The sequence below is a fragment of the Bidens hawaiensis genome, unplaced genomic scaffold (assembly GCF_021521415.1).
Source record: "Bidens hawaiensis isolate Kalapana, Puna unplaced genomic scaffold, B.hawaiensis_p1.1 tig00004151_1, whole genome shotgun sequence".
Taxonomy (NCBI): domain Eukaryota; kingdom Viridiplantae; phylum Streptophyta; class Magnoliopsida; order Asterales; family Asteraceae; genus Bidens; species Bidens hawaiensis.
Window position 1 is genome coordinate 1,219,558 of NW_027491246.1, and position 72,089 is coordinate 1,291,646.

At 36.7% G+C, this 72,089-nt stretch overlaps 1 protein-coding gene and 1 pseudogene across 2 annotated transcripts; one reads left to right on the plus strand and one right to left on the minus strand.

The window, feature by feature from the left end:
- Positions 1-14,241: 14,241 nt before the first annotated feature.
- On the plus strand, positions 14,242-54,497 carry LOC143625614 (delta(7)-sterol-C5(6)-desaturase-like; annotated as a pseudogene). Its single transcript, XR_013152305.1, has 3 exons — positions 14,242-14,431; positions 53,219-53,528; positions 54,171-54,497. The product of XR_013152305.1 is annotated as a delta(7)-sterol-C5(6)-desaturase-like (transcript).
- A 535-nt stretch (positions 54,498-55,032) lies between these two features.
- LOC143625616 (uncharacterized) lies at positions 55,033-58,650 on the minus strand. The gene is made up of 5 exons (XM_077095902.1): positions 58,349-58,650; positions 56,920-56,956; positions 56,562-56,798; positions 56,422-56,469; positions 55,033-55,654 (listed from the first exon to the last, which is right to left on the minus strand). Exons 1-5 carry the CDS (start codon positions 58,645-58,647, stop codon positions 55,247-55,249), a joined length of 1,029 nt encoding a protein of 342 aa, XP_076952017.1. The 5' UTR covers positions 58,648-58,650; the 3' UTR covers positions 55,033-55,246.
- Between the last annotated feature and the right edge of the window lie 13,439 nt (positions 58,651-72,089).

A 72,089-nucleotide genomic window follows, 5' to 3' on the forward strand; every position in this document is an offset into this window, starting at 1 on the left:
ATGATAGGAGGATCCTGGACATCTTTGACTTGGGAAATATGGAATGCTGAAGTCAAGTATCTTTGGGATGATGGGACTTGAGTTTTCAGTAGACTTCTTGGTTCTCTTGATCCCCTCAATCTCGTGGAGGATCCTCTGGTTGGTTTTGTTATGCTGCTCTATATAGTTTTTCATTTGCGCACACAAAACAGAAACATCATTATCAGCAGTTACCATTTGGGAGAAAGTGGCGGATTTTGATCCAGAGAAAACGGCGGTCTCCTTCTTCTAAGCAACAGTTATGGGCTTTTGTGGCTTTGCGGATGTGACACCCGGTAAATTCCCAACCCCTTAAACTAAGTAATCAACCTAATAATTAGGTGATTGTAAATATTAAGCGCGTGCATTTGTTATGTGCGCCATGCGCGAGCGCACCATGTTAAGAACCAGCGTGGGCATATGTTATATGCGCCATGCGCGAATGTTTTGGCTTTATGTTTTCATGTACCTTAACGTTATGATGTCTTATGGGTTGACCGTCACGCATGATGCTAAGGCGGGTGCACCCTAAATCGTTTATGCGCGTGCGGAAGGGAACTAACCTCCCCGCATGGCGGGAACATTGAGAGCTAGTTTGTCTGAAGCTCCAGGATGGAATTGACTTCAACATAACTGATCACTATGTTGAAATACCAAGACCACCTGGAGAATCTACAAATGAAACTCAATGTCCCTGACTGCGAGAAGGTTACGTACCTACCCGCAGCAAAGAAACATTCTACACGCAGAATCCTACACGCATAAGGCTGTACGCGCAAGGTTACACGCACAAAACACAGTATTCTTCAGAATAAAGGGGATTATTCCCGCCCAAAAGAAAACAGTAACGTGTTTCAGAAAATTTCTACTTTTTACTGTGCACTGGCAAAAGCACACTGTGGCATGAACAGTCAACTATCAGCCACCCTACTCTCACCAACCACAGACCTGCATGTCCTGCGAAAATCAGAATCTTTTACCTACTCCTCCACTTTTGAATAAATAATAATACTTTCCATACTTTATCATCATCACACCTAGATATGAAAAGATTACAATCCCCTAAATCAAGGGATTGTGTTCCATTGAGTTTGCCTATAAATATGTAACCTAAAATTATCACTCAACACACTTCAAACTTCTCTCTTAAAACTGCAAATCTGCTCTGAATCATCTCCCAAGCATCTATTTGATTTTCAATTCCGATCCTGTTACTAGGTAAGCCGAGATTATAACCTTGAGATCTACTTTCCAACCCTTATATCTTGATCTTAATATAGATTTCTTGTTATTTAATCGTATTCTAGACCTTCGATTCCGAGGCCAACACCAAGAAAACCCGAATCTCGATTAATCCCTTAACAAGAACCTCAGGTGAGTCTCACAGCCCCCATTTCACTATTTTCACTGTTTTTAACCTGTTTTCGGGGCGAGGGACACGTGTTTAAATTTACGTTTTATCATGGTATACTTACAAGCTATGCAAGCGATTATGTGTTTAAATTATATTTCATGATGAGCAATGCGAATGGTTATCTAAGGTTTTCGATGTATGTGCGCTAGAACTCGAGTAAGTGATCACTTTACCATTGGAACTCTAAGGGTAGGGACTGCTGGTTTGATCCACCCACTCGTAGGGGTCGCACCTCTTTGCATGGACGAGTGCCTAGTATGGTCATGGGGCAGTACTATGGGTTTGAGCCCGCTCGTAGGGGTCGCGCCTCTTTGCATGGACGAGCGCCTTGTTTTCCGGCACAACGTCCGCGCGTAACCCGCGGGACGGTAATACGTTATTTTAGCTCGTAGTGGCAGCGCCACTTACATAGACGAGCACAGTTTTTCAGAAATGTCCACGCGTAAACCGCGGGACGATAATACATTATTTTAGCTCGTAGTGGCAGCGCCACTTTGCATGGACGAGCACATTTTCCTGAAACGTTCGCGCGTAACCCGCGGGACGGTATTACTTATTTTAGCTCGTAGTGGCAGCGCCACTTTGCATAGACGAGCATAGTTCCCAGAAATGTTCGCGCGTAACCCGCGGAACGATTTTATCAGAATATGTTGATATAACTATGTTTTACCAAGCTTGTGTTTTAATGATGCTATCAGAATTGTGTTTCATAATGATTTGTGTCAAGATTATGATGCAATACGATTTATCAAGTTACTAAAACTTGTGAACTCACTCAGTTTATACTGATTCAAATGTTTTTACGTGTCTTTCAGGAGATAATTAGGTAGCGCATGGAGTCACACTTAGAGCACCTCACGCTGAACATCTAAACTAGCTTTTTGGAAGATTTTAGTTCTATCCCTTCGATGCGCGTGGTTGTTCCCACCGCGCAAGGGGATATGGCTTGGAAATCTTCAACAGTTTTATACTTGGATGTTTTTTTTATGTAATTTTTAAACAATGTAATGTATTGTATTAAACATTTCACGCGCAATGAAAATCTTTGAATGTTTGCAATGGCCCGTGCTTAATTATCAATCCCCACTCGCGCGCGCCCGGCTGTTTCCGCCGCTCAGGGCCGGGTGTGACAGATTGGTATCAGAGCACTGGTTATAGCGAACTAGGAAAAGAAGTTTTAACCTAGACTATAACCGTTGGGGAATCACATGAAATACTTTTCAAAGAAAATATTTTCAAAAGAAACTATACACACACTTAGGAACACGGGTCACACAGTGTCTAGTAAATAATGATAACATTATGTGCTCAGAGTACATGCGCTAAGTTTGATATATTTCCATTCTCTTTTAAAGCGAGAATGCCTCCAACTAAAGCCAAGGGAATTACCATGACACCCGAGGAACTCGCGGAAATAATCGCGCAGGCGATTGCGACACATGAGGCCAGCAAGGCCGAATCTAGTCAGGGTCGTCAGAATGAGACCCCAGAACCCGAATCAGGAGCCTTGGACAAAGGATGCTCCTATAAGACATTCATGGCCTGTAGGCCTTGGTCATTCAAAGGCACTGAAGGAGCCATTGGGCTCTACAATTGGATTGACAAGATGGAGACAGTTCTCTCCATTAGCAGATGTAGTGAGAACCAGAAGGTCCTTTACGCGACCTGCATGTTCCAAGAAGCAGCTTCATCTTGGTGGAAGCTTCAAGTGAAGACTTTGGGGCGAGAAGTTGCTCTTCACAAGACCTGGGAGGAACTGAAGGAAATGTTGATGAGAAAGTTCTGCTCTCGCGCAGAGATTCAGAGTCTGCAACAAGAATTCTGGAACCACACTATGGTAGGAACGGATATCGACGCCTACAACAACCGGTTCAACGAGCTTTGTCAGTTGGTGCCAGATATGGCAAACACAGAGGAAAAGAAGGTCGAGAGGTATATCTTTGGGTTGCCTCCTGTTGTTAGGGTTCCGCTCAACGCCGCAGCGCCTCCAACCTTCGATGAGGCGGTTGCGCGGGCCATCACCCTTACAAGGGATACGGTCCGTGCGGGTATGTTGACTACGCGCGGAAGCGAGCAGCGAACCTCTGACTCCAAAAGGAAATGGAACTCTCACCACCGAGGGTCCGACTCCAAGCAGCCACCGTTCAAGAAGCAGGAGAGCGTAAGGACTTACGCGATCCAAGCCGCGGAGTCGTCAAGGAAAGGATACAGCGGGCCTCGCCCATGGTGCAACAAATGCAAGTACCACCACGAGGGTGAATGCGCAAGAATCGAATGTGCCAAATGTGGCAGACCAGGGCACAAGACGATGAATTGCCGTATCAGAGAAGCTGGAGCAAGCGACAACTGCTACGCATGCGGGAAGCCAGGGCATTTTAGTCGGGATTGCCCGCAAAAAGGGAACCAAGCTCGAGGGAGAGCTTTTGTGATCGGCGCAGGCGAAGCAAAAGAAGAGCCGAATGTGGTAACCGGTACGTTTTTACTTAACGGCCATTTTGCATCTGTCTTATTTGATACTGGCGCTGATCTAAGTTTTATATCCTCTGAGTTTAAAAACTCCTTAGGTCTAGCAACCAGTAGGCTAGACATACCTTATACTATAGAACTGGCCAATGGTAGGCAGTTGTGCGCGAGCGAAAGGGCTGAGCAATGTGTTTTATTCATGGGAGGTCACGAGTTCAATATTAACTTGTTGCCTATAGATTTGGGAAGTTTTGACATTGTGGTAGGTATGGATTGGTTAGTCGAGAATCTCGCAGAGGTTATTTGTCATGAGAAGCAGGTCCGGATTCCACTGTTGAACGGAGAAACTTTGATGATTCAAGGGGAAAGAAAGGGAGTTGCGACGAAACTGATTTCGTGCCTAAAGGCGCGTAAGTGCCTAAGGAAAGGGTGCTACGCCTTCCTGGCGCATGTAGTAGAGAAGAAAGATGAGCGAAGAATTGAAGACTTACCAGTAGTGCGCGAATTTCCAGAAGTTTTTCCTGAAGATCTGCCCGGATTACCGCCGCCGCGACAAGTCGAATTTCGCATCGATTTGGTCCCAGGAGCTGCGCCAGTAGCACGAGCGCCTTATCGATTAGCTCCATCTGAGATGCAAGAACTATCCAATCAGTTACAGGAACTATTGGATAAGGGTTTCATTCGCCCAAGTTTCTCACCTTGGGGAGCTCCAGTACTGTTTGTAAAGAAGAAGGATGGTTCCTTCCGGATGTGTATTGACTACAGGGAGCTGAACAAGCTGACAGTCAAAAATCGGTACCCTTTACCGAGGATTGACGACTTATTTGACCAGTTGCAGGGATCCAGTTATTATTCGAAGATAGATCTACGGTCAGGATACCACCAACTTAGGGTCCATGAGGAAGACGCGCCAAAGACAGCCTTCCGAACTAGATATGGCCATTATGAGTTCTTAGTGATGCCTTTCGGGCTAACTAATGCGCCGGCTATATTCATGGATTTGATGAACCGCGTGTGCAAACCATACTTGGACAAGTTTGTGATTGTGTTTATAGATGATATTCTGATTTACTCTCGGACCAAGGCCGAGCATGAGCAGCACCTGAGATTGATTTTGGAATTGTTAAGGAAAGAAAAGTTGTATGCGAAGTTTTCCAAGTGCGAGTTTTGGCTTAGAGAAGTTCACTTTCTCGGTCACGTTGTAAACGAGAAAGGAATTCACGTTGATCCTTCTAAAGTCAAGGCCATCGAAAACTGGGAAGCGCCAAAAACCCCAACTGAGGTGAGGCAATTCCTTGGACTAGCTGGCTACTATCGACGCTTCATTGAGAACTTCTCCAAGATAGCTCTACCTCTGACCGCGCTAACTCAGAAAGACAGGATGTTTGTTTGGGGCGAAAATCAGGAAGCAGCGTTTCAAATGTTGAAGCAGAAGTTATGTAGTGCGCCAATTCTATCTCTGCCCGAGGGGACAGATGACATCGTCGTTTACTGCGACGCTTCACATCAAGGACTCGGATGTGTCCTTATGCAGCGAGACAAAGTCATAGCGTATGCCTCGCGCCGACTTAAGACCAATGAGAAGAACTACACAACGCATGATCTGGAACTTGGAGCGGTTGTCTTCGCGCTAAAGATTTGGCGCCATTACCTCTATGGTACAAAGTGTGTAATCTTTACGGATCACAAGAGCCTTCAACATATATTTGATCAAAAGGATTTAAACATGAGGCAACGAAGATGGGTTGAATTGTTGAACGATTATGATTGTGAAATAAAGTACCACCCTGGAAAGGCGAATGTGGTAGCAGACGCGCTAAGTAGGAAGGAGCGAATAAAAACGCTACAAGTCAAGGCTCTAAGGTTGACCATTCACGCAGATCTCTCTACCCGCATCCGAGACGCTCAGCAAGAAGCCTTGAAACCAGAGTTTGTTAAAAACGAATGCCTTGGGGGTATGGTTAAGAATTTGGAACTTAAAGAGAACGGCAATCTATATTTCGCTAACCGCATATGGGTCCCTCTCAAGGGAGGATTGCGCGAGCAAGTATTGAACGAAGCTCACAAGACGCGGTATTCCGTACATCCTGGCGCAGACAAGATGTACCAAGATGTTAAAATGTTGTATTGGTGGCCCAATCTTAAAGGCGCCATCGCGACGTATGTCAGTAAGTGCCTGACGTGTTCGAAGGTGAAGGCTGAATACCAGAAACCATCAGGGTTGCTTCAGCAGCCAGAAATTCCCATGTGGAAGTGGGAACAAATCTCTATGGACTTCATCACCAAACTGCCAAGGACACCTGGGGGTTATGACACAATATGGGTTATTGTGGATCGGCTAACTAAGTCAGCGCACTTCCTGCCAATCAAGGAAACCGATAAGATGGAAAAGTTAGCCCGACTGTATATTCGAGAAGTAGTTTCAAAACATGGAGTCCCAGTGTCCATCATTTCTGATAGAGATAGTCGGTTCACATCAAGGTTTTGGAGATCGTTACAAGGAGCTCTAGGTACTCGCCTTGATATGAGTACAGCTTATCATCCTCAAACGGATGGGCAAAGCGAGCGAACAATCCAGACATTGGAAGATATGCTGCGCGCGTGCGCAATCGATTTCGAAGGTAGCTGGGATACTCATCTCCCATTGGTTGAATTTTCTTACAACAATAGCTATCACACAAGCATTAAGGCTGCGCCGTTCGAAGCTTTGTATGGGCGCAAGTGTAGATCCCCACTATGCTGGGCTGAAGTGGGTGACAAGCAAATGACTGGTCCAGAATTGATCCAAGAAACAACAGACAAGATTTTTCAGATAAGGGATCGCCTTAAGACAGCGCGCGACAGACAGAAGAGCTACGCAGATGTGCGAAGGAAACCATTGGAATTTCAAGTAGGGGATAAAGTACTTTTGAAAGTCTCTCCATGGAAAGGGGTCCCCCGTTTCGGCAAGCGAGGAAAGTTGAATCCGCGCTACATTGGACCATTTGAGATCCTGGAAAGGATCGGTCCGGTTGCTTATAAACTTCGTTTACCCGCCGAACTCAGTGGAGTTCACGATACGTTCCATGTGTCCAACCTCAAAAAGTGTTTATCTGACGAAACGTTAATTTTGCCGATGGAAGAGATTCACATCGACAAACAGCTACACTTCATAGAAGAACCTATAGCAGTAACCGATTGGAAAGAACAAAAGTTACGCAGGAGCAAAATCAAGTTAGTAAAGGTTCAATGGAACTCGAGGCGTGGGCCTGAATTCACTTGGGAAAGAGAAGATCAGATGCGCATGAAATACCCACACCTCTTTCAGAACATGGCTTCTGCCAGCAACGTCTCCTAAATTTCGGGACGAAATTCGTTTAACGAGGGGAGAATGTGACACCCGGTAAATTCCCAACCCCTTAAACTAAGTAATCAACCTAATAATTAGGTGATTGTAAATATTAAGCGCGTGCATTTGTTATGTGCGCCATGCGCGAGCGCACCATGTTAAGAACCAGCGTGGGCATATGTTATATGCGCCATGCGCGAATGTTTTGGCTTTATGTTTTCATGTACCTTAACGTTATGATGTCTTATGGGTTGACCGTCACGCATGATGCTAAGGCGGGTGCACCCTAAATCGTTTATGCGCGTGCGGAAGGGAACTAACCTCCCCGCATGGCGGGAACATTGAGAGCTAGTTTGTCTGAAGCTCCAGGATGGAATTGACTTCAACATAACTGATCACTATGTTGAAATACCAAGACCACCTGGAGAATCTACAAATGAAACTCAATGTCCCTGACTGCGAGAAGGTTACGTACCTACCCGCAGCAAAGAAACATTCTACACGCAGAATCCTACACGCATAAGGCTGTACGCGCAAGGTTACACGCACAAAACACAGTATTCTTCAGAATAAAGGGGATTATTCCCGCCCAAAAGAAAACAGTAACGTGTTTCAGAAAATTTCTACTTTTTACTGTGCACTGGCAAAAGCACACTGTGGCATGAACAGTCAACTATCAGCCACCCTACTCTCACCAACCACAGACCTGCATGTCCTGCGAAAATCAGAATCTTTTACCTACTCCTCCACTTTTGAATAAATAATAATACTTTCCATACTTTATCATCATCACACCTAGATATGAAAAGATTACAATCCCCTAAATCAAGGGATTGTGTTCCATTGAGTTTGCCTATAAATATGTAACCTAAAATTATCACTCAACACACTTCAAACTTCTCTCTTAAAACTGCAAATCTGCTCTGAATCATCTCCCAAGCATCTATTTGATTTTCAATTCCGATCCTGTTACTAGGTAAGCCGAGATTATAACCTTGAGATCTACTTTCCAACCCTTATATCTTGATCTTAATATAGATTTCTTGTTATTTAATCGTATTCTAGACCTTCGATTCCGAGGCCAACACCAAGAAAACCCGAATCTCGATTAATCCCTTAACAAGAACCTCAGGTGAGTCTCACAGCCCCCATTTCACTATTTTCACTGTTTTTAACCTGTTTTCGGGGCGAGGGACACGTGTTTAAATTTACGTTTTATCATGGTATACTTACAAGCTATGCAAGCGATTATGTGTTTAAATTATATTTCATGATGAGCAATGCGAATGGTTATCTAAGGTTTTCGATGTATGTGCGCTAGAACTCGAGTAAGTGATCACTTTACCATTGGAACTCTAAGGGTAGGGACTGCTGGTTTGATCCACCCACTCGTAGGGGTCGCACCTCTTTGCATGGACGAGTGCCTAGTATGGTCATGGGGCAGTACTATGGGTTTGAGCCCGCTCGTAGGGGTCGCGCCTCTTTGCATGGACGAGCGCCTTGTTTTCCGGCACAACGTCCGCGCGTAACCCGCGGGACGGTAATACGTTATTTTAGCTCGTAGTGGCAGCGCCACTTACATAGACGAGCACAGTTTTTCAGAAATGTCCACGCGTAAACCGCGGGACGATAATACATTATTTTAGCTCGTAGTGGCAGCGCCACTTTGCATGGACGAGCACATTTTCCTGAAACGTTCGCGCGTAACCCGCGGGACGATATTACTTATTTTAGCTCGTAGTGGCAGCGCCACTTTGCATAGACGAGCATAGTTCCCAGAAATGTTCGCGCGTAACCCGCGGAACGATTTTATCAGAATATGTTGATATAACTATGTTTTACCAAGCTTGTGTTTTAATGATGCTATCAGAATTGTGTTTCATAATGATTTGTGTCAAGATTATGATGCAATACGATTTATCAAGTTACTAAAACTTGTGAACTCACTCAGTTTATACTGATTCAAATGTTTTTACGTGTCTTTCAGGAGATAATTAGGTAGCGCATGGAGTCACACTTAGAGCACCTCACGCTGAACATCTAAACTAGCTTTTTGGAAGATTTTAGTTCTATCCCTTCGATGCGCGTGGTTGTTCCCACCGCGCAAGGGGATATGGCTTGGAAATCTTCAACAGTTTTATACTTGGATGTTTTTTTTATGTAATTTTTAAACAATGTAATGTATTGTATTAAACATTTCACGCGCAATGAAAATCTTTGAATGTTTGCAATGGCCCGTGCTTAATTATCAATCCCCACTCGCGCGCGCCCGGCTGTTTCCGCCGCTCAGGGCCGGGTGTGACAGCGGAGGAAGGTAGTGGTGGCAAAGACATTTGAGCCGAAACACTTGAAGCAGCGGTTGTAGAAACAGATTTTCCTTAAGAGTCCATTAAACGACAAATTCGAATATAGGAATTGAATAAAGGTGGAAACTTTTGGGATTAATGCACTAATAGCCCCATGGTGGGCGCCAAATTGTTTTGGTCAAAAATCGGTTTAAGGATCAAGTAACCAAATTCGTTTGTGAGGTTTGATGCTTGTATGAATAAAATGAACAAAGTAATAATTGTGAAGGATGAACGATGACATTTATAGGAGGAAAAGCCCTTGGCAACTAGTATACCTCCGACACAAAACCTCGGGTAGTGAAAACTACACCACCAATTATATTATACTTGAAAAACGATTACAATGATTGGAACTAAGGCTGAGTGTGAGTACAATGTGTAAGTGATCTTGCTGAAAATTCTAAGTATGCTATGTGTGTTCAGCCATAATTCAAAGTTAGTGTATACAAATAGTTTACAACGGATATCAACTAACTTCCTATAATCTCGGCAACGTTCGTCCACTAATCCTTCATAGCCGTCGCTCCGTGGTAGGCGAGCTAAAAAGAATAAGTAAAAGTCTGTTCCGTGAAAATAGGATAGCCAGTAGACACATTCAAATACCTGCAAAAAAAGATAACAACATTCTCGAAGTCAACTGTTGAGGATCCTTGAACCACATAGGATCCTTAGTCCTGGCAGCAGACGTTTGTGAGCGCTAAGGATAATTGATCTTTAAGGATCAAAGATCTTGGTCCCAACATAACTTACTTGACATTGTATATGAAGAGCTTGCAGTTTCTTCACCTGAATCGACTGAAGATTCTTCACCTATGATCCTGAAAGTCCTATCGAAAGGATCCAAGCAAGAAACCTTTTCACCCTTTTGATTCCCCCAAGATCTGCAGCAAGATTTGAGAAGTTGGAAATTGCATAAAAAAATAAAATTCAAGTCAATAAACCAATAATCGAGGAATCATTTATTCTCTGGATCCACTATCCTACCCTTAAGGATCCAGCGAGTGGGTAAAGTATTCCCATTTGGGATGGAGTCCCTCCTGAGAAAGAAAAATTGGTTCTTCCAGCTTTGATCGTTGTGGGTGGTTTTGTTCACCGGAAGGGGTTGAAACGGTTCACTTTTGAACATAAACCTGCTGGAACCATGGGTAACTAGGGTGTACATGCAAGAAAGGGCTGAAATGGTGAAATCAAGATTTTTCTCTACAATCAATCGCTCGATAATGTGCAAAGTTCTCCACATCATCAGCATGGCTTGGATGTAACTCATACCAGTTAATGAAAATAAAGTCTCAGTCAGATCAAGGAAGGGATATGAGAAGCCAAGCAAGAAAGGAAGTGCAGAAAAACAGACCCAAGCGCTGGAAATATTATCGCTTCTTACTTGAGGATCATAAGGTCTAAAGACGGTTCCAGTGGGGAAATAGTGAGAAATATTCTCGATTTCCTCGTCGGTAAACTTGCAGATTTCGGAAACGGGATCTTTCAAAAGATTTGGCTTCTGAGTTCAAAAAAGATCTCTCTAGGGCTCGAACTAAAGGTGGGTTTAGAGTTTTTCTTCGGCATCGTCAAGGATTACGAGAGAAGATATAAAATAATGAAATAAAGATTCGAGAAAGTAAAGAATATACCTAAGGTTAATCACCGGAAAAAATAGTTTTAATTCGGGAGAATGGATAATTATAAGGCGCCTTTGGTCTATAAAATAGGGATAATGATGGGTCTGCAGATGACAGTCACGTCACTATCTCATCAATGGTTACAATTTGAATTTCTTGGGATAAAATATAAAAGCCATTCTCCATTCACAACCATTGGGGGCAATTGTTGGACCGAGATTATTGATCCTTGAAGATCAATTATCCTCAGCGCTCGTAAATGTTTGCTGCCAAGGCCAAGGATCCAGTATGGTTCAAGAATCCTTAACAGTTGTCTCCGAAAATGTTTTTGTCTTATTTGCAGGTATTTGAACTGTCTACCAGCTACCCTAATTTCACGGAAGGTAATTTTTACTAAGTCATTTCAACTGACTTTCTAATACGCAAGGGTTAAGAAGAAAGAGTGGAAGATCGTGGCCTAAAATGTAGCAAAGTTAGTTAATAGCCGTTTGTAATTTTTCTTATATAATTGAACTATGGCTGAAACACACACACAACACACTTAGTCTACTTGAATTCTCTGCAACTTATTATCGAATAGCTTACACATTGTACCCATTTCAGTCAAAAGTTCTTATTTTTGTAATCAATCTTTGAGTATAATACAAGCGGTAATGATAGTTTTCACTACCCGAGGTTTTTATGCCGAAGGTATACTAGTTACGAAGGGCTTTTCCTCGTATAAATCCCGTTGTTCATCATTTGCATTTATTAATTTGATCATTTCATTCATACAAGCATCAAATCTCACATACGGATTTGGTTACTTGATCCTTAAACCGATTTTTGACCAAAACAATTATTATATTAGCTAAATAATTGTTGATGAACCATATTACCCTTTCTTGCTAATCAAGAGTTTCCCCTTTGATATATATAAATATATCGAGGAGATTAATTAACATCATAACATAACCATAAACCTCACAACAAATTTCGTGACCCTCTCTCTCTCTCTTTCTCTCTCCATATTTCCGGTTTCATTGAGAACCCTAATCCCCACCACTAATATACATCCTAAAGGGGAACTCGACCAAGCTGGCAATCATGTCATCTGAATCATTCTCATCAGCTGTGACTACTCTCTCTGCTGTAACAAGTATGTTTTAGTTATAGGTTTATCATAATATTCATGTTTTCCATAACCAACGTGAAAAGGTGATCAACAGCTAGCTAGTCCAACAAAAGTTGCACCACCGCCATAATACAGTTACACCTGATTCACTTTACCACCCCTTTCTCATAGCGTATCTATATCAAACATACACCACCTCTGCCAATTATATATCAAGGCTCCTTGATCTATGACGCACCCATAAATAGCTCGACGCTTTAACTTCACCCAATACACTGTTTACATTGGGCGTCTTCCTTTCAAATATCACTTCTTTTTATTACTTTTACTTTTAAAATACGTTTTTTTTTTGTGATAAATTTAAAGACTTTTTTTTATTTTATGTTAATACGTTTTTTTTTCAGAATAGCAAGAAACATTTTTTTTATCTTCTTATTCAAAAAACATTATTATTGTTAAAAAAAATGGTCTTTTTTTCTATAAATGTTTTAATCATTTTAATGAGTTTTTTTTTCTAATAATTTTTACAGATACTATAGATTAATTTTTTTTTAAGAAATTATATTGTTTTCTATAAAATAAAAAAATAGAGTAATGTTAGGACCAGGATTCTTGATCCTTGAGGATCAGCTATTTTTGGCAATTGTTTCCAGGATTAAGGATTCTCGATGGATCAAGGATCCTTAACAGCCGACTTCAGTTATATTCTAATCTATTTTTGCAGGTTAAACACGTGCTTACCACTTTTACGGAGAGCATATTTTACCAGGTCTTCCTTGCTGTCCACTCTCTGAAATGGCCATGAAGAATTAGTAAACAAAACATGGGCGGGATAATAGCTAAATTAGTTAGTAGCTGTTGTAACCTTGCTTATTTATACTGAATCGTAGCTGATCATAACACACAACACTTTTAGCATTGAGAGTTCATAGAAAACACTTGTATTCACGATCAGCTATCATTCCACCATTTGTAACTTTTTCGAGCTCAATATAATTGGTAGTGATAGTTTTCACTACCCGAGGTTTTTATGCCGGCGGGATACTAGTTACCAAGGGCTTTTCTTCGTATAAATCTCATTGTCCAACCTTTACAATTACTACTTTTATTATTTTGTTCATACAAGCATCAATCCTTACATACGAATTTGGTTACGTGATCCTTAGAATGATTTTTTGGTATTTTTGACCAAAACAAGTAACATGAGGTTTGATCAACAATTTTGATCTTTTCACATATTAATCTCATAAACCCAAAAAAAAAATTAAAAGGTTTAATCCATTTGATTTTTTTGGGGGTAAAGGAGTATGATAAACAAAATATACATAACCTTTTTTTTATTGTTTTAAGAAAAAATATTATATGATTATTTTTTAAATACCTCTTATAAAAATTGAAAATATATATACAAGCTAGAGCAATATTATGAAATCAACTTTTTTACGTTTCTTAAAAGAAACCGTTCTTTAAAGTATTTTTTTTTTATTAAAAACAGTTTTCATTAACTTTGGAAAAATATTTATTTTTTATGTAAAGTGTGTTTAAATTTTTCTTTCATAAATAAACTATTTAAAAAAATTTCAATGGAGGAATAAGCAAGTTTTGATAAAACATTTTACAAGTGGCGTCACCGAAGTAAAGAGGGGTACGATTAAGATCATTCAGGATTTCAGGTTGATGATTTTATTTTTGGAAAAATATATTTTATAGTAGAATAATTATTAAAAAGTAAAATAAAATATTGAAGCCAACTAGCATTAATTATTATTAATATATATAAAATAAAGTAAAACAATATTTTATTTTTTCATAATTGGCAACCGGCCGCTGTATATATGTTAAGATACCACTCCGAAGTCCTTTGATGTCTTCTTCTTTTCCAACAACCATAATAATAATAATAATAATAATAATAATAATAATAATAATAATATAGCCGGATGGATGAAAAATATTTGCAACTTTTTGTTGAGGAGACCTCGTTGCCGGCGAAGATTTGGGAGCCCTTACCACACTTTTTTCAGACATGGCTCCGGAACTACACCGCCGGAACCCTACTTTACTTCATCACAAGTTTTCTTTGGAGCTTCTATTTTTATTACATCAAACACTATGTTTATCTTCCTAAAGGTACCGTACGTATGCTAGTTTTCTCATCTTCATTATTGTTATTTTTTTTTATCCTACTTTTTTTCATTAAAAATTAACATTCAATATAATCGTGTGACTAAGTCGCTCTGTATTCTCATAAACTAGGAAACTAAAAGTATCAAAAACGATGAGTATGAGCACGTGTTGATTATCTGAATAATCATTTATTCAAAATATCAAAAGGCGCAGGCTCGATCTATAATATTATATTTTAAGTTATTAATGCTGAATTTAGTTACCAAATAGTTAACTTTTAATCACGTACAATAATTATAATATCTATCTGTATATGTATATATTTGTATGTATGCGTATGCATGTCTGAATTGTCATTTATTCAAGAGTCATCAGAGTTAGAAAACCAGTTCTTCACATGGTGCTTACTTCTAAGGGTTGCAACGTGGTGGACTCATAATGCATTCGAGAATAATTTGTTTTTTCTGGAACGGCTTAGGCCACTGACCTCTTTAAATTTGGAGAGTCATGTTGTCCTATTCTGATCAGACTAGGTTTTCTTAACCGGACCCACACCATCTTTAGAGTTTGGTTTGGGCGTTCCCCCAGGAGATCATACCATCAGCTGCCACTTAATAGTCTTCGTGCCACTAAAAGAGCATAACTCTCCGGTATGACACACGGTGGGATAAAAAGCCGGGTGGGCTCGGGATTCGAACTGACAACCTCGCGAGGCCTCGATTAAATCCTTTATTGTCATAATCCAACAAAAGCGACTAATTGGGATCGAGCTTGAATTTCCATTGGAAAACCCAAGCCTCTTACCGCTAGGCCATAAGTGGGGATTTCATTCGTGAATAATTTAACAAGTATTTTCCAATTATATAGAAATGATTAAATTGAAATTGAATTAAAATATGTAAAATTAAATTTAATGAATTAATGTACATTAATAACAATAGTGGAGTTCAGTCTGGACACACGGAAGTTAAACGTGAAGATATTTATTTATTAGTCAACCAACCGCTTATTTGATATAGCAAACTGAAAAGCATTGATTATATCGAAATAGAAGGCAAGCGATAATAAGCTATTTATTTTTGAATTATAAAACTTAATCTTTTAAAATTTAAATTGACTGATCTTGAAGTCATAGCATTACTATGCATGACCCATTGAATTCGGTTAAGTAATTCTACAGCTTCAGGTGCGAGGAAATGTCAAAAAGCAAAAGGAATACATACATGTTGTTTGTCATGACACGCCTTCTTGTGTTAAATCACCTTGTATGAAACAGTTTGACCGACTGCGAAAACACTGCTTTCTAAACCCATAAAAGGAGACTCTTTTTAGATCCATGTTATTTATTTCACTGAAAAATAGATATACCGAAGAAAATATAAAAATTAAAAACAAAGAATAAACAAATGACCTTTTTAAGGTCAGTTTTGTCATATAAATTATGATAGCAATGAAGTTTAGTTGTGCAATAATTTAAGCAGGTACTAGTAATAATAAGAAAATTGGATTTTAATAATCCAAACTATTACCATTGGTCACTAATAATCTCAACTCACAACGTAACCGGTATTAATTCCAACTTTCAGTTTTGTTACTGATAATAGTCCCTGTCTAACAATTAATTAACTCTGTTAGTTTTTCTATTTAAAATATGTAAAATGACCAACCTTTAAAAACTAAATTAAAAGATATGGATGATTCAAAATCTTAAATACTAAATGTAAACACTGATCATCTCGTCACGTACACACATCCCACCACCATCTCCGACGATGGTGTGTCTTCCGCCAATCAGAGGAAGAAATCGCCAGCTGCCTTTCATGATCTTAACTACCGAATCGTCAAACCCCCTTGCGTAGCATTAGCATATTTGAATTGGGTTGTTGTGGATCGCAGAAAAATGGAGAGGAGACAAGGGGTGAAACGAGTAGATCTTAATAACGGGTACGAGGGGGTATCTGAAGTCTTAACCAAGCAGATCTTAAACACCGCTTCAACTCGTTAGACTATCAACCAAGTAGATTTGAATCGGATCGCCGGAGAAAAAAAAGGAGAAGATGAGGGGGTGAAATAAGTGGATCTTAACTGAGATGGCTTACGGAGACGACAAATGAGATGAATTGAGCATATTCGAAACGCCACAGCCTACAAGCATGATGGTCGTGATGAACAAAGATGATGGTGGTCGGCCAGAAATAGAGGCTGACGAATTGGTTCGTGTTGCATAACAAAAACAAAAACGTGTAAGTGTAAGGAGGTGGTAGTAGTGGCCTGAGTTGATAAAGACGATGGTTGGTAGTGGTCGGAGATGGTGAATGTGACGGTTGACAGCGATGTGGCAGGGACGACGAAGATTTGGGTGGTGGCTGTTTTTTTTCCTAATATTTTGTTTTCTAAATATAAGGGCATTTTAGTAATATTGAATTCTTTTTTATTGTTAGTGAGGGTATTTCGGTCATTTCATACCAACTTAAAAGAAAATAACTAACAGAGAACTATTTGTTAGACTGGGACTATTATTGTTAATAACACTGAAAGTTGGAATTAACACTAATTACATTGTTAGTTGGGATTATTAGTGGCCAACGGATAATAGTTTGGATCATTAAAATTCAATTTTCCTAATAATAATAATAATAAGGGTTAGGTTCAAATAAGAAGTTTGATTTTTCTAAGAAGGCTAAGAAGGAGGGTATTTTAACACTTAAATATCAAAACCCACTTATTTTAATAAAAACCCAATTACATCTTCACTCATCTCCTACAACCACTATTACTCCACCACCCACCGTCACCACAACCGTCATCCACCGCCACCACCTCACCGGAAAAGTCCGAAAAAACACAATGGAAAACACTATGAAAGAAAAAACACAATAATAAAAACACAATTGTATGACACAATGTAAAACTACAATGGAAAAAACACAATGAAAAAAAAAACACAATGAAAAATACTATTATATAACACAATTTGTAAAAAACCCACGAATTTTTTTTAATTTTTATATTACAATATGGTACTCATATAAAAGATAAAAAGACACTCGTTATTATGGTGAATTTGTTTTTCAATAAAAACGTCGTATAGGGAATTTGGCATGTGTCTTGCATGTGGAGAGAGAAAGTCAATAAATGTGTTATTCCTTTTATGCCCTTTACCTTGTGTTCACACTTGATTTCACCCTAAACTAATCTCAACCATCCATTTTTAAAATCATTGGACAAGATTACTTCTTATCCTTCCTACAAAAACTATACTTCCTATTATAACCTAACCCATAATAATAATAATAATATACCTATTCTAATAAAGTAAAATAATTATGGACACATGTCACTTGGAGATTAATTTCTAGCCAAAATTTCCCGCTCAAACTTTTTCTTTTATTTTTAATGAAAACATATTTATGGCAATGGAATCAAAACATATCAACCAATTCTTAATCAGATAAATAATTATCTAAATTATATGGATTAAGAATATTCAAATATTTATGTCAATATAGTCAAAATATTTATATTTTTATTGAAATAAGATCTATAATTTTTTTATTAAATCAATTTAAATACACTTTTGAGTGTAAGAGATGAAATGTTGTAAAAATTCAATAAATGATATTTATAAGTTTAAGATGTTAAAGACATGCATAAACTATGAATCAATGCCAAATTTATTCTCACATGTTCATTCAACCTCCATGTATCCATGGGGGTGTCATCAATCTCTTTTGAAACTGTAATACCAAAAAATGTTTTATTCATGCTAATTTTATTAATAGGAGTGTTCTTCGGGTTTGGGTTTTTCGGGTCTGGTTCTTCGGGTTTCAAAGTTTTAAATCTTGGCCCGAAACTCAACCTAAATCTCTCACAGGTAATTTGAGTTCTGGTGTTTTTTGGGTTGGGTTAATTGGGTTTCAAGTATCCTAGAAAACAAAAACTATTTTAAACACTACGATGTTAAAATTGAAAACACATATTCTTCTTTGCTCGTAACATAAATGACCAAATAATAAAGAAATATAGCTTGATAAAAAAATTCAATAGAAGAGTAAAACAAACTCCAAGCATAATCGTCTTCAGTCAATTGTGTTTTGGTTGTTTAATTACGGTTACCATTAGTCACAAATGTAAATTATAAATTAATAATAAGCATTCGATCTATAAAAGGTGGAATGACAATAGTTGATTAAGACCAGATTTTGATAACTTTAGTGGCTAAGGCTTAGCTTATTATACCTAAAATTATATTTGGCTTATAACTTAAAGTTTATTCGGGTTGACCGAAACCGTTAAATTAGACCCAAGAACCAATCTGAATTACTTCGGTTGGGGTTAGTCTTTTCTCGGGTCCGGATTTTTTGGGTCGGGTTAGTTTAGGGTTCAGTTACGTGTTTTCTCGGGTTGGGTTTTGGGTAAAACCGAGAACCCTAATTTTATATATGATGCTATTTTTATGTCATTAATAATGAAACATTTTATCATCTCTTGTTATAATTCACTATTTCATTAAAAAAATTTACAACTTATAAAATTACCAGATGCATCTTTTATGTTTTCGTGATTATGAAGAAATTGTGTAAGAATATACCACGTATTCGTATGAATTGACCATTAGAAAATATAATTTCAACTTATAAAACTATTTAATTTGATAAATATAGGTTTAAAAAAACAATTAGTTATTTAATGTGTATATTTTAAGCATCATGTACATTACATGGGTTCTCAAGCTAATAATAATAATAATAATAATAATAGAGCTCGTTTTGGCACTTTCAATCACTTTTTCTAGCGCTATGTCCCATGTGCATTAGATAACACGTAAAAGTGTTAGACGCATACTAAGAGTCGTGAAAGCTATTGGTGGAAATAGAGGTGCAAAAAAACCCGACTTCGAACCCGACCCTACCCGTAGGATACGGACAAGGTACGACTTTCAATGCTAAAACCCGAACCCGAACCCGAACCCGTATCCGATAATACCTGAAACCCGGTTCTAGTTATACCCGAAACCCGAAACCTGGTTCTACTTATACCCGAAACCCAGGTTTTTTGCACACCCGAACCAGGTTTTTTGCATACCTGAACTAGATGTTTTTGCATACCCGGATATTAGTGTCTGTGTGGCACTTGGCAGTGGTTGTGTGGCTACCCACAAATCTATAGTCGTTGGATCTTTTTTGAAACGGATATTTGATATAAATACTTATTTAGAGAAGTGCCTTTGGATATAACAACAATTTAAAACAAATAAAATATATGTTTTTTATATCATTGTTTTGTTGTTTACATACGTATGAATGAACTTTGAAGTTTGTATGCAAAAAATGGAGTTAGAATAACAAAAAACGAAGCAGGCCTGTTAACAGATGAACGCTGCAGAAAAATAGATTTTTTTAATATCCGAAAATATGGTATTCAAATAACCGGGTATTGAAGACTCGGTTCAATACCCGACCCAGACCTGGTACATTGGGTATGGTTTTTCAAGCCCGGACCCGAACCTGACCCCGACCCGGATATTACTAATACCCGATTTTCTAATATCCGATCATACCCTAACTTAGTTTCATACCCAACCTGGGTTTTTATAACACCCGATTTGTGCACCTCTTAGGTGGAAATACCGGCCCGACATCCTCAACTCCAGGTGATCGTATCATCCCTCCAATCGTTCCAGGTTTGTGATCCTATGTAACACCCGTAATTAATTATCTTTTCTGGATTTTGTTCTTGATCTAATAGCAGGACACGAAGATCAGTCAGTCACATGTTTTTTTTCTTCTTCTTTTAAAGCTCACAGAACCAAATCATTTACATGCCCTAACCCTTAGCCCTCAATTCTTCCGGTAATTTTTGACTTTGACCATTTAGTTATATAATCATGTTATTTATGTGTTTTCAGGTGGTTTTTGAGGAATTGTTTGCCTATTTTGTCTACTGACATGAATTTCAACGATGACCTGTTGCGGATGTTTGTTCTTCATGAATTAAGTTTCTTGGTAAGTATGATTTATCTTTTTTTTATTTCTTAATCTTTAATATTAATGCTTGCTTGCGAGTTTAGATTAGTTCATAGGGATTTGCTTTTTCTGTGACATTAGAGTTCATATGTAGTTTTGATTTTTTATTTATGTTTTAACGGGCCAAAATTGAAATCAAACTGATAAGAAAGAGCCTATTGATGTGTTTGCTGGTGGTTAATTCTAATTTTTCGATTTCTTAGACTCGTTTCGGTTGGGATTCAGGTTTTTAGCTTCGCTTCGGTTTCATTTTATTTGGTTTTTGGATTCGTGTTTTCTGATTTCGGTCGGTTTGTTTTAAGTTTTTGATTTCGGTTCAGCCTTTATAGTTTCATTACACTTCAGTTTCAATTTCTTGGTTGTTTTTTGTTATGGTTCGGGTTTTCTATTATTTTGGTTTTTCCAAATTTAGATTTGGGTTTTTTGTTTCTTTTCGTTTTGGTTTCAGCTTGCTAAGTTTTTTTATCTCGTCTGTGGATTTAGGTTTTCGATTTTAGTCAGGATTCAGTTTATTCAATTTTTTTATGTCGGTTCATTTTCTTAGATTCGTTTCGGTTCGGTGGTCATTTTATTTCGTTTTTGGTTACGTTTTTAAGTTTCATTTCACTCAGGTTTTAATTTATCTAAATTTTGGATTCAGGTTCTTTGGTTTCTGGATTCGTGTTTTTCTGTTTTCGGTTTGTTTTTTTTTAAGCTTTTGATTTCGGTTCAGCCTTTTTTGTTTCATTACACTTCACTTTCAATGGATTCGTGTTTTTAGTTTTAGCTTGGTTTCAGGTTACTCACTTTATGATTTCGGTTCGTTTTTTTATTCAGTTTTTTTATGTCGGTTCTTTTTCTTAGATTCGTTTCGGTTCGGTGGTAATTTTATTTCGTTTTTGGTACTTCAGTTTCAATTTATTTGTTGTTTTTTTGTTATGGTTTGGGTTTTCTATTATTTTGGTTTTAAAGATTTAGAATTGGGTTTTTGTTTCTTTACGTTTCGGTTTCAGTTTGCTAAGTTTTTTATTTTTTCTATGGATTTAAGTTTGTTTTAGTCAGGATTTAGTTTATTCGATTTTTTTATGTCGGTTCGTTTTCTTAGATTCATTTCAGTTCGGTGGTCATTTTATTTCGTTTTTGGTTGCGTTTTTAAGTTTCATTTCACTCAGGTTTTAACTTATCCAAATTTTGGATTTAGGTTTTTAGTTTCGGTTCAGTTTCATGGTTTATGGATTCGTGCTTTTAGTTTTAGTTTGGTTTCAGGTTATTCGGTTTCTGATATCGGTCAGTTTTTTTAAAGTTTTTGATTTCAGTTCAGCCTTTTTAGTTTCATTACACTTCAGTTTCAATTATTTGTTGTTTTTTTTGTTATGGTTCGGGTTTTCTATTATTTTGGTTTTTTCAGATTTACAATTTGGTTTTTTACCTTTACTTATCATGTAAATTAAGTGTGTTGCTATTAGTTGCAGCTAACGGTCTCCTCAGTCTCAGGCACAAGACAATGCAGTTGCAGTTAACAGTCTCCTCGGTCATACAAGTTGTGGTTGAAAATGCCACCTTCGGTAATACCTACTATTTTGAATATTATTCTTGCAAGTTTTCTTATGGTTCTGTTAAAAAATAAAACCAAAAAGAAACAAAAAAACTTAAGAAAGTCAATACCAAAATGAAAACAAAAACTGAATAAAAAACTTAGCCAACTGAAACTGAAACAAAAAGAAACAAAAAACCAAATTCTAAATAAGAAAAAGTTGAAACTGTAACGAATCAAAATACCAAAATAATAGAAAACCCGAACTAAGATAATACCAACACTGAAACAAAACAACCAAATAAACTCAACTCAAACTGAACAAAACTAATAAACCGAAAACGAACTGAAACCAAAAGCTGAATACACTGAAACCAAAATAAAACTAAAAATGGAATAATTTGAAACTAAGCTGAAACGACCCGAAATTAAAAACTGAATAAACTAAAACCGGACAAATGCTAGAAACCCGAATCTAGAAACAGAATAAAATGCAACCGAAATGAAGCTAAAAACTTGAATCCAAAATTTGAATAAATTGAAACTAGACTTAGACAAAACTTTAAAACCCAAATAGAAACAAATCCGACATGAAAAAAATCGAAACCGAAACGAAATGAAAAACAAAACCATAACAAAAAACAATAAATAAATTGAAACTGAAGTCTAATGAAACTAAAAACGCTGAACCGAAATAAAAAACTTTAAAAAACCGAACCAAAATCAAAAACTGAATAACCTGAATCCAAACTAAAACTAAAACCACGAATCCAAAAACAAAATAAAATGAAACCGAACCGAAACTAAAACCTGAATCCAAAATTTATCTTAATAAACTGAAACCAAAATGAAACTAAAAACTAAATAATTTGAAACTAACCTGAAACAAAACAAAATTAAAATCTGAATAACCTAAAACCGAACTTATGTTAGAAACCCGAATCTAGAAACAGAATAAAATTAAATAGACCGAAATAACCCTACCACCATAATTGTTATTCTGATCACTTGCAAATATATACAAAACATATTTCATGGTATCGACTGCAGCGATGGCAAGAGTATCCAATCGTCTTTGTTGATTAAGTGCATCAACAATTTTGAAAAAACTTGTAAGGAAAAATAATTATATTTGAGAAAATTTATAAACATAATTACCATTTTCTACACCTTTTGGGTTAAAACCGAAATGGACAAGTAGAAACACAGAATTGACTATTGAGCATTATATTGAACATGTATCCAAATTAGGGTATCCTTTCGTTTTATTGAAGTCTATATATACTTAATGCCCCTTTTGTTGTAGGGTATCCTTTCATTTTATTATTTTTCTCCACATTGTACTCTGTATATTGTGGTACTATTTGGGTGAATCTTTGTGTCATTTAGTTCTGCAAAACAACTAACAGATTTTGGTGAAATATTGAATTACTACAATCTTTATCTTTTCTAATTATCCAAATCAGTGGTATTTTTTAATGAGAATTTACTTTGGTGATCTAATGTTTACTGTTTTATTATTTATACCTAAAAAAGTCAACAACTTTGTTTTGAATTTGATCAATCTCTCTCATCTTAATTGTGATGTTCTTGATCAAAGACCTGATCTTGCAAGTCATTTTCCTTTTATAATTTAAATCAATAAGAAGGGGTAAATGTTTGTATTTTAATGTTGAGTTTGTATAATAACTTTTATTTTTCTGCAGTTTTTATCAATGAAACTAGCCATGGTGAGCCCTGAAATCAACGTTGACATTGACCGCCTTGTGCTTAAAGAGGTAACTTAATATCACAAAATGCAACAAATAAGTAGTACATAATGGATTTTTTTTAAAAACTTAATATATGTGTAGATGCTTCATTCACAGCCCAGCACTTCGAATCCGGCTTATGGATTTGGCCCTTCATGAAGCCCTTCTCATTCTTATCCACATGGGAGCTTGCCTGGTATTCCAACTATAACTACAACAATGCATCTTGTCCATCCCCAGGTACTAACATTAATAGATACTATTTATATCATTATAATCAGTTAAGCAGCTTACTTTCAGTTATTCAGTTGGAAAGAAAATAATTATTTCCTTAACTTTACAAGATTACAATTTCCTGACGACATTTTGTAATATTACAGCCTGTATGGGATAATGATCTTCACAACCTTCTCCAAATGGGATTTGATGCTAACTAGGGCATTACTAATCTTGGATCGAATGGTAATTGCTTTATAAATCTTTCAAATGCCACTAGCAAAAATATATATGATCATTGATCATGAATTATGTATTATTCTCTAACCACGGGTTGCATTTTGTGTTTAGCAGGACCAGCAAAGATGAATTTTTAGAAACTCGGATAGTGATGAAGTGATTTGACTTTTCTTCTAACAAAAACTTTTGATGAACTGGAAGATGGAAATGAATTAAAAAAAACAAAAACAAAAAAACAAGTCAAGTTTTTAGAAGACAAGTTGTATAGGTTATCCCAACTCCTAACTGTTTGTTCTTCAAGTTTCAAAAGAAGATGACTCGTTAAATTTTACCGTTCAATTTTACAAACCATGTACATTTATATGGGTATAACAAATGGACTTGGTTTGAGTAACGAGTTTCGCATGATGTTCAATGAGGTTTTTATCGCGTTAAACAGTTCAAATGAAAAACATAGCCTCAAAGAGTGTAGCGAGTACTCGGCCTTATACTTCTGTAACATTGCATATGATGTAAAGATAAAATTATTGCCGTCTGGTAAAACCATATAATTCACAATGCGACTACAATAAACCATATGCACATGCGACAACCTATTACACACCACGCTAAACACTACAAACAAACATAGGGTGATGATATTCGCAAAACCGCAGCAACGCGCGGGTACTTATGCTAGTATAGTAAAAGAGACTTTTGGTGTCAAAACATTGAAGTAGGTTCCAGAAGTTTTATATATACAACAAACTACTTCTGGTCCATTGGCTTTGATTAAGTTCTTAAATTATCTTTCCTTGTCTTTCTCCTGGGTTCAAGTCTTGGCTAAGACAAAATACGTTCTTCAGTTGTTTTTTTCATTTGTTATGATCAAACTGTTTTAATGGGCGCCAGCAAATTTTTTTTTTTTTGGGTTTTGTTTTGTTTTTTAGTTTTGATAGGCCATTTTGTTTTGTTTTCTTTTTTCTACGTAACGCTAACTAACCGAACTCTTTTGTTTTAGTTTCGGTACCGTAATGAATGTGACGGAACCGACTGAAACGTAACGTTAACCGACCGAACTATTTCGTTTTACTTTCGGTGTCTTTATGAATGTGACGGAACCGACCAAATTTGCATAGACTCACCGCCTCAACTCCTGACTTTGACCAACGTCACCCAATTGGTTCACCTCAATTTATATCTATTTTTTTTAGTTATGGTACCGTAACAAACATCATGAAAATCGACCAAATTCACGTAGACTCACCCGCCTCAACGCCCGAGACCGACATTGCTCGGGTTTTACCAACATCCAATTTTACCGACTGACACAACCTTATAGGCCCGCATCAATATTTATATTGTTTGTGTTTTTGTGTTTGTTTTCGTTTGTCACCGTAACAAATATAACTAAAAGCGTAATGAATATGACGGAAATTGACCAATTTTGCATAGACTCATTGCCTGACCATGACCAACGTCTGGGTTTCATCGACCGACGCCATCTCATTAGCTCACCTCAATTTATATATATATATATATATATATATATATATGTTTGTTTTACTTATTGTACCGTAACGAACATAACCAAACAAACATTTTTTAGTTCTGGTACCGTAACGAACATAATGGAAATCGACCAAATTTACATAGACTCACCCGTCTCAACGCCCGGGACCGACATTGCTCGGGTTTTACCAATACCTGATTTTACCAACTGACACCACCTTATTGGCCTGCCTCAATATTTATATTGTTTGTGTTTCTTTGTTTGCTTTTGTTCCGTCACCGTAGCAAATGTAACCAAAAGCATAATGAACATGACGGAAACCGACCAAATTTGCATAGACTCACCGCCTCAATGCATGGGACCGATAACCCTTGAGTTTTACCAACGTCAGAGTTTTACCTACCGACATCACCCCATTGGCCCTCTTCGTTTTTATATTTTTTTTGTTTTTGTTTTTGTTTAGGTTCTGGTAGTGTAATGAATGTAACCGAAACTGACCAAATTCAAGTCGAGTTAATGCCTCAACTCCCGAAACCCGCACAACGTGGGGGTAAATTGTAACACCCCGACCGATGGCGGATTATACATCGGGGCGCCACGTATTGTTTCATTACTCGCGACACTATTTGGGTGTCAATATTTAATAAATACATTTTATCGCGCAAGCGCAGAACAAGACATAAAGTAACATAAAGCAACATATTATAACTCAAAATATTCAAACAACATTAACTTGTCTTGATACATTTTAAACTAGGTCCAAAGTAAAGAAAACATCCTACGCGTCCTTGAGTTCCAAAAGCAGCTACAGCAAACCTGAACATGTGTTAAAATAAAACGTCAACACTTGCGTGTCGGTGAGAAATCAAGTTTAATAGATACAAATAGATAATAATAATCATTGCGCGCAACATGTGTATATCTGGTGTTTAGCAAGGGTGTAATCAGATTGTGATCAAGCCTAAGATCATAGCTCATAGTTCAATCCGTGCTCCCAATTGAGCACAAAAACAAGAAAACTGTGCAAGTGTAAACAAAAGAGAAATCATAAACGATAGTTCTCCCGCGTTCATCTAATGGATCCATGAAAACTGCGGAATAGGCCGACAAGACGGTTGATGATCCACACATACAAATAAACAGCCAAGTAAACGTCCATAACACATGGGATACTGTTCGACGAAAGCTTATAAACAAGTTTAAGACTCAAGTTTGTACGAACACATGAACATCCCAAAGCATTAAAAATAAAAAGGGATTAGGTACGAGATTACTCACTTGTAAACGGTAAGATGAAAGATAATGCAAGAACCAACTTTTAAACAAGCAAAGTTAACCTATAAATAAGAAGTTATTGGTTTAACGATTGGTTTTAGTGTCTTGATTATATGTAACCATATGTAATATGTATCGATTTACTTAAACAATTAATATATATAATATATTACCGGGATTTCTGGGCAGCACGAAGAGAAGACGAAGGCAAAGAGAGGAGGCGGCTGAGGAACTAGGGCAGAGAGCAAAGGGAGGGAGATTTTTGGGGAGAGTTAAAGTGTTGTGTGTGTAGTGTTAATTATCAAGAAAATAGTATTATATATAGGGAAACCCTAGGGAACACAATCCCTTAAAAAGAGGAAAAGATCTGCAACAATTCAGGCAAAAGATATCAAAAGACAAAAGATTCCAAAAGCAAAAGATATCAAAAGATATGGCAGCAGGGGAACAGGAAAAAGGCTGACAGGTTACAGAATAAAGCATGGGAGGTGTCAGATAAAACACTGTTTAAGGCATGCAAAAGAAGATTTCAAAAGATTATGTCAGTCACTTTTTCTGCCAACCAAAGGGGTTGGTGCGCATGCTGCGCCGAAAGTGACTATTCAGACAGAAGATAAGGTATCACAAAAGTAAACGGGCTGGATTAAACTGGAGAAAAGACTTAAAAGTCTAGCGCGAGAAGGCTGAGTGCGCGAGCGCGAAGGCAGACACAGACAAACCTTAGCGCGCTGCGGGAAGAACCACAAATCCTTAGCGCGCCGCGGGACGAACTACCATCCTTAGCGCGCCGCGGGAAGAATTACAATCCTTAGCGCGTCGCGGGAAGAACATAAATCCTTAGCGCGTCGCGGGAAGAACTAAAATCCTTAGCGAGATGCGGGGACAGTTCGCCTCGCGTATCGCAGGAACAGCTGGTCTTCACGCAGGCTTCCTTGTAAGGAGTCTGGCGCGTGGAGCTGCGCAGACATCCTTAGGCGGGAAGAACCAAAGGACAAGCAAAGAGTTAAGAGAAAAAGGGTTTCAAGGCGTAAAGGTTAAGCAAAGGGGCGGGACGGCGACAAGAGAGAAAGAAGCGGGACGGCGACAAGAGAGAAAGAGGGAAGGGGGGAAGGAAATTATTACTAGTAATATATATATATTTATTTTAATTTACTAAATGTTAAATTTATAAAGATTAATAAATAAACTTAAATCATAAAAAGAATCGGATCAGAAAACGGGTACCTGGGTCGGGTCGGATAGGGCAGTTGTCACAGTCTCCCCTACTTTAAGAAATTTCGTCCCGAAATTTATCTCGAAGTAGGTTGCGCAGAGAAAAGGTGCGGGTACTTGATCTTCATCTGATCTTCCCTTTCCCAAGTGAACTCGGCTCCGCGCTTGGACTGCCAACGAACTTTAACAATAGGGATGCGACTGCGCTTGGTTTTCTTCACCTCGCGATCCATAATCTCAACAGGCTTCTCAACAAAATGCATAGACTCATCAACTTGAACTTCATCAAGTGGTATGTGGAGGTTCTCGTCAGCTAAACATTTCTTGAGATTGGATACATGGAAAGTTGGATGCACATTACTGAGCGCGGGCGGCAGGTCTAGTTTGTAGGCAACTTTTCCCACCCTCGCAAGAATCTTGAATGGACCAACATAACGAGGCGCAAGTTTACCTTTCTTCCCAAAGCGGACAACACCCTTCCAGGGCGACACTTTGAGGAGAACAAGATCACCAACTAGAAATTCAAGAGGCTTTCGCCTGCGATCTGCGTAACTCTTCTGTCGGCTTCTGGCAGTCAGCAGATGATCACGGATCTTGGCGATTTTATCGGTTGTCTCTTGAACTAGTTCGGGTCCTGTGAGTTGAACATCACCCACTTCGTTCCAACAAATCGGTGAACGGCACTTTCGACCGTAAAGTGCTTCAAATGGGGCCATACCGATGCTGGAATGATAGCTGTTATTATAAGAGAACTCGACCAGAGGTAGGTGTGAATCCCAATTACCTCCAAAATCAAGAACACAAGATCGAAGCATATCCTCAAGGGTTTGGATGGTTCGCTCAGACTGTCCGTCCGTCTGAGGATGATATGCAGTACTCATGTCCAAACGAGTTCCTAACGCAGATTGGAGAGATTTCCAAAAGCGAGATATAAATCGGCCATCGCGATCGGATATGATGCTCAACGGAGTACCATGACGGCAGACAATTTCTTTAACATAAAGCTGCGCAAGTTGTTCAACACGGTAGGTTTCACGAATGGGCAGGAAGTGGGCAGACTTGGTCAATCGATCCACTATTACCCAAATGCTATCATGTTTGCTTGCGGTCAAGGGTAACTTGGTGATAAAGTCCATTGCTATACTTTCCCATTTCCACGTAGGAATTTCAGGTTGTTCGAGCAAACCAGATGGGCGTTGATGTTCAGCTTTTACCTTAGAACAAGTTAGGCATTTAGCTACAAACACAGCAATATCCTTTTTCATACCAGGCCACCAATAAGAAAGGCGCAAATCTTAGTACATTTTGTCAGCACCAGGATGAACAGAGTATCGAGATTTGTGCGCTTCACTCAGAATGACAGAGCGAAGATTCTCATCATTGGGAATCCAGATGCGATTGAGATAACAGAGAATTCCATTCAGGTTAGGGACAAGATGCGCTTCCGCGCCACACGCTAACTCGGCGCGAAGGTTGCCAATGCTGATGGATGCGCGCTGCGCGTCACGAATGCACGATTCAAGATTGCTTTGAATCGGCGCGAAGTGAAGCTGGGTGCGCGGCAAGATACAGTTAAGCTGGCAGGGTTTACGGCTGAGCGCATCAGCTACCACATTAGCTTTTCCAGGGTGATATCGGATCTCACAATCGTAATCGCTAATGAGTTCGTTCCATCGACGTTGTCTCATGTTAAGTTCCTTTTTATCAAAAATATGCTGAAGGCTTTTATGGTCGGTGTAAAGGATACACTTAGTCCCATAGAGGTAGTGTCTCCAGATTTTTAAGGCAAATACAACTGCACCAAGTTCGAGGTCGTGAGTCGTATAATTCTTTTCGTGAATCTTGAGTTGCCTTGACGCGTAAGCGATAACCTTGCCTCGTTGCATAAGTACACAACCGAGACCTTGGTTGGAGGCATCACAATACACGACAAAATCATCATTACCCTCTGGTAAAGTTAGTACAGGAGCTTCGCACAACAATTGCTTGAGCGACAGAAAGGCTTCTTCTTGCTTCGAGCCCCAAATATACGGTTTGCCTTTGTGCGTTAAGGCTGTTAAAGGCAAAGCGATCTTTGAGAAGTTCGAAATAAATCGCCGGTAGTAACCAGCTAAGCCCAAAAAGGAACGGATTACGGTAGGAGTGGATGGCGTAATCCAGTTCTTGATTGCTTCAATCTTGGATGGGTCGACATGAATACCCATCTTGTTTACAACATGACCAAGGAACTGTACTTCATCCGACCAAAATTCACACTTGGAGAGTTTGGCAAAGAGTTGCTCGGTTCGAAGCTTTTGCAACACCAACCGGAGATGTTGCTCATGCTCGGCCTTGGTTTTAGAATACACCAGAACATCATCGATGAACACGATCACGAATTTATCCAGGAAAGGCCTACACACCCGATTCATTAGATCCATGAAAATGGCGGGTGCGTTGGTTAAACCGAAGGACATGACCAAGAATTCAAAATGGCCATAGCGGGTTCGAAAGGCAGTTTTGGGAACATCCTCTTCACGAATACGCAACTGGTGATAGCCAGAACGGAGATCGATCTTGGAGAAACAAGAGGCACCTTGGAGTTGGTCAAAGAGGTCATCAATACGAGGTAAGGGATACCGATTCTTAATGGTGAGCTTGTTCAGCTCGCGGTAATCAATACACATGCGAAACGTACCATCTTTCTTTTTAACGAACAACACCGGAGCACCCCAGGGCGAAGAGCTAGGGCGAATGAAACCTTTAGCTATTTCTTGCATTTCAGCGGGTGCAAGTCGATAAGGAGATTTGGCTACGGGGGAAGCACCAGGGACAAGATCAACACGAAACTCGACTTCCCGAGCGGGAGGTAAACCAGAAAGATCATCGGGAAAGACTTCAGGGAAGTCACGCGCGATGGGGATTTCAGAAAGTCTCTTCTTTCCTTCATCGGGTTTGACCACATGGGCTAAAAATGCAACACATTTCTTCCGTAAAAGTCTTCGGGCTTCATTGCATGACATCAGTTTAAGACCGTTAGATGGTTTCTCGCCGTAGATATGCAGATCACCATTTTCTCGAGGAATGCGAATCATCTTTTTGGCGCAAATAACTTCGGCGCGATTATGCGAGAGCCAGTCCATTCCAATAATAACATCAAAGCTTCCAAGTGGCATAGGAATGAGGTCGATTAGAAAATCATGTTCATTAAGGTTAAGCGCGCAATCTTTGATCACAGAGTTTATTAAAATAGTTTCACCATTAGCCAATTCAACTGAAAAGTTTTCGCTTAAGTTTATGCGCGGTTGCGCAAGTTTCTGCTCAAATGCGCGAGAAATAAAACTTCTATCGGCGCCAGTATCAAAAAGTATAGATGCATATTGTCCGTTAAGTAAAAATGTACCATTAACCACGTCATTATTCGCTTGCGCTTGGTGCGCGGTTATATTAAAAGCTCGTCCGCGCGTCACTTGGTTTGAAATTTGGTTAACTGGGTTCGCTTGCGTAATCTGAACTTGCAGTCTCGGGCACGCGTTCCGGAAATGACTAGGATCACCGCAGTTATAGCACGACCTGGGTCGTGGGTTCTGGTAAGTTGGTTGTGGGTTCTGCGGGTAGGTTGGTGGTGTTTGTGCAATTGGGTTGGAGGGAAGAACTCTACAGTTCTCAGCAGTGTGACCAGCGCGGCCACATCGGTTACATTGTCGACACGGGACTTGAGGTGGGTGATGAAGTCTACAGGTTGGGCAAAAGGGTTGGTTTCCTGTGTAAGGTTTCTTAGTTAGCGGGGCAGGGAGTGCTGGATTGGTTAAGGCATAGTTATGGACTACAGGAGGTGTTGGGTAGGTTGACAGTGGGTTAGGAGCGTATACGGGAGGTTGGTAAATGGGTTGCTGGACAATGAGCGGGTTGGTAAGCGCGTAGGCTTTGCGCCGGCGCTTGAGGTTGTTACGGTTTGAGGGTTCTGGTTTGGTTTCTGTTGGTTCTGGGATAGTCTTGGTGGGTTTGGTCTTCTCAGCTCCCCGCAGGAACAGGGTTCCTGCTCTGACATGGTTGTCGCTGAGCACAGCGGCCAACTCGATGGCGTCAGAGAGGGTTACTGGGTTCCTGGCCCATACAGAATCTTGGATTTCCATGGGGAGACCCCCAAGGAACTTCTCGATGGCTCGGCGGGAAGGGGTAACTAGGTGTGGGACAAGCAAACTTAGTTCATGGAAGCGCGTCGCGTACTCGCGCGCTTCGCCACTGTACTGCTTCAAGTTCCAGAATTCCTCCTCAAGGCGCTTTACTTCATTGGGAGGGCAGAATTCTCGCGTCAAAAGATCTTTGAATTCCTCCCAGAGCATGCTAGAAGCAGCCTCTGCGCCACGCGCATGAGCTACTCCGTTCCACCAAGTAAGCGCCCTTAATTCTAGGACACTTGAGGCGTATAAGATTCGTCGGTCTGGAGGGCATTGGGTATGGAGGAAAGTGTTTTCAATTTTCTCGAGCCATTGGAGCATTATGGTGGCTCCTTCAAGTCCTGAGAATTTCGGAGGGTTACCCACATTGAAGGATTTAATATTGTATCCGGAGGGGTTGGTATTAGTTTGGTTTAAGGCTTGGGCTATTGCGGCGGCCATTTCCTGGGAACGTTGCTGCCTACGTCTGCGCGCGGCCTCTCTCCTTTGATAACGAGCTGATAGCGGAGGCATTCTATAAAAGTTTTAGTTTTTGTTAATATCTTGGTATGGGAAATCGTTTTGTCGCAAAATATATCGTTGTAAAGCTTGTTTCGCGAAGTTAATTGCTATCAAATGCTGAAGTAAAAACATGAATTTAAATGCAAACTAATACAGGTAACAAATTCGAATTGAAAATCGACAATTCATGTATCACCATGACTTTCCGGATTCTCAATTTAAAATATACGAGTAAATGAGTATTGGAGATTGACAATTCATGTATCACCATGACCTTTCAATCTTCAATATAAAATATACAAGTAAATGAGTATTGGAGGTTGACAATTCATGTATCATCATGACTTTTCAAATCTCCAATTTCAGAACATAAAGTTAATGGAAATTGAAAGTCAACTATTCATGTATCACCATGACTTTTCAGATTTTCAATCCCCACAAACGAATATGTAGATAAAGAAATAAATTGAAATTTAACAATAAAAATCGAAAGATCGCGAATGAAATCATGTGCTGCGTAAGCGCTAGCATATATTATAAATATCGAGTAAATAACAATCAGCGCGCATTAGCGCGAGAAGGGACTCTTAGGTATTCTAGGTCGTTACGTCTAACCACCTATCCTAAAGTCACGGAGCTCTGATACCAATCTGTAACACCCCGACCGATGGCGGATTATACATCGGGGCGCCACGTATTGTTTCATTACTCGCGACACTATTTGGGTGTCAATATTTAATAAATACATTTTATCGCGCAAGCGCAGAACAAGACATAAAGTAACATAAAGCAACATATTATAACTCAAAATATTCAAACAACATTAACTTGTCTTGATACATTTTAAACTAGGTCCAAAGTAAAGAAAACATCCTACGTGTCCTTGAGTTCCAAAAGCAGCTACAGCAAACCTGAACATGTGTTAAAATAAAACGTCAACACTTGCGTGTCGGTGAGAAATCAAGTTTAATAGATACAAATAGATAATAATAATCATTGCGCGCAACATGTGTATATCTGGTGTTTAGCAAGGGTGTAATCAGATTGTGATCAAGCCTAAGATCATAGCTCATAGTTCAATCCGTGCTCCCAATTGAGCACAAAAACAAGAAAACTGTGCAAGTGTAAACAAAAGAGAAATCATAAACGATAGTTCTCCCGTGTTCATCTAATGGATCCATGAAAACTGCGGAATAGGCCGACAAGACGGTTGATGATCCACACATACAAATAAACAGCCAAGTAAACGTCCATAACACATGGGATACTGCGCGACGAAAGCTTATAAACAAGTTTAAGACTCAAGTTTGTACGAACACATGAACATCCCAAAGCATTAAAAATAAAAAGGGATTAGGTACGAGATTACTCACTTGTAAACGGTAAGATGAAAGATAATGCAAGAACCAACTTTTAAACAAGCAAAGTTAACCTATAAATAAGAAGTTATTGGTTTAACGATTGGTTTTAGTGTCTTGATTATATGTAACCATATGTAATATGTATCGATTTACTTAAACAATTAATATATATAATATATTACCGGGATTTCTGGGCAGCACGAAGAGAAGACGAAGGCAAAGAGAGGAGGCGGCTGAGGAACTAGGGCAGAGAGCAAAGGGAGGGAGATTTTTGGGGAGAGTTAAAGTGTTGTGTGTGTAGTGTTAATTATCAAGAAAATAGTATTATATATAGGGAAACCCTAGGGAACACAATCCCTTAAAAAGAGGAAAAGATCTGCAACAATTCAGGCAAAAGATATCAAAAGACAAAAGATTCCAAAAGCAAAAGATATCAAAAGATATGGCAGCAGGGGAACAGGAAAAAGGCTGACAGGTTACAGAATAAAGCATGGGAGGTGTCAGATAAAACACTGTTTAAGGCATGCAAAAGAAGATTTCAAAAGATTATGTCAGTCACTTTTTCTGCCAACCAAAGGGGTTGGTGCGCATGCTGCGCCGAAAGTGACTATTCAGACAGAAGATAAGATATCACAAAAGTAAACGGGCTGGATTAAACTGGAGAAAAGACTTAAAAGTCTAGCGCGAGAAGGCTGAGTGCGCGAGCGCGAAGGCAGACACAGACAAACCTTAGCGAGCTGCGGGAAGAACCACAAATCCTTAGCGCGCCGCGGGACGAACTACCATCCTTAGCGCGCCGCGGGAAGAATTACAATCCTTAGCGCGTCGCGGGAAGAACATAAATCCTTAGCGCGTCGCGGGAAGAACTAAAATCCTTAGCGCGATGCGGGGACAGTTCGCCTCGCGTATCGCAGGAACAGCTGGTCTTCACGCAGGCTTCCTTGTAAGGAGTCTGGCGCGTGGAGCTGCGCAGACATCCTTAGGCGGGAAGAACCAAAGGACAAGCAAAGAGTTAAGAGAAAAAGGGTTTCAAGGCGTAAAGGTTAAGCAAAGGGGCGGGACGGCGACAAGAGAGAAAGAAGCGGGACGGCGACAAGAGAGAAAGAGGGAAGGCGGGAAGGAAATTATTACTAGTAATATATATATATTTATTTTAATTTACTAAATGTTAAATTTATAAAGATTAATAAATAAACTTAAATCATAAAAAGAATCGGATCAGAAAACGGGTACCTTGGTCGGGTCGGATAGGGCAGTTGTCACATAAATTACTAGTTATAAGTAAAGTAGACAAGTCAAGCCACAAAGTCATTTCTGAATTTTTTATTGCTTTTTTTTTTACCTTTCAAGAAATGTTTGTTTCTTTGTTTTATAATTGGTGTAAAATTTCGTTTTCAATCTTTTTAATTGGTTAAATGTTTTTTTCTTTTTGCTTTTTTCTTAAATTCGTAACAACCTTTATTTTATATTAAGTTAAGTTGATGGTTGGTGTCCCAAGCCCCTGATTGTGCCAAGTGACACCACCTCAACGGTTCATTTTTTTTTATTTTTTTGTTTAATTAGTTAAATGTTTTTTGTTTTTGTTTTTTTTTCTAGAGTCACAACGAGCGTTTCTTTTTGTTTTTTACTAGATTCGTAACAACCGTTATTTTATATTAAGTAAAGTTGATGGTTGGTGCCGCAAACCCCTGATTTTGCCAGGTGACACCATTTCAACGGTTCATTTTTTTTAATTTTTTTGTTTTATTAGTTTAATTTTTTTTCTAGATTCACAACAAGTGTTTTGTTTTTTGTTTTACTGAATTTGTGTCGACTCAACGCCACAACGTCCGGGACTGACAATGCTCGAGTTTTAACAACTCACCGCGCAACGTCCGGTACCGACAACGCTCGGGTTTACCGACGCCCGAGTTTTACCTAACTTTATTTTAGTTCCGGTACCGTCACAAATATAAACGAAATCGACAAAATTCACGTTGACCCACAGCCAGAATGCTCGGATTAACAGCGCCTCGGTTTTACTGACTCACCGCCAGAACGCCCGAATACGAGCCGACTCGCCGTTGCAACTATCGGGTTTTACCAACGCCCAGGTTTACCGACCGAATAAAATTGTTTTAAATATGTTAACAAAAAAAATTATAATATGTTATACGAGTGTCGTAGAGTCACTGACTCAGCGTCTGGGACTGACTAACGTCACCCCATTGGTGACCGACGTCACTCCATTTGCTCACCTCAGTTTTAATTTTAATTTTTTGTTTTAATTTTATTTTAGTTCCAGTACCATAACGAACGTATCTAATACTGACTAAATTCGTGTTGACTCGCTGCTGTCTTCCGGGACCAACCGGCGCCACACCATTGGCCTACCTCAAATTTTGTTTTTAATTTTTTGTTTCCAGTTTGTTTTAGTTCCAATACCGTAATGAACGTAACTACTATTGACTGAATTCTCGTTGATTCGCCACTATAGCATCCAGATTTTAACGACCGATTTTACTGTGCAACGCACGAGGAAATCACTAGTTATTATTATTATTTGTTGTTGTTCTTGTTGTTTTATATTTTTATTATAATTATTTAGTGTTTTTAGTATTTTTTATTTTCTATTATTGTTATTATTTTATTATATTATTAGTAATTTAGTATTACATTTGATACATTATTATTTTTCGTCTTATTGTTACAATTCTATATATTATTAGTATATATTTTTCTATTGTATTACTAGTATATATTTTTCTATCGTATTATTAGTGTTATTTTTTTATTTTGATAATAATTATCATTACCTTATCATATTAGGGTAGGTTATAACAGAAACCATGATTTTTTTAGAAATGATAAGTAATATATTCTGTTGAGATTAATTTAGGGGGAAATCAAGTTTGAAATAAAGGAAAGTGATAGCACATTTTCTCTCTACATGCAAAACACATGTCAAATACTACCATCATTTTAAAACGTCTATAACTTTTTTTTACGACATTTTTATTGAAAAACAAATTCGCCATAATAACATGTGTTTTGTTATCTTTTATATGAGTACCATATTATTATATAAAAATTAAAAAAAATTAGTAGGTTTTTTTTTACAAATTGTGTTTTACAAAATTGTGTTATACAATTGTATTTTTCTTTGTATTTTTTTTTACATTGTGTCATATAATTATGTTTTTTATTGTGTTTTTGTCATTGTGATTTTTCACATTGTTTTTTTTATAGTGTTTTTCATAGTGTTTTCCATTGTGTTTTTTGGTGGTCGTTTTCCGGCGATCTTTTCTGGTGATTGTTTTTCGATGACTTTTCGGTGAATTTTTCGGTGATTTTTCCAGCGAAATTTCCGGGGATTGTTTTCCAAGGACTTTTCTGGTGAAATTTCTGGCGAAATTTCCAGAGATTTTCTTGCGAGGTGATGGCGGTGGGTGACGGTTGTGGTGGTGGTGGTTGTAAGAGATGAGTGAAGATGTAAGTGGGTATTTGAGATTAATACAAGTGAATTTTGAGATTAAAATAAATTAGTTTTAATATTAAAGTAGTAGACTAAAATACCATCATTCCTAGCCTTTATTAGGAAAATCACCTAACCCTTATTGGTAATGTTGTTATTTTATTTTATTATCTTTAGTTATTTTACTAACGTTAGTTAATTATGATATTATATTATCTTCTTGTTATTAATTTATATTGTTATTATTAATTTATATTGTACTAGCTTTTATCCCCCGTAGTACGGGGGTTGTTTTTTACATTTTTCGTTTCTAATATTTATATATTTTTTTGAATTTTAAATTTATTTATTGTTAGGAAGTTAATAATACACTTAAGATTTGAAGATGAGATGGTTTCACAAATAAATGAGATGTTATAATCCGTTTAAAACTTATATAGGTTTGGTGTGACACATGACCCGCTTATTTTTTACTATAAAATTGTTTCTTAATTATAAATAATATTTTGTTTAAAAAATCAGATATTAATCTTTAATGTATCTCTATTTTATAGGATTTTCATATCAAATATTTGGTAAGATTAATTTTTAATTTAATGAGATATTATAACCCGTTTAAGGGCTTTTTGTTTTAGTGAGACCCATACCTGTGAGTTCGGGTAAAATGCATGAGAAGCCTCTATTACAAATAAAGTAATTTGGTGTCTTGAGAGAATATAAGGAGCAACCAGAGAGCTTTTAAAGGTTTCGTTTGTATATATTTAAGATAACTACGTATTGTTAAATCCATCACTTGTGCCCTAGTGGTAGAAGGCTTGGGTTCTCAAGTGAAGACCTAAGTTTGACCCTTACTTGTCGCTTTGGTTGGTTAATGATAACGAAGGATTTAAGTTGGGCATTGTGCAAGGTTGTCAGTTCAAATCCCGAGCCCACCTGGGTTTTCGTCCCACAGTGTGTTACTTCAGAGAATTCTGCTCTTGTGGTGGCACAACGACTGTCAAGTGACAACTAGTGGTATGGTTTCCCAGCGGAACGTCCAAGACAAACTCTGAGCCAGCGTGGGCTCGGTTAAGACGACTTAGTCTAGCCAGAGTGGGGGGCAAAGAGGCTCTCTAAATTTGGAGAGCGTTATAGTTTAAATACAAGAAAGTTGTCGTTATATATATATATATATATATATATATTGTTAAGTTATTACCGTTTTATCAGTACAACTATTCTTCTTCTTATTATTAAACTAGTGTTTCACCCGGTGTGTTGTACCGGATAGGTCGGTAAAACTCGGATGCTGATAAACCCAAGCTCGTCGGTCCTAATCGTTGAGGCGGTAAGTCGAGGTGAATTCGGTTGGTTATAGTTAATTGCGTTATGATACTGGAACTAAAAATTAAAAATAAAAGAAAAACGTACGAAATTTGAGGTGGACCAATTGGGTGCTGTCGATTGGTAAAACTCAGGAGTTGGGAGGATTCGAGCATTGTCAGTCCTTGGTGTTGAGGCAGTGATTCTACACAAATTCGGCTGATTACCGTCACATTCGTTGCGATACCGGAACTAAAAACAAAAATTTTCTTTCTAGCTGCTTGGCCTGTAGTAGGTATCTGGTTCACTGTTTTAGGTATCAATACTATGGCTTTCAACCTAAATGGTTTCAATTTCAACCAATCAGTAGTTGATAGTCATGGCCGTGTAATTAACACTTGGGCTGATATCATTAACCGTGCTAACCTTGGTATGGAAGTTATGCATGAACGTAATGGTCATAATTTCCCTCTAGATTTAGCTGCTATTGAAGCTCCATCTACAAATGGATAAAACTTTGGTCTGATTGTATAGGAGCTTTTGAATTAAAAAAAAGGAGCAATAGCTTCCCTTTTGAAAAAACAAGAAGGCATTATTGCTCCTTTTTTTATTTAGTAATATTTGCCTTAAATTGGCATTTGGTAGGTTTTTGTTATGTTACCGGAACTAAAACAAAATGCTGCGAGTTTAAGTGAATTCCGCGGTTTTTTTCATGTTCTTTACGATACCGGAACTAAAACAAACAAAAAAAAATTGGCAATTGCTTGATTTTCATTACAAACCACCACGTTCGTTGCGATACCAGAACAAAAACATAAAACAAAAATAACAAAAAAGGCAAATTGGAAATAAATAATCCCATCTTTGTATTGGCCGATAATAATCCCACCTTTAAAAATCACTATCAACGGTCCAACCTTCTAACTATTTTTTGTCTCAAAGATCCTCCACATAAGAATCCACATGTATTAAGTTAAGCCACGTCATCAAAATAACTAATGGAGTAAGTCTTCCGTTAGCTTAGGATTGTTGAAAGGAAATATGTTGAAAGTCGGGATTGACAGAAAATATATCTTAAGTTGGGCTTAACGCCGACCAATAGGTTAAAGTTGAGATTATTAAAATCCAATAATCCTTTATTTTTTAGTATTATATTGTTATTATTTTTTTATTATTAGTATTATATTCTTAATATTAATATATTTTGTAGCTTTAGATTTTGGCCATCTATTAAAGTAAATGGTACAAGTTTGTAATGCATGGTTTTTTCTAAGTTACAACTAACCCCTTATGAACTCTCACTTGTATTCCATTATAATTACCTTTTGCACCCTTTAATTTTCTGTAATTATAATTATTTTTTATTTTGTCTTGGATTTTGCTACGCGTCCCACTCATAACTTTTATTTTTTTGTTTTAAATTAAGATATGATGCTTTATAAAACTCCGAACATACCATTGTAGCGTATTTATTTTTATCTAAGCTTCAACATAAGTTTCATTCAAAAAGAAATTATATTTAATAATATTTAAGCTATCTAAGAATAAACATACAAATCGTTAAAAGCTTAAAGTAACATTTTTTTTTCTTAAGATAAAAAAGGTTTAGAGAGTATAGAGAGAGAAGAGAGTGTACAGATAGAGCGAGAAGTTGACGCTTAAAATGATATGGTAAAAGCTAAATTACGCGTTGCGTGTCCATCTGCTATTTTAAGATCATTAATTTCTATTTTATTTTAATACATCGAAAAAATATTACGTCTTTAATATTCGATTAGATTCACTTTTTTTGTTGTGTTGAAGTGATAGTCGCTACAATATGTTTATATATCCACGTTTGATATTCTGGTTCATTGCCGAGTACCCTACTCAACGCACGTAAGGAACATTACTAGTTATTATACTAGATGAAGTTTTAATATGTTTATAATTATGTTAAAAATTCTACAGAAATTTATCAAATTAAGAAAAACCACACTATAAAGATATGGACTAATAGCGCTGACTTTTGTTGCGCTATACCCATAAAAATTGCCACTAATACCTATAAAATAAGTGCAAACAAGACTAGTGTCACCGCTAATAACGGCGTTTCCTGTAGTGCCGTGTAGATAGATTCTACATGATTTGTGACCAGTATGGGTTTGAATCCTTGAAAGTGCAAGTTTAGAACGTAATAACCATAGCGAAATCAATGCTAGCTAAGTCTTAAGTCCTAATATATGTCGTCAGGCTCTACCCCGCTCACATAGGTATGCCATGCTCTCTATTTCCAAGTCAAAATCAAGCGGTCCTTTAGTAAGTTATAAGTGAGCATATATATATATATATATAGGAGAAGTATAGATTGAAAATCCTCTTGAGTGAAGAAAACCCTATATAACATCATTTTTTTTGTTACATGTAATATATGTTGTTACATTTAATACAAAACATTAAAAACATAAAAAAAATGTTTTGCTATTTTTTTTACATTTTTTTAGTAATTTTTATATATGTTTCAGGAGAGAGAAAATGTAAATAAACTTTTACATTTCTTATTAACTTTAATTCTGGATCACAAGATTTAATCTTTAATTAAAAGCATATGGTTGAGAATGTGTTTCTAGAGTTTTCACAACTCAAGTGGGTTTTTATTCTAACATAACCATATATATATATATATATATATATATATATATATATATACCTAGGGGTGGGATCTAGTGAAAACTCCTCTTAAACAGAAAACTTAAAAACTCCTAAAAAACTATTTTTAACTTTTTTTGAAGTTTTTTTTCCATTATTCTTATATGTTGTCATTGGTTCAAAAAAAAAAAAAAAAAAAAACCTTGTCGGTATAATGTGCATTGCATATATGTAAAAGTCTTTGTATTGCATAGAATACAACACTATTGCACATATTTGATACACACTATTGTATATATGCAATATAAGACTAATACGCATCGAATACACATTAGTACGTATGTGTAATACAACATTAACGCATATGTGCACCACATCGACTTTTATTTTATTATTATTTTTTTCCATATAATTCAACACTACTATAGATATACAATACACAAATATTGAATATAAGCAATAAAACACTATTAAACTCAAAAATACATAGTAATACATATGTGTGATACAACGGTATCACACAGTAATACGTATGTGCATCACAGCGGTTTTTTTTTTATTTATTTTTATTTTTTTTCGAGTGAAATATAAGAAAATATAAGAATAATGGCTAAAGTAGAATTTTGAAAATATTTTTTTATTTTTAGTTAAAAATAATTATTTAGGAGTTTTTAAGTTTTCTCTCTAAAGGTGAGTTTTCTCTTGATCATCTCCCTATATTCTAATAAAGTAAAATAAATGTGGAAACTTGTCATGCTTTGGTTAATTCTCACAATTTTTTCCCTCCAAAACTAATTGACCCTAATATATGTAATAAATCAATAATTATTCACTTTCCTTTTACACTATATTTATATAATATCTATATATTTTTATAAATATAAATATTAACATATTATTTTACTACATATTTCAAAATACTTGTTGAATTTCAAAAATCAACAACAAATCATGTTTCTCAAATGAAAATTGTTTCGGGTTTTTTTTATGAAACTTAAATTTGATATTATGGGTCAAAAGTTGGTAAATAGATTATTTGGTACAAATTAACTAAATTTAGGTCAAAATTTGTTATGGGTCAAAAATGAAAAATTTGAGTATTTTTAAAAGTTTGAGAATGCAAAATAGATTTATCGTCAAATTTCTTATGGGTTCAAAGTGTTGACTTTGAAATGTCAAAAGTATGAAAGTTAAAATTTTAAACATGATTCGGATTTAAAATTTATTTTTAAGGGCATTTCTTAAAATAATCAAAAGGTTTGGGATTTGGCAAACTGACTATTTTCCCTCAACTATTAAAATGTAAGAATAGATTGCTAACACTTTCGACATACCATCCCCATGCCTATTAATATTTCTAACTTTTATCAATTTCGAAATATTTATGTTAACATTAATTTTTCTTTCAATGGTGATCAGAACGTTGTATGGGAAGCATGTCATAGAAAACTATGCTCAAATGAAACAAAATATTCACAAAATTGGATGGGATAACATGTTATTTTTTATGTTGTCATTATGACAAAGTCGAGAAGCCCTTTGAAACTTATCAAAATCTTTTTCATGGTGTAGCTCAGAAAAACATAGCTCCTGAATCATAACCAAAAGTCTTTCTATTATACATATATGGCACCGAGAATGAATTTTTCAATAGAAAGAAATATCCTTGGGTACGTTTTTGCACGAACATTTTTTTATTAAGTTCATTTAAAAAAATAATTTTGTGATATAAATAAAATCAATTTATGTACACATTGCATAGATACAAGCAAAGATGTAATACATTTTTTTTCATATACGCTATGTAATTATTTGTTTTACTTATAATTTTATAATTTGAATTATCCTGTGTGTGACACGTGCTCTAAAACTAGTATGTATGTGTGTGTGTGTGTGTGTATATATAGGGGAAGGTTCATGTGCATTTTAGTCTTAACATGAGAACGTAGGAAATAATACCAATTTATAAAAAAACGAGAACATAAGAAACAATATCAACTACAATATCAATCTACATAAACAATTATTTATAATAACAAAAAAAAAACCTAAAAATTACAACAAAAGAATCAAAATCAAGAACAAAATAATAACATAAAATATCAACAAAATAAGAAATCTAATAATAACAAAATATAAATAAGCAAATACTTATAACGTCTCATAATCGAAAATTAGCAACTACGAACAAAAAATAACAGAAAACACTTATTAAAATAAACCTAATAGTAACAGCAAAATGGTTCTCACTGTTTTCATGTTAAGAATAAAATGTATTTGATCTTTTTTCTATATATATATCTTTCTTTTCATAGAAAATCTTGCGTATCATACATAATTCCTGTCAGGATTTTCTTTTTCTGAAACTCTAAAATACTTAAGAACTTACGTATTAACAAGTGACAAACTACAATCAAATAATATTAACACATAAAAAAGTTTTTTTTAAAATGATTAGTTGTTAAGAGTTATTAAAGTTTTTAAATTTAGGAGTTCTGAAATGAAGATGATCATACACATGCACACGGTGTCAGCATCAATCATTGCTATTACTGATAGGTTGACTGTCGCTAATCTATGATGCACGGTAACGGCAGTCCAATTGAGTCCCCATCCCCGGGAGGGCGGGGGAACGGGTACGCCGGAAAAACGCCGCCGGGACGTTTCACGGCCGCTTCGGAAAATCAGGGACCGCGTAGGGGAGGTTTCAGAAGCGTATTCTTAAATATCTAGGGTTTTTTAATAACTTTTCAAATTCCAAAAATAGTTTTATAAATTAATTATAATACATAAGCATTAATATGACGATGACGGCAGGTTATTAGATAATAAACTGTTTGTTTAGTAATTCTCAAAATCACAAATCAGTAATCACGAGTTCACGATTAGTCCATAACTCCATATTCCATAGCTTCCCAATTCTCATTATCAATTCTCAAGCAATTCTTTGTTTATCAATATTCATCACTTATCAATTTATATTTATAAAATTATATTTTGGACTGTGTTTAATATATTTGTATTTTTTATATATTTTTTGCTGTACCCGTATCTTAGATTTTTGATTTTTGCCGTTTCCGTATCCGTAACGTCCCCGTATCCTGTTCCCGTACCCGTTCCCATGCTACTTAGTCGGTAATTCATTGATATGTGCGAAGGTAAAATTTCGGATGAGATTATTGCACTTGTCACTGCGCCCAGGGACCACTACACACCAATGGCGTTGTCTGTCACTAGATGCCATATGATTTACAGTCACTGAAAGTTATCTAATTTGTAGTGTTAAATTATCAGCATTCTCATCAATGTCATAGAAAATATTAAATTAACGCAAACTTACTGTTGGACTCGGTATGCTCAAGACACATATTATTATTGATGTGGCTAGTACGTCATGATCCAAGTCGGGTCATACCCAATAACAAGCTAGACAAACACTAATAATATTTGTTTATATATGATATGATCATAACAAATGAATATTAACACTTAAGTTATTTAGAAAGGGGTTTCTAAATACAATGTACTCGTGTAATAAATATATCATATGGATGATTTATATTTTATGAGAGAACATTACATAGTGTTATTTAAGTTGGTTAAATAACAATATGTAAACCTTATTAACCTTGCATGTTTCTTAAGTTGTGTAACCTTTTTATTATATAGGTTAACATAACATTTTATAACAAAAGGTTTTATGTTATAAAAAGGTTTGTAAAAATTTTATACAAGAAAGGGAGGCTTGGCCGGCCCCCCTCCCCTTCTCTTTCTCTCTTCATTATTTTATTATTATCTTCTCATTAGTGGAGACATACAATGCTTCCCATTGGCTTCTTGGGTGGTGCCATTTGAAAGGCTTATTATGCACTCTTTCTCTCAATCTCTCGTAACACACAACATACAACACAAGTACACTAGAGGAAAAATCCTCTGCATATTTCTTCCTTTCTTCTTTCTCTTGGACGGCCAAGAACAAGAACAAGGAGGAGTTGTCAAGTGTTACCAAATCCTAGCTACAAGTGGTGTTTGTTGGAAAGCTTGGGGTATGCTAGCTTGAGGAGCTTCATATTCCAGTTCTTACCTTCTTCATTATCATCTCCCTCCTCTTCCTTGGATTTGAAAGGTAGCTTTAACATGCATGTACTTATAGTGACATGCATGTGTTTGATAGTATGTATTTCGTATTTGGATCCAGGCTTTTGCTTGTGTAAAATTGGTTTTATACATATCAAATTAACAAGATTTAAAACAAATTTCCGCTGCGTTTTTCATAAAATTGGGATTTTATGACTTTGATAAGCTTGTTAAAATCCAACAATGGCATCAGAGCCGCTTATACGGATGCATGCTTCATTAGACCCAAAAATTTTTGGGTTTATGGTGGGGTTTTACCATATGGTTGAAAATTTTAGGGGTTTTGGTTACCCCATGGTTTTTCAAGGTTATACTTTACATGCATGTGGTAATCTTGAAAAACTAAGTCATTTGGATGATTAATTGTGTTGTTTGGACAAAACCCGAAACTTTCGGTTTTGTCAAGTTTGGCCGAAAGTTTCAAGGGGTAAAGGGGAACCATTTTGGGTCTTGTATTATTGCATATATGGATATGTAATAGATGTTCATAACCTAGCCATGGCCTTGTGTTTGGTTGAATGATTGTGTTGATATGTTTGTTCATTCAAATGGTTGGTTGTTCATTCAATATGGTTGTAATATTTATTTGGGTTTGTAATCTATTTATTTATTTCAATTGGTTTGTAATAATAAGTAGATTAGGAGCATTTCTTTTACTAGAAAAATGTATTAGGATATGTTTTGTAAAATAAGATGCAAGGAAGAGAACCCAAATAAAATGATGGAGACCACAACATGGGGGTGAACACTTGGAGCATTTGGATGCGGGATCAAGTGGGAGTTCACCGACACAAGCTCATGTCCTTTTTGGGTCCCTTAGGAGAGACTTTTGACACACTTGTCTTCGGTCAACAAGTGTAGTCAACATTAGGAGGCTATGGTTATGAACATGTGGTTGTATGTATTTTATGCTTGCATGGTTGATTTACTTTTGTTTGTATGTTATTACAATTTGGATTGTTAACTACTTAAATCAACTAGCATAAAATTGGTTCCTAGAAATCATTAGGTAATAAAAATTGGTTTTATTAATGGCTAATGATTTCATAATAAAATGGGTTTTATTAATAGGAACTTTGAAAAACGGGTTTTTCAACTAAGTACCATACATTTTAATGCATGCAAATGAAAGGTACAAAAAGGTTTTCCAATCTAGAATTTTGAAAACTAAAATCCCTTTTATAAAATAAGTTGAACACCATCCTTTTATACGACACTCGAATCACTTGGGAACTCGGTGTGGGATAAAGGTCACCTAACCGCATTAGAGGAAACTTGTGAGTTTGAGGTGGGTTTGCCATATTTGTGGGATAAAGGTCACCTAACCACTTGTATGTGTAAACTCACACGTGTGTGTAAGTAGGATGACTTAAATTGGAAACCATGTGAATAGGGTCACCGAAGCATGGTGTACAATGGTGTTGATGGGATTAAACATGCCAACTAAACATAAGATGTTTAACCGATCCCATAAAACTAGAAGTTGCAAAGGGTTGCAAGCGTCAAACGTTGACTACCTTGTTAATTTAAATAGTAGGATAAAGGTCACTTAACTACTATTTGAATGTAACGTTGGGTTCTAGATTTTAATCATTAATTGTCTTGGAGACATAATAGGGTATTAACGATTAAAATAATTGATATCAAAAATACTAAAATTGAGCTTTGTTATGTTTGTAGATGGCCGCAATCAACAATCCACCTAATGTAATTATTCCACCTGTAAATAACCTATCACTAAGATCCATTCTTGACAAGGATCGTCTAAACTATACCAACTTTATGGATTGGTATCGAAACTTGAGAATCGTTCTCAAGCAAGAAAAGAAATACTACGTATTATAGGATCCAATTCCCGATGAACCTAGCATTGACGATGCCGAAGACCATAACAATTGGGTTAAGCACAATGAGGATTCGGTGCAAGTTTCTTGCCTCATGTTGGGAACTATGATTCCCGAGATTCAAAAGGATTTTGAACTTCATGGGGCATACGACATGATCACTCAACTTCAGGAAATGTTCCTTACACAAGCTAGGGTGGAACGCCTCGAAACGGTTCGAGCGCTTCATGCATGTCGTATGGAGGAAACCCAATCGGTCTCATCTTATGTGCTTAAGATGAAAAGCAACATTGATCATCTTGAGCGCCTTAATTGTCCCGTCTCAAAAGAGTTAGCCACGGATTTGATCCTAAATGGGCTAACCAAGAAGTTTAAGACTTTTGTTATGAATTTTAACATGGATGGGTGGGACAAAAGCGTTAGTGAGCTTCACGCAATGCTCAAAACGGCCGAGATGGGAATGGGTAAAAAGGTTTTACCCGTTCTCACAATCAATAAGGGAGGCAATAAGAAAAGGCATCACCCGGAACCCAAGGCAAAGGTTGCCAAAGGCAAAGGACAACACATGGGTAAGTTCAAGGGAAAAGGAAAAGTGGAACCACCTAAACCAAAGAAGCTAAAGGTTAGCTCGGAGGATCCATGCTTTGGATGTGGAGAGATTGGGCATTGGATGAGGAATTGTCCAACCCATCTCAAAGAGTTGAAAGCTAAGAGGGATGCGGGGCAAACCTCGGGTACAACTTTCATGATTCACATTGATTTTAATATTGTTTCTTCCAACACATGGGTATTGGATACCGGATGTGGAACTCATATTTGCAATTTGTTACAGGGGTTCAAAGGAAGTGAACGATTTAAGAAAGGAGATACAAGTCTCTTCATGGGCAACGGAGCAAAGGTTGTTGTCGAAGCCCGAGGAGACTACACATTGAAGCTTCCAAATGGTTTGGAAGTTATTTTGAAAGACATTTTATATGCTCCTAGTTTGACTAGGAATATTATCTCCGTTTCTTTGTTAAGACAATGTGGTTTTGATTTAATGTTTGTGGACAACGGAATTTATGTTTTCATGAATAATGTCTTTTACTTTAAAGCAATGCCGTCTAATGACATTTATGAATTAGTTCATGATAACACATCCTTTGACAACACGTTGTACCAATCAAGCACCAATAAACTCAAAATGGATTTGAGTAAGACTTATCTTTGGCATTGTCGCCTTGGTCATATAAATAAAGATCGCATACATACACTTCAAAAGAATGGTCTTTTGGAATCAAGTGAAGATGATTCATTTGATAAGTGTGAGTCTTGTTTACTTGGAAAGATGACCGAGGACCCCTTTAGTGGAACAAATGAAGGGGCAAAAGACTTATTGGGTGTCATACATTCGGATGTATGTGGTCCCTTTAAGGCAATGACAAGGAACGGTGAAAGATACTTCATTACTTTTATCGACGATTATAGTCGTATGGGTATGTGTACTTGTTAAGACACAAAGATGAAGCCTTTGAAATGTTCAAAGTCTTCCAAAATGAAGTATAAAATCAACTCGATAAAACCATCAAAGTACTTCGTTCGGATAGAGGAGGTGAATACCTAAGTGATGCTTTTCGAGATCATCTTAGGAGTTGTGGGATCATCTCACAACTTACTCCACCCGGAACACACAACATAACGGTGTGTCCGAAAGGAGGAATCGAACTCTATTGGATATGGTTCGATCTATTATGGCTAGAAGCATATTGCCTCTATCATTTTGGGGTTTCACTTTGCTCTTCGCGGCCCATATTCTAAATATGGCCTCAACCAAGAAAGTGGGCAAAACACCTTATGAAATATGGAATGGAAGGGTTCCGTCATTGTCATATTTAAAGGTATGGGGTTGTGAGGCTTATGTCAAGAACAACACCCAAAACAAACTTGAAAATAGATCCACTAAGTGTATCTTTGTAGGATATCCCAAAGATTCCATGGGATATTATTTCTACAACCCAATCGAGCAAAAGGTATTTGTTGCTCGAAAGGCCGAGTTCATGGAAACTAAGTTCCTTATGGAAGGTACTAGTAGAGCGGTGGAACTCGAGGAGGATCGAGAACCATAAGCCGATACACGTTTGGTTGATACTAGCAATCAACAAGAGGTTGTTGAAAATGATCAAATGGTTGATCAAGACACATAAAACGTTCGTAAATCCAGTAGGATTAGTTATCCACCCGAAAGATATGGATTTTTCATGGATGGATGCTATGTGGTAGATTCGGATCAACCCACCACATACCGCGATGCAATGTCACAATCCGATTGTGACAAATGGCTTGAAGCCATGAACGTAGAGATGCAATCCATGCATGACAACCAAGTATGGGACTTGGTTGTACCACCTCTTAATTCCAAACCGGTTGGAAGTAAGTGGGTTTTCAAGAAGAAAACCGATATGCATGGAAACTTGGATACTTATAAAGCTAGACTTGTAGCAAAAGGTTTCACTCAAACTCAAGGGTTGACTATGATGAAACTTTTTCTCCCGTAGCAATGCTAAAGTCTATTAGGATATTGTTTGCCATAGCCGCATATTATGACTATGAGATATGGCAAATGGATGTCAAAACCGCTTTCCTAAATGGGCATCTTGAGGAAGATGTCTATATGGTTCAGCCCAAAGGTTTTGTCGATCCACAACATCCTAATAAGGTATGCAAGTTAAAGAAATCAATCTATGGATTGAAACAAGCATCTAGAAGTTGGAATCACTGATTTGATGAAGAAGTTAAGAAATTTGGGTTCATCAAGAATGGTGATGAAGCTTATGTGTATAAGAAAGCTAGTGGGAGCATCATTACCTTCTTAGTATTGTATGTTGATGACATACTACTATTTGGGAATGACATTCCAACCATGGAAGGTGTAAAAGCATGGCTTGGAAGTTGTTTTTCAATCAAGGATCTTGGTGAAGCCGCCTATATTTTGGGAATAAAGATCTATAGGGATAGATCAAGGCGGTTGATAGGTTTAAACCAAAGTGCATACATTGACAAAATCTTGAAGAGGTTCAAGATGGAGAACTCTAAGAAAGGTTTGGTACTTATTCAAAGAGGAACGATATTGAGTAGGTCTTAATGTCCAAGCTCAAAGGATGAGCAAGAGAAAATGAATGGAATCCCATACGCATCGGCTATTGGATCCATCATGTATGCAATGGTATGCACTAGACCAGATGTGTCATGCACTTTAAGCATGACAAGTAGATTCCAACATAATTCGGGAAGTAGCCATTGGATGGCGGTTAAGAGTATATTGAAATACCTTAGAAGGAATAAGGACATGTTTCTAATATACGGGTGAGGAGGAACTCGTTGTAAAGGGTTACACGGATGCGAGTTTCCAAACCGATCGAGATGATTCTAGATCACAATCCGGATATGTTTTCGTTATGAATGGTGGGGCAGTCTCTTGGAAGAGCTCAAAACAAGATGTGGTAGCTTTGTCCACCACGGAATCGGAATACATCGCCGCCTCATTGGCAGCTCAAGAAGCTGCGTGGATTAGAAAATTCATTGCCGACCTAGGGGTAGTCCGTACCATTCAGGACCCTCTAGAGATCTTTTGTGACAACGAGGGTGCGATTGCGCAAATCAAGAAACCTCGTGCACATCAAAAGACGAGACACATTGAGCGGAGGTTTAACTACATAAGGGATGAAGTTGAAAAGGGAAAGATATGTATTCCCAAAGTTCACACCAATCAAAACATTGCGGATCCATTCACGAAGCTCCTTGAAAGACCAAAGCATGAGGGTCATACTTGTGCCTTAGGACTTCGATATTCTAGTGATTGGATATGATCGAATTTTGTATTTGGATATCGGAACTATTGTTATTTTGATTCATTCATATGATTATGGTTTATGATTTTGATATTTTGAGTTATGTTCCATTTTAGCATGTTTAAATCCATGAATAAGTTACTTATTCTAAATGTCCGTAGTCGCTCATATTTGTGGGAACAAATATGAAGGTAAGACTATTATGAACTTGGATTGGTGGATATTCATGGGATATGAATATAGAGCAAGGGTTGCTGCCAAGGTTCATAGATATGTATGGGTTATAAATATTGGACTGACCCGCTCTCAAATGTTACTACATGGAATCCTTGTGATTGATCATAAGTAAATTTGAGTAAAGGCAAATATCATAGTATCCTCCGACCTGAGATACATATTGGGTCTTGATATTCACCGAATATTATGCTTTGACTTAGTTCTTCGCTGCTCTGAAACATGACAGTACATAAGGCTAAGATCAGGTCTGGTACAAGGTGATTGTGAGAGACGTATGTAGTTAATAGGGTATTTGTCCCTCTTATTCGTTGAGAGTGAGATGTCTAAGGCCTGAAAGTTAAATCAACAGAGAATGATCACTCTGTGTCTCTGGATTTGACATGATATCCGTGGCAATAGGATAAATGATAGATGTACCTGAATCATTTCAAGTAAGGGACTTGAAGGGGATGATGTTATTGAATGGCACTTCGTCATGCGTATTAGGGGTAGTAAACCGTAGTTAGGCGGTATTTGCTACTTGCATCAATCTTCTATGTATCTTGTGCAAGTGGGAGATTGTTGGACTCGGTATGCCCAAGACACATATTATTATTGATGTGGCTAGTACGTCATGATCCAAGTCGGGTCATACCCAATAACAAGCTAGACAAACACCAATAATATTTGTTTATATATGATATGATCATAACAAATGAATATTAACACTTAAGTTATTTAGAAAGGGGTTTCTAAATACAATGTACTTGTGTAATAACTAAATCATATGGATGATTTATATTTTATGAGAGAACATTACATAGTGTTATTTAAGTTGGTTAAATAACAATATGTAAACCTTATTAACCTTGCATGTTTCTTAAGTTGTGTAACCTTTTTATTATAAAGGTTAACTAACATTTTATAACAAAAGGTTTATGTTATAAAAAGGTTTGTAAAATTTTGTACAAGAAAGGGAGGCTTGGCCGGCCCCCCCCCTCCCCCTCTCTCTCTCTTCATATTTTATTATTATCTTCTCCTTAGTGGAGACAAGCAATGCTTCCCATTGGCTCCTTGGGTGGTGCCATTTGAAAGGCTTATTATGCACTCTTTCTCTCACTCTCTCACAACACACAACATACAACACAAGTACAGTAGAGGAAAAATCCTCTGTACATTTGTTCCTCTCTTCTTTCTCTTGGACGGCCAAGAACAAGAACAAGAGGAGTTGTCAAGTGTTACCAAATCCTAGCTACAAGTGGTGTTTGTTGGAAAGCTTGGGGTATGCTAACTTGAGGAACTTCATATTCAAGTTCTTGCCTTCTTCATCATCATCTCCCTCCTCTTCCTTGGATTTGAAAGGTAGCTTTAACATGCATGTACTTATAGTGACATGCATGGTTTGATAGTATGTATTTCGTATTTGGATCCGGGCTTGGGTTTTGCTTGTGTAAAATTGGTTTTATACATATCAAATTAACAAGATTTAAAACAAATTTCCGCTGCGTTTTTCATAAACTTGGGATTTTATGACTTTAATAATCTTGTTAAAATCCAACATTTATGACCTCATCATTGTGCAAACTGAGATGATCAACTTAATAGTAATTTATTGAAATCTTGATTGGCTTGCAGATGTTATCCCTTATAGGAAAGCAATGCTGCTACAGATATGTGTTGCAATGAAGGCTATGCCATGGTATTGTGCTCTTCCCACCGTCTCGGAGTACATGGTCGAAAACGGATGAACACGATGTTTTTCACGGATAAGTGATGTGGGATGGTTTGCGTACACTTATAACTTATGTTTGTACCTCGTACTTGTTGAATTCAGCATCTACTGGATGCACAGAGAGTTACACGACATTAAACCTTTGTACAAATACCTTCATGCAACTCATCATATCTACAACAAGCAAAACACACTTTCACCTTTTGCCATTATGTTTCTTTCTACAGAGTAGGGGTGTCGCTCGTGTCGCTTTGACTGGTTGATAGGTTTTGGGTTGGTGACCCATATATTTATTTATTCATGTTACATGTTTTTGTAATTTGTATCCTTTTAATCGATTTTTTGCTTTCATTATCTCTTGTATTCCAATTCACAAACTTGGTTTTATATAATTAGGTTGAGAGTAGAAGAAGTGAATGGAATGGATTAGAGAATTAGTTAATTATGATAAAGTTTTTGAAAATTAACAAGTGCTAAAATTTTTTTAAAACGGAAGATTAATTTCACTTTTGAAAACTAATAGTTACTATCATTTGAAGATATTAAAAAAACAAAAAAAAAAAAAGAAATTAAACAGCAAACTTTAAATTTGAACCTTTTTAAATAAACCTTTCAAAATCTAAATATGATTTTTTCTAAAATCCTCACATGTTAACCTTTTGCTTTAACCGATTTGTATTCGTGTCAAACAATTTTTTAAAACTTGTTATGCTTGAGTTGACTTGTTTTACAAAACAGTTGACCTAAACCTTGTTTATTTTTTCATGTGTGGTGTTTAGCTCGTGCCAAGTATTTTCGCCCATAGGTTTGAGACATGCATGATACTAAATCTTGTGTGTGATGATCTTGTGTCAGGTTTGGTATAGATGGGATACTGCAAGCAGTACCACACGTGATTGCACTATTTCTAGTGCCGACTCATTTCACGACCCACATTGGGCTTTTGTTTATCGAAGCGATATGGACTGCAAACATTCATGATTGCGTTGATGGGAAGGTTTGGCCAGTGATGGGTGCGGGATACCACACGATTCATCACACAACTTATCGTCATAATTACGGTCATTATACGGTGTGGATGGACTGGATGTTTGGTACACTTCGTGATCCTGCAGCAGATGAAATAAAAAAGATGTGATTTTAATCTGTGTAATTGTTAGGTGTTGGTGTCTTGTTTTTTATTTTGTTGTGCTTGTGTAAATGATTTTAGTAATGTATCATTTGGCTTCGCATTCATTTGGCTTTCCTTTTTTCTTGCAGTGTTTGTGTGTAAACTCAAGCAAGTTCTAGAAAAAAAAAAAACTTGTGCAAATGTTACACTCATCAATATAACCACCTTGATAAAAACAGATGCGAGCCGAACCATTCGCCGACAACATACCTAGGTGTTATAGTGTCGATTTTACAGATCTCCTGCATATTTCAATTCGGCATGAAATGTACAGTTGGCATCCAGGTTGATAGCAGATGAGTTATGACAGCACACGCTAAACTGCTAAAACCCGTCAAAACCGAACAGCATAAGTTTTCTAACCAACTGACCAACTTGTTTCTCTTTGAATGTTTTGATCATTTTCAACGGCCTTGCAGTGGTCCGAACAGTAGTGTTCTAAATGAAGACGGAGAACCACACCAATTCATATTCAACGGCCTTGCAATGTTCATTTTACAACACGGAAAAAAAAACAAGATTACAAACACAAAAATCATAAAAAAACAAAAAATAAAAAAAAGGTGGACACATTGTAACTTATGTTCAATAACATATAAATAACTTTGAACATAGTAAAACAAGATATAAAACAAGACTCACTTCCATAACAGATTAACACCAAAAGGCTATTAGATGATACCTTGATCAACAAGTTACCTTCTTTATACTTCTATTACCATTATAACTTAACCCCACACAAAACTTGCTCCACAAGTAATCACCAGACCAACCCCTTTCGTCTTCTAAACATGTCAACACTCATTCGAGACTTCTCGGGTTTGTTCGTCTTCTTTGACTTTTCAAGTCTACTATCTAAACTATTTCTAGAAACTTCTGGAAGCTCAGCTCGCATCTCAAATGTGTCGGCAGTAACCGTGGGCCCACTTTCAGGCTCTTTCTTCTGATTCTCAACATCTAGTGGCGGGTTTTTTGACCTGTTTGTGGGCTGGGTCCCTTTTGATTTTCCGAGTGCCAAAACGAACTTTTTTAAGTGTCGTATGAACTCAGGATAGAACTCGAGGTTGCAATGGCCTCCACCCGTAAGCCACAATGGTTCATACCTGTTCTTGCAAAGCTCCCATAGTTGTTTTCCGTGAGAGTGATCCACAACTTCATCCGATGTACCCTGTTTACAGACGCGAGCCTGCTTTGTTAAATATGCATGTGACTAGGGGTGTAAACAAGCCAAGTTGCTCGTAAGGTACTTGAGATGCTCGCTAAAAGCTCATTCGAGCGGAGCTGAAATGAACTCGAGCCTAAAAATAAGCTATTTAATAAACGAGCCTCAGCTTCACGTATAGAGATCGAGCTGGCTCGCAAGCCAGCCTGAATGAGCCAATTATGTAAATGATTATTATATATAAAATTATGATAAAATATATGAATAATATACGTCCTATATATGAATGGCATAATTAGCATATGTATAAAAATGATTATAAATGTGTACAAATAAATTAATAAATAACAAACGAGTTGAGTTGGAGTTCGAAAACCTACTCACGGGCCAATCTCGGGCTTTAGAAACAAAGCTCGAAACAAGCCAAGCTTGAAGCTGGCTCACGAACCTAAACGAGCCTATTATTCATACAATTTTATTTAAAATATACATTTTTATAATTACCAATAACATTAAACATTAAGATAAAATAAACATATCAAAATTATATATATTATGTTATATATAAAAATTGTAATTAAAATACATACAAAAAATGAGTATAAATGAGTGAATAAACTAATAGATAATAAACAAGCCGAGCCCAAGCTTGAAAACCTACTTACGAGCCGATCTCAAGCTCTCGTAGCTTAGGATTAGCTCGTTTAGACCCGTAACGTCCAAGAACCGTTGTTCATTTTGCATTATTAGAAAACCATAGTCAATGATCTTACGTGTATGACAAGAACAGGGCAGTTCACCAAACCGATCTTCTCGATGTTCTGAAACCAGAAATCACACAAAAAAGCATTAATTTTTTTTATTCACAACATATAAGGAACTAAAAACAAAATCTTTATATTTTGTTTATAACCTTATATATATCGAACCAATATGTTCTTTTAACAGGATACAGCACCCTGAGGCCCGAGAGAATTGGACTATGTAACACCACACCTTTTAAGTCGGGTATGCGCGATGCAAGGTCAATGGTGGGCCCGCTACCGACAGATTGGCCGTATAAAATTAATTGGTCATCTTTGACGTTGTATTTCTCCTTAAGGCATTTATAAACCGCATCAACGTCCGCATATGTGTTACACTCGGACGGCTGTTATGAACAAAATTAAAGATGATTGTCGTATTGATGTATTAGGAATTAGGATTTTTTTTTAAAACTAAATTGTGATTATAAAACATGTTTTAAAAGGTATGCATTGTGTTTGTATTACCTTTCCGGTAGATTGACCATAGCCAGAGTAGTCATATCTGCATTTAGAAGGAAGAAATTAGCGATTTGGATAACTCAAATTATACTAGGCTTGTTGATTTTACTCGTACCCGATTACCCGACCCGATTCATATTTACCCGACTAACCCCGGCCCAACACGATATTGAATACCCAAAAACTGATGAAACCGATTGTTATTACTGTCGGATATCGGTTAGACCTTTAAACATCATAAAACCATCCTGAACTACAAGAAACTCCATAACCCAACCTGAACTACAAGAAGCCTGGATAATAAACCCGATCACCACCCTTAAATTATACAATGTGGGTAAATATGGGTCACTCCTATGACCTGGCTAACTTGGAACTGGTCAAAATGGGTCAATTCTAGATAATTTAGAACATGCCAAATGAATCAAAACCGGTCAAAGTTGGTCACTCCTACAATCTAGCTAACTTAGAACAACTCCAAATGGGTCAAAACGAGTCACTCCTACAAAACAAGTTAAACTTAGAACATGTCAAAATTGGTCAATCGTACAATCTAGCTAGCTTAGAACGGCTCGAAATGGGTCAAAATGGGTCCACTCTGATAAAACTATAAAACTCAGAACGGATCAAAAATGAGTCACTCCTACAAGACGAGCGAACTCAGAACGGGTCAAAATGGGTCAATCCTGGGGATAAGTCGGTTTAATAATCATTTTCCTAAAACAATTCGTTACATGTTTCACCAAATCTAATTATTTTGACCCAAAGATCATATAATCCAAATGAATGATCACATATAACAATTCCGCGACTCCAAATCGTGACATCATTTTTAAACGCATCCAAACATCAAGAGCATCCCAAAAACTCAAAAGTTACAAGAATATCATAACACTCGTTAGAAACCTCTAGATGGTTCTACAGAAAAGTCTTAAAACACAAATAGAAACCCGAAAGGCATAGCATTAACATCATATTTAAGCATAAGATAGGCTTCAAATCGGTCAAAATGCGGCATATGAACACTAACCCTAAATTTTACAACATCAAACCCTTGGATTTATTGTCATAAAGTGCAAGATTTCTTAGTAATAATATATACATATTTAGGAACTTAGCAAACACCATAAACACAAATTATACAGATGATATAACCAATTTTTACCTAAATCAAAGCAAAATTCATAGAACTATTACAATTGAACAAATCAAATACTTAAATTTACTGCCATAAAGTAGTAGATTTCTTCATAAATTATCTAATTCAGAATGTGTCCAAATGGGTCACCACTATCAAATTAGGTAACTTGGAACGGGCCAAATAGCCTAACTAACTTTAAACAGGCCATAACGGGTAAAACTAGCTACTGCTTCTGGTTCATATCTCTCACTCATTTGTTGGTAAGTTATTTGAATCCGAAGCCTAGACACATACCCAACAAGATTAACCCGAAGACGAAGGCTCAATTCCACAAAAAGCTCGAACATCTGACCCAAATCCGCCGCATTCCCATGCGAATACAAAAGGGTAGCATTAGCTTTACTGTGTTTGATGTAAACCGCAACAACGTCGTTCCCCTTCTTCGTCCGAACCTTCAACACATCCACGCCTTCCCGCCGTGGAACCTCCGGGATGACCAGCCCACCGCCGCCCTCAGCTTCCACCGTGTACGACGGCGGCGTTGGCGGGAAGAAGGCGAACTTGGCGGCGATTGATGACGTCACTCCACCCATTGAGTTTGACTTGGATTCATATATAAGGGTTGGGTTTGGTTGGGTTGGAGGGAGGGGTTTCACGGCTGAGTAAAGATACTTTGTAAGTGACCGACCCGTTGATGATGGATGATCCGGTTCTTTACTTGCTTCTCACCTATTATAGGGTTTAAATTCAGAAAGTGATATGCTAATTATTATTATTTATAATATCCGACCTTTTAAAAATAAAAATAGATATTATTTATAATTAACAAATAATTTATACTAAAATAAATAAGTGGGTTATTAGATAGCTTTTAAACTAGGTTATAAAATCTCATTTATTTGTGAAAATATTTCATCATCAAAACTTAAGTATATTACTAGCATTCTTACAATAAATAAAATTAAAATTCCAAAAAAAAAATAAATATTAGAAACGAATAATGTAAAGCAACCTCGTAATACGAGGAATAAAAGTTAGTATACATATATAAAAATTACATATAAAACATATTAGGAGGACAAAATGGTAATTGATTATTTCCGGCAAGACGCCGCTATATTACGACAAAAAATGAGAACGCTACAGTTCATCTCCGGCTATGTTTTATGACCTACGGCGGCGTTCGATTGATCTTCAAGCGACCTTAACCTTCGATTGCAATCAATCCAATTAAAGCCTACGATAAATTCACCCTACCGATCAATTTCCCATCGCCATAGGTTACAACCATACATATTGGGTTATACATACGCTTCCCTTTTATCAACCGTCTCAATCCAATTGAATTCTTTGCAATCATCTTTAATCTACGGTAGGCGATTCATTGGTACAATATGTGGAGACCTCGTATAACCTATTTAAGCTATCTTCCTCTAAATTTCTTGAAAACGAATCAACAGAGGTGAACAATTTATGCATGGTTCCTACTTAGGGTTGATTTTGATTTTGCCATTAACTTTCCTTTAAAAATTTTTTGATTTGGAATTGAATTCGTTGTTCGCTTTAGGATTATGCTTCATTCTCGGTTCGTAATCAGTTACTAATTCCACATTGAGAGAGACTATGGAAGTTCTCGTTTTCATCAATTAAAGACCCTATTACCATCAGACTTCAAGCCCTCCCCAGCTCACAATTTCTTCGCAACCCCTGTCTTGGTATGTTTATCGTTCAGTTTCTCTAGTTGAAGCAACTCTGGTATGTTAAACTATGCGATTAATCTAGGTATTTGTACAAATTAATGTCGATTATTTGAAGTTAGCATTCGAAATCGTTTCTCCACGTGTATCTAAATTTACAATGATTCTCTTGTGTGTTAATGCAGTTTGAATATTTAATTGGTTCGTCATTATCTAACCCTAATTCACATGTTTACTTTCTGACTTTCAAATTTTCTATCAAAAATTTTGCGAAGCAATCTCCATGTTTTATGCTTTATGCTTCTGAAGGTGTTGCGGATACAGGTGAACGGCTAGCACTTTTTTAATGTGATGTTCAGACAAATGCGAGAGGACATGTAGGCAGTATCAATATCTTGATATTATTCTACAATATATTTATATTACTATTGATCCTAACTATGGTTTCTTTTATTATATCTATCAAATATCAATTTGTGATCACAGACGCACATAACAATAAACTGGAACTGTAGTTTTTAAATTATAAAGCTTTATGATGTAGCCTAAAATATATGCATTGTTACATAAATATTCCCTATACTTTTAAGTATTTTTATGCCAAGTTTTTATTGAATATTATTATTATTGGTTGATTTTTGAATTTTATTGGTTTCAAGAGCCAACGAGCTAAACTATACATGTAGTGAAATAAATTTTTAAGCGTAAACTAATTATTATGATTGAATGAGAAATTGGTTTATTATGATTGAATGAGAAATTGGTTTAATAATACATAAACTTTAATTATGTGCACTCAATGTTTATTAATAAGCTATCTATAATTAATTATTAAATCAAATAAGTGACTTTAGCAAAAAATCACGAGAGCTAAAATAAAAAGATAATGGGCTTCACACTAAAACATATTCTATGTGATTTTATAGGAAATAAAATGGCAGGCCCAAAACAAATATAACTTGGAACAGAAGACATGCACAATATAAAAAGATTGATTGGAAGCAGCCGTGAGGGGGCGGTGGATTTTTTTCAGAAAAGCAGCCATCGACAAAAATTATTATTGGAGAGAATGAGAGGCAATCCAACTAACTGGTAAGTTTACACGCCCTTTAGATTTCTTTTTAGGTGACACCCGGAGAATGATCAGGGATCCACTAGGTTTTCTAAGGGTGTCGTATTTTAAGATCTCGGTTCCATCATAGTTTCCACGGCCGAGAGAAATCCAAGAGTTACCAGTAGGATTCTAAACCTAGGTAGCACTTCTCCTGTCTTTGAGTTCGTCTACGTTATAGAGTTGAAGTTTGTCACTGTCAGTGTCATTGTCCGTTTTAGTTTAAGTATTTTTTAGTTTATAGTTTATAAATAAAAAAAAACACAAAAATCAATCAAATATATTTTTTCAAGTTTTTAGTCAGAGTCTAGTTTAAGTGTCGCTAGTGTCCTTTGGGTTTGATATCCGGACTTCATAAGGCTTTACTGCAGTCGATAGGTACACTTGCCTATTTAGTGGTCTAGCATTAGGAGAGTCTAGGTTTATAAATCTAAAACTAAAGTGTCTAGGTTAGGTTAATTTTTTATAGACCGCTTTCAGTACATCAAGTTTTTGGCGTCGTTGCCAGGGACACTTAGGCGATAGCGAAACTAGCTTTGATTGACATACTTAATTGGTTACTTGGTCTTATTTGTGTATCTAATTGTTAGTGTTTAGTAGGTCTTAGTTTGTCTTTTTAGTGTCTCTAATAATTTTTTTTATTATTTATATTATTTTTTTATTGGGTCTTGAGTTGTGGTGTGTCTTGTGAGTCCATGTCTTTGTGTATTTTGTGTTAGTCTAGTGAGTCTATTATTTATGTCTAATTGTCTGTGTCTAGTAAGTCATAGAGAGTTTTTTTTAGCGTGTCGAGTAATTTTTTTAAATATTATTATTTATATATTTATCTGGTGCTCGTGATCCGTTTTGTATGAGTGTCCATTGCAGTGATTTTTATGGAGCATTACTACAGGAACCGCCAGCGTGGATACAATTATAGTCATCGGGATCATTTTAGGGAAGTTTTGTGTGAGATATGTGGTGGACCCCATTGGTCATATGATTGTTATTATTCACAAGGGGGTCACACATACGAGTATGATGATCATCGACCTTACTCGCAACCGTATGAACCTCAATGTCATCACCATCTATACACGAGCTCGCCAGATTCACAGATGAGTTGTTGCAAAAATGTTTAAATAGTTGTGATTTTTGGGATCCAGAGCAAAGTAGAATTAGAACTGAGCAACGTATAATGGAATTTGATGAAGCAGCTAGAAAAATGAATGAGAATTTCAGGGTATTGAGCGACTGGTTGGCCAAAGATCGAGAGGAGCGTTTAACTAGCAGTACAGAACAAATTGTTTGCGAGCCGGAACACACCCCGGAGCCAGAGACCATAATGGACGATGAAGTCCCCCCTCCGGTTCAGCAGAGCGTTGGCCATGTTGGCTTAGATTATCGGTATTCCACGCTTTGGTACTGTGGATCCGAACCCATTGATGATGATTTTTGGGGTGATGAGGAGATAGAGGTAATAGAGTTACTTAATAGCACTGTGGTTGAAATTGAAGAAGGTGATGAGGTGATGAAAACGCCACGGAGGAGGAGCACATTCCTTCATGGGAGCTGGAATTTGGTGATGAGTTATTAGATTTGTCCGCTCCGTGTTATGAAGAAGAAGAGTTTGACCTACTTGGTGATTTAAAGCGTCTTGAAGATTTACTGTATAACGAGCCAAGTGTGGAAATCGAGAGGGAGCCTTGTGAGGAGAGCCATGAGGATGTAAGTGACTCGGTTACTACGACATTATACATCGATTTTGATAAACCAAAACATTAACCGTACTCAATCTCCATTCGGGGCATGTTGAGGTTTGAAAAATTGGCTAGAAGAGAAAGGGTACCGAGGCTCAAGGATAGAATTGTGCGTAGGAATTCGTCATACCCGCCTACATTCATCGAATCACTATTTAGGGTTGACCATCTCTTGAGCTACATGCATATCATACATTTCGGTCCTGGGAAATTTAAGAGTTGGTGGGCTGAGTTTAATTTGTATGTTTGGGCCCATGAGAGCTTTGTAGTTGGTTTCTTCCCGACCAATTGTAAGAGGAAAGTGTTGAGGAGAATTGATGGGAAGAGAATAAAGAAGAAGCCTCCTGATTGAAGTTAAGGAGTAAGTCCGTCTGAGACTCTTCTGTAAACTTAGCACTTCCCAGGAGGCAACCCGGTAATATCCTTTCTTTTTATTTTATTTTCATTTTTTTTATTTCGTTGTTTGTCGAGTGTTTCTTCTCTTGCTTGTAGTTTGTTCCAGGGTTGGTTGAGGACGGTTGCTGAGCTATGGTTTTAAGCAAGTGTGGGGATGCCACTTGTTTCAGAATTGCCGCTTTCGTTCGTGGGAGAGTATGTTATTTGGAAATAGTTTGCTGATTGCGTTCGAATTGGAGGGCACGGAACATGACTCATGGCACACGATCACTGAAATATTTACCAGGGGAGTCTGTTCCATTTTCTTTATTTTTTATTTAATTTTATTTATGCTTTATTTTTGTCTTTTTCTTGTCTCACATTGAGGACAATGTGAAATTTAAGTGTGGGGATGGGAAACTGACGTTTTTAGGTAGTAAAAGAAAGTTAATATAAATAAAAAAAAATTAAAAATTAAAAAAAAATTAAAAAAAAAACATAAAAAAAGTATATATTTATATAAAATAAAAAAATAATAAGAGAAAAAAAAAGAAAAAAAACAAAAAAAAAGCAAAAAACAAAAAAATGTCCATTGAATTAAAAGTTTTGCAACAAAATGGAAAATGATAGAAAAATTGGGGATTGGTTTTTTAAAACTACTAATATATATGAGATAAAAAAATAGAAAGCGCACTTAATTTGGGATGTGTCGGTAGGCCCAACTAGCTTTGAAAAGTTTTCCCTGATTATTATTAATATACCTAATAGTCATAAACCTTGAGGTGGTGAGAATTACATGCACTTAAAAAATTAGCACACCACTCTGTTTTATGAAAGTAAATAACGAGTAGCGCCCCGCCATGTCCATCATTTATACGAGTTTAGAAAAATAGTTATATATTTAGGTAAAAGATACCTAAGAGCATGAAGTTTTGTTGCACGAACATCAAAGATGTGCAAATACTTTGAAAGTAAAGTGAATGAGAAAGTTATGCAAAATGCCAAAGAAGCATTCACTAAAAAAAAAATAAATAAAAAAAAATCAAGTAATAGAAAAAAGAGGCCAAAAGGCACATACTAGACGGGGCTGAGAGCTTACGTGTTACCAAGGGGATGGTGACTATGAGGATACACTATTGGGGCTCAAGGTTTTAATTGTATTGATTATGCTTGAGATGAGGGTAAGCAGATCTGTACCTCCTTAGGTGTGAGACCCATAGATTTATTGATATCATTTGAACTTAATCACTGAATATGATGAGGGCTTGATAGGTTGGTGACTGGGTTTAAGTGGACAACAATATTGGCAATCACGACTTTTGCGTTTATCTATGCTTAAAAGATAACCTAATTGTTTTGAAAGCCAGCTTTCCGATTCTGATTTCCATTGCAAATAGGTTTTTTAGGGATAAAAAAGGTTTAAGTGTGGGGATATTTGATATAGCCTAAAATATATGCATTATTATATAAATATTTCCTGTACTTTTAAGTATTTTTGAGCCAAGTTTTTATTGAATATTATTATTGGTTCATATTTGAATTTTACTGGTTTAAAGAGCCAACGAGTTAAACTATACATGTCTTAAATTAAAGTGAAATAATTTTTTAAATGTAAACTAATTATTATGATTGAATGAGAAATTGGTTTAATAATACGTAAACTTTAATTATGTGTACTCAATGTTTATTAATAAGCTATCTATAATTAATTATTAAATCAAATAAGTGACTTTAGCAAGAAATCACGAGAGCTAAAATAAAAAGATACTGGGCTTCACACTAAAACATATTCTATGTGATTTTATAGGAAATAAAATGGCAGGCCTAAAACAAATATAACTTGGGACAGAAGACATGCACAATATAAAAGTCTTGATTGGAAGCAGCCGTGAGGGGGGCAGGTGGAATTTTTTTAGAAAGGAAGCCATCGACAAAAATTATTGTTAGAGAGACTAAGTGGCAATCCAACCAACTGGTAAGTTTACACACCCCTTAGGTTTTCTTTTAGATGACACCCGGAGAATGATCAGGGATCCACTAGGTTATCTAAGGATGTCGTATTTTAAGATCCCGGTTCCATCATAGTTTCAATGTCCGAGAGAAATCCAAGAGTTACAAGTAGGATTCTAAACCTAGGTAGCGCTTCTCCTGTCTTTGAGTTCGTCTAAGTTATAGAGTTGAAGTTTGTCATTGTCAATGTCCGTTTTAGTTTAAGTATTTTTTAGTTTATAGTTTATAAATAAAAAAAACACAAAAATCAATCAAATATATATTTTTTAAGTTTTTAGTTAGAGTCTAGTTTAGGTGTCGCTAGTGACCTTTGGGTTCGATATCCGGACTTCATTAGGCTTTACTTCGGTCGATAGGTACACTTGACTGTCTAGTGGTCTAGCATTAGGAGAGTCTAGGTTTATAAATTTAAAACTAGAGTGTCTAGGCTAGGTAAATATTTTATAGACCGCTTTCAGCATATCACTTTAGTTGTGAGCTTCATGAGAAACTTCATATCATATGACAAGGGTAGTGTAAATTTTTTTATTTTTTTTATTTTTAAGAGTTTTACAACATCTTAAATGCATATAGACAACTTCTACTGCAAGGGTATAGAGGTGAAAACTGGAAGAATAAAATATGACCCTGTGTAACTAATTAATTAGCAAACCTAGCCAACACTTCTCATTATGTTGGAGAAGTTATACGAATTAAACCAGTTCAATTGATTTCAGAAGTAATGCGCCAATATGCAACAATGTCTACAACGACTAAGAGGGTGTGAATGATAACTTATTGCAACCATTCAATGCTACGCCAACACCACACACCACCGTATAAACGCCGGAGGCTTGTAACCGTAGCTGTAGGCAATGCAACCTCACCTCCGTGTTATCAGATTTAAGTTAACCTCTTTTGGTACAAATTGTAGCTTCCATTGTCAGTATTTTTATAACTGCTTCTATTTAGATTATAGTTCAGTGGATTTTAAGTTTTTGGGACTGTTTGAGATTTCATTTTTTACCTTGCCTTTTATGTCATACATATCCTAAACAATTTTTGTTTTCAGTTGGTCTTAATGGCAGCAAGAATAGGTGTAGAACAATGTTATTATTGATGCTGTCACACCCCAACCTAAGGCGGAAATGCCGGGGCGTAAGCCGATTGCTCACAGCTCGAAGATACTATCATAAATAAAAATGTGACTATCTATTAAATTAATTATTTCATTTAAAGTGCACATACATTCATAACACAAACAAATAATTTAAAACAAGTAATCCAATCAAGATTTAAAAAAGATAGTTTTTATTAAGTTCCTTATGGTATTTTCTGGATGTCTTTCTCATCAAGCTTCAAGTCACATGATAACCTGCATATGCGTAAAAAATAGAATAACAGTTTGTCAACAACACATGTTGAGTGAGATGATCACCAATTTCATAAATAATAATAGTGTATATATATAATATGTGGTAAATGTTAAATGCGCAAACAGACATATGTGAGTAAGAATCAATCAAACTATAAACAAGCCATCGACATGATAGTGTGTCATTTAACCGTTGCCTTGCGAAATGGTCATTGGCTACAATGACTGGCTGAGATTGTCGGTTTACCATTGCCAAGCGAATCGGGCACAGGTTACTAAGACAGCGTATGATCATATAAACATGCTAGACTTCAAATGGATCTCTCCGAGACTTGATAGAATGTAAACACATAAGCAAATAGCATTTAATTGATACACACACAATAATTATGTTTGGAGTTTGTGTATATATATATGATAGAAAATATGAATAGGTACGCATACATCCCCAAAACGTTTTAAAAACAGTAAAATAAAGGGGAATGATCAAACCCACCTTAAATCAAAGGCAAGTGAATAATAATAATGCATGAAACACTTCTAAAAATGAATGTTCGAGTTAATTAATAAGGCAGTGTACTTTCTAAAACATTTTTTATTGCAAAAATATAATTTTTGAAGATTAAAATGGATTTCTTGAAGCAGACATTTGAAATGAATCATGATGAACGAGAATAACTTAAGAGTAGGATTATTATAAGAAGTTAACCTTGATAGATAAAAGCAACTTGATTAATGAGATGAAATGCACAAAAGTTTAATTAACCACAAATCTTAAAATGATTAATGACATGTGAAATCTTTAAATATCGTAATCATTAGGAATGACATTCTTAAGACCGAGAGTATAAATTTAAACAAAGTTAAGGAAAATTTTGATGAATCAAGTTTGTTTAGATGAGAAACTTATGAGATTTAAAGAGAAATTGATATAAAATTATAGCATCGGAAGTTGTGAATTTGAGATGAGGTGAATTCGAATTACAAAATTAAAATATTATAATAAATGGTAAATAGTAATTGAAATATTAATGAAAATGCGAAAATGTACGTATTCAACAAATCATTAATAGATTAAATTGGGAAGCGGATATCCCTGAATCACTGAGATAGTCATATTCCAATTAAATCTTTAAAGTTAGATAAAAAAATATGAGGTGTGTCATTGGAAAATCCACGAATTACGAGGGATCTTTCTATTTCCACAATATCATATAAAAAATATATGAAATAAGTAGATTGAATTATCCATGGTTTATCATGGAACTTTAAGTAAATAGCGAGTATTAAATTAATAGTGAAAATTGAAAATGAGATGTGAAATAATACAATAAAATAAGAGAAACGCGAGGCTAGAAATGCATGAACCACCATGACTATTCTAACACTAACGAAGTTATCATTAAAACGTTCAAAATTCTCAAGATGTATTGAAAATCAAAGTAGGGAGCTGAAATATTTACGAACCACCGTTTAATTTCAACTAAATAACGAAACTTAATAAAAATGAAATTTCAACAATAATCGTGTAAATTTCAATAAATAAAGTGAGTGATTGAGTTATACATGTATTAAATGGAGATTCAATCAAAAAGTCAATTTAGTAATAAAAATTAAATTAATTAATGAGAGATTTAATTTAATAGTGGAAATTAAATTTGAATGATGAAAAATTCAGTTTAATAATAAATTACAATAATTGAATTTTAATAATAAAGACTTATAAGATGGAAGATAAGTTGTGAAAAGTAACATGAGATTGCGGAAAAACAAGAAGTAATAAAATGTTTATAGTTAGAGTTGAGGGTAAAGATTGAAATGCGCTTGATAGTTTATAGTTTGAGAATATGATAAAATGAAATTACTGAGAGAAGATAATTTTAAATAACATTACAAAATGATAATTGCGAGTGGAGCATAACGAGTATGAATCAGTATAAGATCTCTTGTTCGGGGCATTTTGGTTTTGTTGAGGTTTCGGTTTTTGGTTTTAGTTTATATCAGGGGTTTTAGACCCCTTTCGAGAAAGAGTTCCATCTCTAACATGGTATTCTGAGAAAGCAGCAGCAAACTCCTTGGTGATTTTAGTAGTAAGATGACGATTGTGAGAAGCAGATGAATGACGTTGATCACGATGATGGATTCTTAGAGAAAACATTCTATAAGGACCAAAGATGAAATTTCATGAGATGATGGGTAAGTTGTGGAAATGAGTCCATGTGAGATGATTGGAAGCAAATTAAATAGAATTATGCTAGTGAATTGTCATGTTTTGGGGATGCGTGAGAATTTAAAACCATGTGAATAATTTTGAGATATTTAAATTAATTAACCAATGTTTATCTAGAAATAAAATCCAAAAATGAAATGTGATTGGGTTGGGCTTTCCATGGACTTTCCATGATAGCTCGATAACCCAATAAATAACAAAACATATCCAATGAATTGACCTCCCATAAGCTTTACATGGCAATTTGAATGGCCCAACTAAATAACGCAATATGAATTTTTGTGAACTGGGCCTCCCATGAACGTTCCATGGCAATTTATTGGCCCAATTAAATAACGAGTACAAACAATTGAGTTGGTCGGCCCATAAGCGTTACATGACATTTAATGTTGGGTCGGATTTTTGATAAGGAAGATTGGAATCTTCTCAACCTCCTCAGGAAATGGCTAAGTATGGACTACGTGCAAGCCTAGACTATCGAACATGGTTTTACTACTTCGAGCAAGGTCTTCAGAACAATTTGTGGTTGATTCTTCTAAGTGTTAAAGCTTCGAGCAAGCTACACTTCAACAAGCAAGAGTATTCTTCTATCGAGCATGGATTGCCAATCGAGCAAACAGCTTGATCATACAAGTTTTAACCAAGGGTTACGAGCACAGGATGTTCGAGCACATGGGGACAAGCATGGATGCAATAAGAAGATGCCATATGTTCAAAGCAAGGACTTCGAGCATGGTTCAGTTCCCTGAGCAAGATTTACATCCGAGCAAGCTAAAGATTGTTCAATAAGTCTCTTTAGACAAAACTGAAGACATCAAGAAGAATGAGCTTACTCGATGGACTAGTTCGAGCAAAGCGTGGATTAGTCAAGAGGAATGAAGCTTGCTGGAAGAGAATATATTCACTTAAGATATTCTAAGTAAAGTATGCTCGAAGACTCTCATCGAGCATACCTAGCATAGTGAGTCTGCTCGAGCAAGATTCTTACCTTGCTCGAGGACTCTTACACTTGTATTTGTTTTAGTCTTTCATTATAGTGTGGCTGAGACACGGCCCGGACTCCCGCGGGGGCACGCCATTTGCGATGCCCTTTCTTGCTTAGATAGGGTTTCTAGAAGGAATGTCAGGGTCTATAAATAGGATCCTAGGTTTCCATTTTAGGGTAACGTTGGCACACACGGAATATGAGAAACATTTTAAAAGAATATTCATTTTGTTTCCTCGTACAGCCGCCGCCACCACCTTCACGAAACTTTAGACATTCCTTTACTGTTTCATTGAATGATGCATTTATTACAGTAAATCTTTATCTTTGTATTTGCTTACACTGAATATTTATTGTTGTTTCGTTTGTTATCGTCACACCTTCGTTCCCATCCGTTGGATATCCTGATTCTGTCGGGATATTCAATAGGCCTTTGGGTTATAGAGTTGGTGTGTTCTTGTCAACCTTACCAAGGTTTGCACCCATCTCATGGTCCTGAAAAGTGGTATCAGAGCTCTGGAAGCTCGCTGAAGGCCACGGGACTGCAGGTTTGTGATAAAGCTTGAAGCTTTACCCTGTTTGTCTGCATCAAACTTCAGATCTACTGAAATGGAAGACGAGGAAGTCTCTACGAACAAGATTCCAAGACTTCTTGGACAAGAAAACTATGTTAAATAGAAGGTGCTTTTTGAAGCAGCTGTGAACTATAACGACCCCGAACTCTGGACTTCTATCACCGAGGGAAATTATGTTCCTTCGACTGCTACAAACAACAGTGCCACTATTGAGCTGAAAATGAAGAAAAGGGATGATAAGGCACTGTCTATGCTGAAGTTGGGTCTATCTTGGGAAATACTGACAACTGTTAATCATCACAAAACTGCTAAAGATATGTATGAGGGCAACACAGAGCTGAGAGACATTAAGAAGGATAGACTGAAGCAACAGCCGGATAGATTCAAGTTTAAAGATGGTGAAAGATTAAAATCAGTTTTGCAAAGGTTCATGGTGATTGTGAATGATATAAGAACAACTGACTTGCAAATCTCTGATTTTGAGCTAAACAAGAAGCTCCTATCATCTTTTTCTGGTGAATGGTATAATGCCAGCAAATTCATCAAGGAAAAGGCCAGTTTTCCCAACTTTAAGTTGGATGATGTGATAGCTTTTCTCAAAGCTGCAGAACATGAGATGATTGAGAATCATATGATTCAAGAGGATAAACCCAGCTTTCCAATGAACAATGCTCTTGTAGCACCAATGGCGAATCTCTCTGTCAAGAATCAGCAGTCGATTATTGAAGAGCCTTCTGAGACAAGTTCAGCATGCGGAGGACAGACTAGATTCAATGTTTAGTTGATAGAAGATGATGCTGCCTCAACAACAAGTGGACAGTCTACATTTGTGCAGAACAATACAAGCCAAGGAACTGACTATCAAGCATTTTTCTCAATGTTCATTGATTCATATCATGCATTTGTGGCCAAGAACCTGATCAACACAAGCATTGTGCAGGAAGACCTTGAGCAAATTATTGCTGATGATTTAGAAGATATGGACATCAAATGGCAGGCTGCTATGTTAGCTGTGAGTAGCAAAAGGCTGTACAACAAGATAGGAAGATCAAGCTTCAATGGACCCAATGAAAGAATAGGCTTTGACAAATCAAAAGCCATCTGCTACAACTGTCAATAGCCTGGAACTTCGCCAGAGAATGCAATATGCCCAAACAAATGGGAAATCAAGTGAATCAAAATCAGTTTTACCAGAATCAGAACCAAAATTTCCAGAATCAGAGAAATCAGATCACCAATCAAAACCCCTATCAGAACCATAATAGACCCCAATAACAACAACCTTTCCAAGCTCAAAGAAATAACCAAATACAGGTTCATAATAACCAGAACGGAGTCAATCAAAATGCTCTAAATCAGGTTAGAGATCAAGGGAATGTTGTAGTCAATAGGGAACCTCAAGATGGAGAGTTTAATTGGAGAAATTATGCCGCAAAAATGGAAAAGGCAAACGTTGCTTTCAAGGCCAAGGTGCAAGACAAGCCGGAATCATTAAATTCATAGGTACATTCTGATATCTCTATTTCGGATATTCTTATTACAATTGATGAGCTCAATCAGGAAATTGGGAAGTGGAAGTCAGAATGTGGAAGAAAATAAGTATTTCTGAATGTGTATGAAGCTAGTGAAGCAACATATGAAAGCAAAATTAAGGGACTAGAAGAAGATTGTATGCAAGCATACAGAACTCAATCAAGAATGACCGTTGAGATTGAGGGATTGAAAAAAATGTATGCTGATGATAAGATCAAGAATGCTGAATTAATGATTCAGATGGAATTCCTGAAGAACTTAGTATCTACTGGAAACATAGTTGGTTTTGAAATCAAAATGTCATATGAATAGAAGTACAAGAAGGTGCCACCACCTTTTTGTGACAGTTATCCACTAAAGGTAGATAAGGAGAGTAGGAATGAGTATTTGAAACAGTTCAAGAATGTGTTTGAAGACAGAACTGAG

Bases quoted from the DNA above. Each gene is read 5' to 3' on its own strand.
- LOC143625616 (XM_077095902.1), bottom strand. From the start codon at position 58,647: ATGGGTGGAGTGACGTCATCAATCGCCGCCAAGTTCGCCTTCTTCCCG. The intron at 56,957-58,348 runs GTATGTGTCTAG...TTCTAAATGCAG, and splicing joins CTTCGGGTTAATCTTGTTGG to ATATGACTACTCTGGCTATG. The intron at 56,470-56,561 runs GTTATAAACAAA...TTCTGGTTTCAG, and splicing joins ATTGGTTCGATATATATAAG to AACATCGAGAAGATCGGTTT.